Here is a 69542-nt window from a genome sequence, read left to right on the forward strand (position 1 = left end):
TGCTTTCAGCTCTCAGAGACACAACACGGTGCTGGGTTGGAGCAGGGAAGTGAGGAGGGGAGAGCCTTTCTCCCCCTCTGATAATAGTTAGCAGATGTGATACCATTACCAGGTCAAGGATCTGAAATCACCCAGCAGCAGGAAAAACGCTGTGCTTGGCTGGCACTTGAAAGCCGTGCAGGGAAGGATGTGGCAAAGGCTGAATCATCCCGTGCTCAGCAGCACCTCAGAGCCCTGCTCTGCAAGGTCTCACAAGCTGTGGCATATTTAAGCAGCCCTGGATTGGTGGTTTGGCCCCAGGAGCTGTTCTTTACGTTTGGAATACACCATGAGTGCTGTCTTGTTAAAAATCAAGGCTGCCCATGGCTCATTTATTGCTTGGAAGCTGTGAGCAGTCAGTTTGTCAGTGTGTCTTGTTTTTCTGGAGGTGTGATGCCCCATTTTTTCCCCTTTTTAGAGGCTCCTGGGCTACTATAAAGACTTTTCCCCCTGAACTAGGTTTTGCGCAAAGTTGCTGCCCTGCTGTGAGCCATACCATGACGCACACAATATTAAAACCTGGCTTTCTGTGTTATCAGGAGCATTTTCTTTTCCTAAAGCCTAAAGTAGCTTTCCAGGATAGTTCAAAAAATCTGGGACAGGTCAGACAGATGACTGTGCCCTTGTGGCTTTGTCCTTTGATCTAGGGGCTGAAAATCCGAAAGAAGACACACGTTTCAGCTGTGGGTTTGGGGCTGGTTTGGGCTCTGGGAGGAGCCTGACCTCTGCCTGCAGGTGCATCTTTTCTGCAGAGCTTGGCCAGCAGCATCCCTGGCTCTTGCCCTCCTCAGCCCCTTGCCTTGCAATCTCCTCTCCCCAGTGATTGAAATCTTCGTGGCAGAGCCTTGTGGGGTTGCTCTTTAAAAAAAGGCTGTGCTGGTTTGGCTGGTTTCAGTGAGAGCAACATGCTCTAAAAGCCATTCCTGGGCTCCAAACAGCCCTTGGAAAAAGAGCTTCCCAGGCTTCTGGCTCAAGGGGTGCTCATCAGATATAAGTGGTCACTCCTGGCACGAGGGCAGAGAGCTGCAGGAGTTTTAAGGAGACAAGTGGGTGTGCTTACAACATGCCAACAAAGAACAAACTATCTGGGAATACTGGGATGAGGCTTGAGGAGTTGCTTTTGGGTAAAGGTGAGTGATTTACATCTTTAAACATTTCCATGGGGAGGATGTGGCAGCTTCACCTTAACGTGGAGGTGTGTGTTGGGAAGGAAAAGCTCAGCCTGGGCTGTCTTTTCATTGCTGCAGTGGGTGGTGGTTATGCGATCTCATGGCAAAAGTCCTGTCCTTTTCTCTTTCCTCTGCCTTTTTTCCTTTTCCTTGCTCCCCTCACCTCCATCTAGGTGTCCTCTAGGTCAGGTTTAGGGTGAGAGAAGGGAAGTCCATATATTCAACTTAATGAGTGGTTTCAGTGCCTGCAGGACAAATGCAGAGCAGGGGGGAGGGAGGATGGGACGACACAAGTGTGCATAGGTGTGTCTGGAGAGACTAGAAATAAATACCATATATTGCACTCTAGTTTGCTTCTCTCTTATGCTGCTGGCACATTTGCTGTCCCCACAGGTGGCAAACCCTTCCAGGTGATGTTTGCCCATGGTGAGCACCCCTGTGACCTCTCCTGCCACTGCTCTTTGCTGCCCAATGGCCATGGGAAGGAAACTGCAATGCTCGCAGTGCGCCTGCTCTCTCCCACCTCCCCCAGCTGCTGTGACCAGGTCGCTCCCCAGCTTTGATTCCCTCCTCTTGCTGAAAGACCTCCCGTGGCTGCATTGTCTGGAGAGCTCTGGTGGAGGCTTCAGAGCTGTACTTCCACCTCAGCAGAGAACAGGCTCTCATTAGCAGCCCTCGGGGAGGGCGAGCAGCGCCGCTGCCTTCAAAGGCAGCACAGAGGTGCCGAGCCAGCTCCTGGCCCCAGTGGGAAGGAGCTCTGCTGAAGGCACCAGCAGGATCAAAACTTCAGCTGGGGAGAGCAGAAGGGATGCAGGTATTGCTGCACGAGGCTGGAGCGGCCGCGGCTCCTGGGCACACGCAGTGCGAGTGGTGATGGCACTGATAACAGTGCAGCAGGCCCAGCTCTTGGGAGGGTTTCCATGCTGCTGCCAGCACTGACTGCTGGTTATCCTAAAGTTCTCCTAGGGCTGCCCACGCCAGTGGCAGCTGCAGGAGAAATGGACCCTCAGCTGCTGTCCAGAGAAGCCACACAGAGCCAAAGCCTTGTCCCCCTCCTGACCTCCTCCTCTCTGAACACCTCTGCCAGGCTCTGTGTCTCCTCCCCCAGAGCTGCACCTTGGTGGATGAGCTCCAGATGGTTGGGTGGAACCTTGCCAAGCACAGGGGGCTATCAGCACTGCTGGGGATGACTGTAGGCTTCCTGCTGGGAAGTATGTGGAGATCTGTTGGCTTCTTACTTTAGGCCCCTAAAAAAGCGCTCTCCCAACTACTTTTGGCTTTCTCTTTAACCTAATGAGTTCTTCTCCCTTTTCCAAAAAGTCTGAGGCCAGTCAGTCCTAAAGTCTCCACAGCACCTCTTTGTCTGATTCCCCTTGTCTGGAAGCGTATCCGAGGAGTGCGGTGGGGTGGAGGTAGGCTGGAGCTGGGCCATCCTTTGGCTCCTGCCATGAGTGCATAAACTTTTATCTTTTCAATGTTACCATTAAGGGGAGTCGAAAAAAAAAGAAAAGGAAAGGAAGCTAAACCACAAACAACTGCATTAAAATAATAATCAGGGCCTCATGAAAGCGCACAAAACCCCAGCAAACCCTCTGTGCTTTGAAACTTGAATCTTATCTCCCCCTGTCAAGGTTAATTGTTGCAGCGTTCAAACCATGGACAAGCTTTCATTAAGGCTGGAGATGGGAGCCATGGCTGGGCTGGGTGCGTTGGAGCACAGTTGAACTTGGTCCAGTCTGTTAAGGAGGGAGTCACATCTGCAGCTACACAATTTCATTAGAGTCATTGGATTTAAGTCTGATCTTTAATATTTCTGGACTGCCTTCTCCCAGGGTTGTAACCTGTGGAGCTCTTTTGAAGGTGGTCACTTAATTTCTTTCCGTATAACTTTATTTCTTTCCATATCACATTGAAGACTGGAATATTGCAGTGTGATCAGATCTGAAGAGCTCAAGAAGAACTGATAAACATTCCCCTATATAAAGACCTTTTCAGTTTATGTGGTGGGGAGCAAATAGTCTGTCCTGGGAAGCAAATCCTCCTCATTTCTCACTTAATCAACCTACCAAGAGCCAGACACTGCTGGTTTTCCCTTTTTTTTTGCTATTGCAGCTCAACATGAGTGTTCAGAATCCTAGCTCTTCTGGCTGTGGTTGTTGCTCCTGCAGTTCATGTTCTTCTAAAGGGATGCTTGGAGGAAATGGGCTTCTAAGAGCATTATCAATGAGAAAAATACATCACAGCATCAAAAATGCACTCATGAAAAAGGCATAATGTGTGTTGGAAACAGTTTTATACCTCCTTGAACTAGAAAATATAAAGATACATCAATATAATGACAGTCTCCCCCTACCCCCCAGAGAGTCATGGCTAGATTAATTTGGGAGACAGTCTCTCACATGTAAATATGTTGGGATTATGGTTCTGCTTGGGTAAATTAAAGAAACTGTTCAATGCCTCAGTCTGGTCAACCTTGAAAGGGCTATATTCACCTCTGCTCTGTTTCCTGGGATGCTCAAGCGAAAACAAGACTGAGGAGGTATTGGATGAAAAGAAAATTAATTTATTTTCTCACTTTTAGCCATTTTTATGAGGTAGGTTAGAGAGTTGCTTGTGCCAGTGCTGCAATCTTTCCTGGTGTTTGTGTTAGAACCAGCAGTAGGCAAAACAGGCTTGTTTTGCAAATAATGGGTATAGGGTTTTTTATGGTATGTTTTTGTTGTTGGGGTTTTTATTTCAACTTTCATTACTTTTATCAGAACTTTGCAAATTTCTAATACCAAGTAAAATTCATGAATTCCTCTCCAAGCTCCTTTCTCCCAGCTGCACAGTAACTTTGCACAGCATCTCCTAAAGTGGTGGTGATTTTGTAGGGCTGAGCCGTGGGTGCTTTCTGGGCTCTCCTGGTGTAAAGCAGGGGAGCTCTGGGATGTGCAGCCAGTGGGTGCCAATGCCTTGAAGGAGCCTGTGTCCCAAGAAAGAGCCCAAAGTGCTGCAGGATTGGCTGGGCAGGATTCCTCCTGGGCTGTTTTGACACAAGGAGCCCTCAGACACGGCTAACGGGATGTGGCCAGCCGTGACTTGACATGATTGCTTAGCATTCCATCCCCACCTTTCCCCCAGCCCGCTCCTTTCCTGTGGCTTGTTTTCATTTCCTTGCTAATTCAAGCATGTCTGATGTTAGCAGGAGGAATTTTTGTGTGGTGCAGAGGTCAGGGAGAGCTGACTGGGACTGGATTTTACAGGTGACGTTCATGTGTAGAGGTGGGGGAGCAGGACAACAGAAAGGTCATGGAGATGGGAGCTGGGAGAATTGCTGTTGTGCTTGGTGGGGAAGCCTGGGAAGGAGAATGTAGCGGTGGAAATGAGGTTAAAACACTTGTAAATGGGTTCAGTCCATGGGGATTTGTGTTACTTTCTGCTGTTGGAGACATAGGAGCGCCTGCTCCCTCTCCGTGGTCACCAGCCCCTGGCACTGTGTGCCCTCACGTGCCATCCTTGGTCACCACAGAAGTGCTGGTGATAAGCAGGTGTCCCTGCTGGCATGTGGGAAGGACAGTCTGCTTTCCTTGGGAATGCTTTCCCCAAAAACTGCTGCAGCCCTTTTGTGGGGCTCAGCCCGTTCCCTGTTGCTGTGGCTGACAGAAACCAGACCCCTCACTTTGGTGTGGACTCTATCCACTAGCAACCAGCTGGTGCTGGTATTTGATATCAGCTGGGAAAACCATCAGGAAGCCTTGCTTGTTGTTTTTTCCTTTTTTAAAGATTTCTATCACTTTCTCAGCCTTGCTCCCCGCTCTCTGCTTGGTCTGTGTGGTTCCGTGTGCCCCCAGCAGGGACCCACAGAGTGCCAGGCTGTAGGGACATCCCTGATGTGTCTCACTTTGGGCAGTCTGAACTTGGCAGCATTTCTGTCAAACTGGAGAAAAAGCTCTTGGACAGGCATTTTTCCCAGTCAAATGCATTTCCATGCCTGAAAGTGGGTACATGTACAATTTATTAAAAGCAATCCTTAGAAAGCTACAAGCTGTAGCTTTTAAATTTCTTGTGTGTTTATTTTTATAAAAAAAAATCCCATGTTTTCTTCATTAATGGATGGTATTTACTTTAAGTACAGCAGAAATCTGATGTTGAGCTTCAAACTAAGTAAATCTCCATTTATTAAAAGCCTAAGTGCCTCCATTTCCAGATTTTTTCACGGTACATTTAGGCTGCATGTTGGGGACTCAAGGCTGAGCAGCCTGAGCTCTGATCCAGCAGGAAGGGATCTAACAGTGGGTCTGACTTTTGGGCTGCATTAAAGGCTGGTGCCATGCAGGGGTGTGAAAAGCCTTTCATGTGGCCACAGGAGGACCCTTCAGAGGCCAGCCTGTGTGGAGGAAAACCTGGGAGCAAGGCAAAGACAGGGATCCAGCCTGCTAGAGGCACCAGATAAGGTTTCATTTCTGGGGGCTGGTTCCTGTGCTCTAAAGCAAACAAAGCCTCACATTTGACTTTGCTCGTTTGGTTTTGCCTTTTCTGGAAATGTGTTGCTTTATCAAGAAGTGCTGGAAGCCTCCGAAATCTTGGTTTGCAAGAGGATACTTGAGCAGTTTTTGAGAGATTTCTGTGTCAAATCCAGTCAGCTGAGGAAGGGCCCTCTTACCACCAGTGTCTCCAGTTTATTACCAGTCTGAGTGATGCAGTTGGAAGGAGAGGTGGCACTCACACCAGTTGTGCTTCCTAAGCTTTGTATCCAGCTCAGTGTGATCAGGTGCCTTGCAGGCACCATCATTAGTAGACAATTGTCCCCTTCTGGAATCAGGTGAAGCCTTTGGACTTGCCTTTGATTTTGTCCAGTGTCAAATGGGTACTGAAAGGCTTTCCCTCCTCTCCAGAGGTGCTTTAATTCCAAAGGATCTCAAGGTTAGATAGGTTAATAGCAACAGTGAAAATGTGTGCCCCTAGTACCTGGAGCTGGATTAAGGTGGGTGCCCCATTTTTAGAAGAGAGGAAATCAATTTCTCCCTGCTGGCACCGGCTCTGTCAGGCCCTTTTGCAGTATTCTAGTGCTGGTATTATATTAATAAAACTGGAAATAAGGAAGCCAAGATTTAGTCCAGCAAGGGGTGAAACCACCCCAACCAAAAGCTCCAGAAGGTGTTGACATCTCCCTGGCCCTCCCAGTGTTCAAAATGTCCACAAGAATTCTGTGTGCTGGGGGAAAAATATTTTAGGGAATGAGCAGATGCCACAGGTGATGGTCCTGAGGAGCTCTGCCTTTCCTCCCTGCAGCCATCTTCCCCTCTTGGAATCATAAGGCCTGCTCCTAAATAAATCACATTAAATTCCACACCTTCTTCCCAGCCAAAACCACCCTGGAGTGATAGGCATTAGCATAAGCAAAGCTAATTCCCTAACTTATCTCCAGCGTGCCGTATAATTGATTTCATCAAATAAAATCTGCCTAATAAAGCTCTGGAAGAGAAGGGAAAGCTACAACTTAATTGTAGTTCAGCCAAGAGTCAATTCCTCATCTTCTAGCTTGTTTTCTGACAATTCCTGTGTGTTGTTGAAGGCCGGGAAAAAAATGGACATTTTACAAATATTTCTATCCCATGGATCACTGACATTTGATATCCAGACTGAAAATGAAAGGAAATTTTGCAGATTGGATCAGCCACAGTAAGGAAATATCTATGTCAAAATGTTCAGCAATGAAGAGCTTTATCCCTCCATAAAGCTAAATATTAATTTTATCTGTAAATTTGTATTTTAGTTCATCCTGTTGCTTTCCCTGAACACAGAGATAGGGGAAAAAAAAAAGGATCAAGAGTAACTTGTTTTATGATGTCTTCATTTCAGAGACACAATAAAAAGTGAAGCACAATAAGAAGTTACAAGCTCAGTCCTTTTCGCTGAGTGAAGAGGTTTAGGAAATATTTTGGATAAAACATCTGCAGTGAAATCCTGCAGTCATTCACACTGAAAGATATTCAGCTTTTCTTTGTTTTCAGTGTGGAATTAAGTGTCATATCCAGGAGGAAAAAAAAAGGAATGATTGGACCACATTTATTCAATTTATTTTCTGGAATGCCTGGGTAGCTGGAGAGTGATGGATGGTCTGGGTGAGCAGGTGCTGCATAGGCATAAATTGCCTGTGAAAATAAATGTTGTAGGAGTCCAGCCCAGCCAAAATGCAAGAAGTAGTTTTTTTTTTTTCTCAAGATGGAACTGCTTCCCTTTTGGGAATACCGTGAATCTCTCCAGTGGGAATGTCAGCTGCAACTTTCGAAAGCTTTAGTTCTTCACCTTGTCTCAATTTGTTGCTGCTTTTCATGACCAGAGAAAATGCAGGAGACATTTTGGCCATGTAAGAAGCCTTAAGCTCTTCAGAGGACGATGCTAAGGGAAGTGGTGAAGTGATAACTCCTGTCTCCTCTCCTTAATCCTGTCAGCCTTGGGATTTCAACGTGGACTGCTGAGAAGGGAGCATCACCTTGATTTGGAGCTCCAGTCCAGGTGGGTTGAACATGCCAGATGCAGCATGCCAGGCTTCAGCAGGGATTAGTTAAAGCAATCATAACATGGCAGGCTTTTAATTCTGGGGATGCCCCACTCGTGTCTTCAAGCTGAGAGGCTGCAGAGATCAGGGAGGGTGGGGAATGGATGGAGGAGGAAAAAGGAGTGTGCTATCCAGAGTCTTGAATTTCCCTCATCCACCATCCACACAGAGCTGGCCATCACCAAAGATAGCTCTCCTTGCTTTCTGTTTGCACAGCTGGTTTGAAGCACGCTCTTGCAGCACATACATTCAAAACAAATATTATCCCTGTCCATCCTCCCCTGGTATTCCTTGTGTGCAGCACCAGCAGCTTGCAGCCTGTGCCTCGAATCCTGCAAGATGCTGGAGCCACCCTGAGAAGCAGGGCCTTGAAACACACCCTTCCCAGGCCAGGCACCAGGACACTGGGAATGGGGGCTGGAAGGTGCCTTCAGGCAGGCTGAGGATCCTGAGAGAGGTTTCAGTCTGCAGGGAGGAGCGGCGACGTGTGACAGGGCTGCCTTTGTGCAGCTCATTACGCTCCTGTCACCGAATTCTGAGCAGAGTCCTGGCGCTGAGACAGACCAGGTTTGCTTTTACTAAAAACAGAGGGGTGGGTTTTTTATTTTTCTTGTACCAAAGTATGTAACTTTAGACGGCCATCTCTGTGCCTGGTCACCTCTGAGATTTTTAATTTTTTTTTTCCACTGACATTCACCTTGATAAGCTACAAAGAGGTAAAACAGCGGCTTGCTGTGTCTTGACTAGTGTCTCACTTTGATAGAAATCCTCAGGGTAAAAAAAACCACCTTGTGCAGCGAAAGTAAAGGCTGAAGTGGCTTTCATGAAGCAGGCTTAGTTCCCCTGGAGGACTGACATCCCCATTTTTGAGGCCTAATTGCATGAAGTCTCCTGTGATAATTCCTTAGACAGCGATGAAAAGCAGCTGGAGCCAGCCCCTGGCATTGAGGGGTACGAGCCCAGCGGGTCGGAGCCGTGTCTTGATAGGGCAACAAAGAATTCCAAAGCCTTGGACAGCCGTGATCCTGTCGGATGTGCTTAGAGCCTTTCTTCATCCATTGCTGACACAGATCCCCGGCGCTGATCAATATTAAAATGCTTCCCTGGAAGGTGTGTTTCCTGTACAATTTGGGACGATGTTGTGAAGATAAAGGAGTGCTTTTGTAGGAAGTGCTGGTTGGTTTGGAGCGGAGGCAGTGTTTATAAAAGCCCTCAGTCTGACCCGGGGCTGATGACATCAGCCTGGCCACACAGGGTGGTGGCAGGGGCCCATCAGCAGCACCTGCCTTTGTGTGGAGGGACCACAAACCAGGCTCCCTGCAGCAGGAACCTGAAGGTTTTGTGTTCCTGGCTCCCCTTTTTCACTGGATATTTCAGATCAGGCAAGGCTGTGCTTGCTCACTGTGCATTATTCTGATCCCAGCGTTCCCCTTCCTCGCTTTCCTGGTGATCCAATGTCCCAGCCCCGTGCTCAGCTCGTAGCAGTGTGTGGGGTATTGATTTCTGTTCCACAGAACGATAGCCTTCAAAGGATGGCTGGGCATAATGAGCTGGGCAGCTGCCAATAGCTCCGTGTCACCAGCAGCTTGTGACTCTCCGTGTGTCAAAGCTTTGCTGCCCCTCAGTACTTCAGATGGCTTTGTGTCTGTAAGAGCAGGCACAATGTCTCAGCTTCTTGGGGTGCGCCTACATCTTCTGAACCCTTTTTGAAGCTATTTCTGCATTTGATTTGGCAGCCTAAAGCCCACAGAAGGGAAGAACACAGGTTTGGAGGCACGCAACCCCTACGTTTAACTTGGACATCACAGCCCCCTCATAAACCCTAAGGAACAAGCAGTTTTGAAAGCCCTCTGCAGTATTGATTTATCATTTTCTGCAGCATCAGCATCACTTTGAAGAACAAGGGGCTTTGTAATATAGTTGTACATTATTCCTAAAAGTATCTTAAGTGCCTCATAGGAGTGCATGATTGCTCAAGATGCTTCATAATTTATTCCTTCTCACATTTTTCACATTTTATTAATTATTCCTTCTCACATTTTTCAACTGTACAGTAAAACATTTTTGAATATCCAGAAAAGAGGGTCTTTACAGATGGCATTGACATGTACCAGGCTCACATGAAAACCCCCACATCACCTGCAGGAAGGAGAAAAAGAAGGTAGGAATAAGCCTCAGAACTTCCTGAACCGATGTAGCAGGTTTGAAACACCTGAAAAAGTTTAAAACGTGGTAATTTTGCTTCTTGAATCCTGTTCACTCCCAGCAGTGTTGTTTCTGTTTAAGTACTTGATAAGCTAGATGTTAAGCTGGTAGCATCAGGTCCTAAAGGATTCCAAAAGCAGCTGTCCCAAAGTGTGAAGTTCCACTTGCAACTCAGGGAAGACCTCAATGACCAAATGTATGCAAGGAATTACAAGCCCCACTTGCCTCTTGCTGGTGAGAGCAGGCTTATATCACTCCAGATACTTTTTGAGAGTAAATAAATGGCTTTGTTTTACATTATTTGAGAGAAGCCCAACAGGAAATTTGCTCTGTTGACTTCAATGACCTCAAAATCACTCGTAGCCATTTAATCTGGCTCATTCAAGTTTTGTGTGGATTTGTTATGGGGATGTAATTGCTGGTTGGAATCTTACAAAGATAATTTTTCCTTGAGTGGGAAGGCCAAGAGACTGCAATTCAGTGAGTAAACAGAGAAGAATATTTATTTCTGGCTCCATGTTGGGATTTCTAGCTCACTGCTCCTCCAGGCTGAATGCCAGCGAATCCTTGAAGGTAAGGCAGGGTGTGGGGGTCCTTTGACAAAACAAGTCTTGAGGGGTTGAGATACCATCAGCATAGCCCTGTCTGCTTCAATTAGCTGATGCAGAACTAACAGTGGTCGTATGACTCAGGATATGAAGTAAATACCAGTCACTGCTGAATGTTGATCTCTGCAGCACAGGAATTGTTCGTGGCACGTTGACCTGCCCTGAACTCCTGGGCAATCCCAGGAGTTACTGATGGTTACAGCTCAAACACAGACAGCAGCACCTTTTGCTCTGTGCAAACACACTGTGAGACCAATGCTGCATCCCAGGGACTGCCCTAAATCCATCTTTGGTTTGCTCTGACTTCCCAGCATGTCCAAGGCACAAGGAGCTGCTCTGGAGTGACTGGTCATGGGCACCAGATGTTTGCCCTGCCACAGCTGGCCATCCCTGCTACCCAAACACCTGTCTGTGCTAATAAGTACTTCATGCCAAGTCCTGAAGGATGAGCCAAAATGTCTTGATAGCCTGGGAAAGCCCCAGGAGTGTGTGTAATGTCTGTTTTGCAAGACCAATCATCATGTGTGGGCCTCTTGCTCAACAGCGAGCTGCTCCGTGAAGGTCTTGCAGAATGGTTGGAAGAGCCTTTTGCCCTCTCCTTCATCCATCTGGGCATTCATAGCTTGTTGGGGGATTCAGAGGATTTAGAGGGACTGGCAGAAGTGGCAGCTGGCCTGGTGGCAATCCTGCTGTCTCCTGGTTCCCTGCAATAACCCATAAATTACCCTCCCTCACTTCTGGAGCCAGTGGTGGGTGTGTGCTGATTACAGCGCTGTGCTTGACTCATCATTGGAGTGTGGTTCAAAACCAAATGTATCCTTTTCTTTTTCGTGTCAAGAGCATGATTAAGTCCTCCTGTTTCTGTGCAAGAGCCTGGAGCAGCTGCCTCTATTCTCCTCTAGCTGGACTGTGTTTCTCAGGATACAGGAGGGATGCCAAGGAAGCAATGTCTCTCCTGGGAGAGGCTTGGATGAATCATGTTAAGGGAACTCCAGCAGAAAGTTTCACCCACAAAGGGTGGGGAACAGCAGCTGATCTAGACCAAATGATGACTTAACCTTGAAAATTAAGATGTTATTCCTTCAATTTTTATCCTGCTGGAAAACTGAAAATATTTCCATGACGATATTTCCATGAAACTCAACTTTTTTTTCAGCAGAAAACCTTTCTTCTGCCTAAGGTCTGCCTGTTGGAACACTCCCCACCAGCTCTACTGGTGGGCTGGGAGTTTTCCAGGACTAGCCTGAAGTTTCAATCAAGGAGTTGTTTGGGGATTTTTGGTTTGTTTATTTGTTTGCTTTTAAGGCAGCCAAGCAAAACAACTGCTGGCAAAAACTTTAGTACCTGATTCATCCCTATAAAATTCTCTGCAAAGAGAGAAAGCATTTGCTTTTAAAACTGAATTTCCTCTGCTACTCCAAGCAAGAGTTAATAAATGAATTAGAGGTGTTTGTTTCATTTTGGGTGCCTAATCAGTTCTCAATTTGTTTCAGATGAGCCATGTAAAATTTATCCCATGACCCTATAATTACGATCTGTCTTTCCACCCCTTAAATAGCCACTCTGTCTTTTCAAGCATTATTTTGGTTCACCTTCCTGGCATCCAGTTTTCAGTAAATATTTTAAGCTCTGAGGAGTGTGGCTCTCTGCTTTCCTCTCTCCTGGCTTCCTTGAGGACAGCAAGTGCTCCACCAGTTTCCACTGATGGGCTTCAGATCAGCTCCAGATTTCTTTTCTGGTGGAGAACAACTTTTTGGCTGTTTAGAGAGTGGAAAGGAGCCTCGGGGAGCTTCCTTTTTCTCTTTGACAGTGGAAAATGGGCACTTTCTTTATCTTTTGTGCCTTGGTGCAGCTGAAAGGTGCTGGAGCAAGCCCTGGAAAGGGAAGGTCCTGCAGAAAGAGGAGAGGATGGACCCATCCTTCCTGGAAAGGGTGGAGCAGGGTGGCCTCTGGCTCTTCAGGACGTCATGGAACGCCACCCATCACATGCTGGGGATGACTTCAGACTGGCTTGAGGATGGAACACCACCAAGGAATGACATTTCACTTGGATTTTTAAAGTTCTAGACAGAGCTTCTGCTCCAGGTCTGGTTTGCAACTGAGTTCATAACTTTGGCTTTCACAGCTTGGCTACAAGCAGTGTGCTTTGAAATGGGGCTATCCATGAGGCAGTACTGGAGTTTTTCCCACCTCCGCCTCCTTAGTGCTTCCCTTTCTTGCATTTCTTGTGCTCCTTCAGCCTTTATTACACTGGCCAGGAAAGATGGAGTTGAAATAACCACAGCTTTGCTTTGAAGATTGCTACATTGAAAAGAGATGCTTAACTCCCTTTATGTCAAGCGTATGATGTTAAAATCAATAATTCTCTCATTTCCAGCTCATTTTAATGGTGTGAACTTTGCAGAAAGGACTCACATACTGTGGCTGCAATGCACTTGGCACCTGAGCAGAGAAGGGGCAGGTGGTGGATAAAGACTGGGCAGATCTTCACCTTGCTGGGACCTCTCCTGATGGCTGGAAAATCTCCAGGGCTGGCTTTACTCATGTTTTTGCTGTTCCAAGTGGAACTGACTTATAAAAAGGAGTGTTAAGATGGTCCTGCAAGCACAGAGGGGTTGAGAAGTTCAGCTACTGTGATGATGGGTATTTTTTGGGAAGGAAAAATGTGTCCATTAAAAAATACTGGAGTTTCCATGTGCATAATGCCTAGACCTGCATCAGCAGAGCAAATTCTTCTCAGGTGAGATGTGATTTTGCAAGGACATGTAGGACAGGACAAGGGGGAATGGCTTCCCACTGCCAGAGGGCAGGGTTAGATGGGATACTGGGATGGAATTCTGCCCTGTGAGGGTGCTGAGGCCCTGGCACAGGGTGCCCAGAGCAGCTGTGGATGCCCCTGGATCCCTGGAAGTGCCCAAGGCCAGGCTGGACAGGGCTTGGAGCAGCCTGGGACAGTGGAAGGTGTCCCTGCCCATGGCAGGGGGTGGCACTGGATGAGCTTTAAGGTTCCTTCCAACCATTCCATGATTGTCCCAGAGCTCTCCAAGATGAGCAGTAGCAACTACCTGCAGAACCCCTGTGGAGAGACTGATCTGTGCCTTTCCTCTGCTTGTAGGAGAGACAGGTAAAGCCCTTCCCAGCACTGGTTTCTTCGAGATGGCATTGCCTGGCTGTGAATATTCATGTGCAGCTTGTTTCTGCAGCAAAAGTGTGAGCAGGGCTGTGATGCTGCTAATTGCAAGTGAAAGTGTTAATTTTCACACAGTTGTAAAAGAAATCCCAATTTGTGAAGATTTTGCTTGAGTCAGGGGTGAAGTTCCTGTCACTTTTAGAAGGCGCAGATGGGAAATGCTGAGTTGGAATATTCAGCCCCTCTTAAAATACTTTATTCCATCAGAAAGATTCCCAGGCTCTCTCAGCATGTTACTTTGTCAAACTCACCTTTTTTTTTCCCTGAGAGAGGCTGGAGTCTCAACTTATTATTCAACTTTCTATTGCAGCTTTGTATAGTGGAGTTTATACATTCTTAGATCAAACATTATACAATCTGACCGGGAATCGTGCAATCACAGTGGGAGATGCGAGGAAACAGCATAATTTATTTTATAAACAAAGGCATCATCCACATTAAAGTACCAGTTGGTTAATAAAATGGGTTTTAATGCAATAAAAAAAATAAATATGCAGCTTTCTCTGAGCTGTGTTTAGAAATAGTTGCACTCAAATGAGGAATGTGGTGCTCATGTCTTCCCACAGAGGCTGCCTTCATCTCCTGAAAGCAGCTACCCTGGCTGGTTTTGTCTGGGAAGGCTGCAGGGATTTGACCAGCTCCTTATTGTAAAATGGAGTAGATAATGAATGCCAGCAGAAGGACTGAACTCCATTTAATATTTATCCAGAGATGAACCAGCTGCTCTTGGTTGGAAATGTGTAAAGGCTTGGGCTAGGGGAGCTCTGAGGAGGCTTAGCAGGGACAGAAAAAGGTGATGTCCAAGCATCACTAGATGTTGTCATCACCCACAGCTTGTTCTGGAGGATGCATTCATTAGATCCTTGTGGGACAGCTTTGCTGGTAAAGTTGGAACTCTGGGAAAATGGCCAAATTGCTGTGCTTGTGCTGCTGGCCGGGCAGAGGATCCTCCTGAGTGGTTGCTGGACAACCAGCTTCACTGAGGAGCTGGAAAATTTGCAGAGTGGGGTTTGTGCTGTGGGCAAAGAGCTGATGGATCAAGCTGCTGCTTCTGGAGCTGAGCCCTGGGAAGGAGGAGAGCTGGGGGGATGTCCACTTTTCCTGAGGATGTGTTGCTGAGTGGGTAGGGATCTGGGAATTATCAGCTGGATCAAAACTTGTTTTATCCAACAAACATTTTGACAGCTCCTGGAGGAGGAGAGAGGCTAACTTCAGTGAAAGTAGTGGTACAGTGAGCCAGCAGAAGATTTCATCCTGGAGCTGCAGTGAGTACAACCTGGACTGCGAACCAAAAGCTGCAGAGAGTTATTACACACACGTGCACACAATAGAGCTCAGAGCCCGGCCACTGAGACCCTTCCTTGGGGATCCATATAAAATACCTCTCACAAAAGCTGCCCTGTGTGCAAGCAAAGGAACTCCTGCTAGTGACGTTAAAAATGGTAAAAAAAAACCCAACCAAATCCCACAACCTCTTTTTCATACACATCCAAGTGGTGTAACTCTTATCTTGCTGCAGTCTGTTGGAGATGCCAGCACAGCTAAACAGCACACACCAATATGGGACACTAAAAATGCTGCCTGGGAAGCGCTTTTCAGTCACTGCTCTGAGCTGTGCCAATGTAAAAAATGTCCCCTTTGTCATGGTGGTGAATGCATCTTCTTGTTCCCCTTTTTGCCTGGATTTATGTTAAGCCTGGCTTTCAGCCGAGTTTGATCTGCTCACTTTATTGTATTGCAAACAGTAGTCAATGGCTCTTCAGCTCGAGATCGCCTGGATTTATTTTCAGGTCAAGTCAACTCTCCTTGACCCAAGTCTGAACCAAAATACATTCCCAGAAGATTCCCCCACAGGATATGGGATCCAGAGACAGAGTGACATTGTAATGAGTTCAAGGTTTCAGCTCAGTACAACAGAGCCCCTGTTGGTGCAGGGAAGGCACTGAGCAATCCTCATTTCAGCAGATTTTGTCACCCATCAGTCACTGCCCTCCACTGAACAGTGTCACACCACGGAATCCCAGGATGGTTTGCATTGGAAGGGACCTTAAATCTCATCTTGTTCCACCCCCCTGCCATAAGCAGGGACACCTTTGACTAGTCCAGGTCACTCCAAGCCCCAACACACTGCTGGTGTTTGTAGTCTGCAGGGAAGCCAGTCCTTATGGAAGTGTTTGTATGGCTCTGACATGCCTCCGTGGAATTTGCTGTGCAGGCTTTAAACAACTGATGAGATGGTCTGCATTCTTTTATTATTTTTATAAAGAAAAGTGGGATGTCTTTTGGGGACTGCCTGGCACAGAGGCGGAACCAGCTGATACTGTGTCATGAAGTGTAAAACACTGCTTTGAAGATTTGGGACAAAACCAGAATGAACTCATGGATTTAGCCTGGGTGATAAATCTTCCTTCAAAATAAGGCAGCCTTATGTTTGGTACAAAAGACTGTTTATTTCTTCTATGGAAAAAAAAAAGAAAAGAAATGGTGTAATCATCTAGGATTAAGTTTCCAGGGGCCCTGGTCAGACGCTAAAGCCCACATTGCCTCCTTCTCATGCTCACATTGGATAATTTGAGTAGTTTAAAACCTCTCTGGCTTCCTATGGTTTTGGGCTATGAGCTGCTGCCACTGTGCCTTGAACCTAAAGCCATTGCTAAGGACCTCAGCCACAGAAATTAAATGTCCAAGTGTTTGGCTGGTATGAACTGCCTGTTTCAACTAGGAGCCTGGCCCAGGTGTGGAAAAAAATAGAGCCTTATTCCTGTTTTCCATCTCAAGGAGGTATTGAATCCACATGGCAAATACACAACTAAGGTGCAGCTGACTTAATGCTGCATTAAGTCTTTGTGGTTCGGGTGCACTGCCTTTGTTGTTCTGCCTGCTCGTGGTTAATGTTTCATCAGCCCTTTTTTACTTTATCTGCTCGTGTAATTACCTAGGAGCAGCCCCGTGTGCACTTTGGTGATGCTTCAAATTTCACACCTCGTTGGGATGGATGCTGGGGAAGCTGTCAGTGTGAGAGCCAGGCAAAGGGAAGGTGGAGAGCTGGAAGTCCTGCAGGAGCTTGTATGTGTGAGCTCACAGAGTGGTCTGTGCAGTCTGAATGATAAGCAAATCCCATCTTTTCTGATGGCTCAGGCTGGGTTGTCTGTGCCTGAGCTGGCTGGGAGTGTGATGGGGTCAAACAGGCCTCGATTGTTTTATGGCGCAAGAGCCGCTCAGCGGTGCCTGCTCTCTTGTGTGGGGAACTTCAGCTGTGCTCTCCCCTTGTTCCCCTGGAATCAGCTCCTTGGGATGGTGAGGGGAAGGCCATGGGTAGAGCAGTTACTGTGCCCTGAGTTGTGTGTCTGCTGAAAACCTTCCTGTAGCTATTCCCTGAGGTGTTTTTCGACAATCCACGGGTTTCTCCTGAGGAAAGACACGCTCCAGGAGATGGGCAGGGAGGAAAAAAGGGAGCAGGGATGCTCCTCTTTCAAAGGAACACAAAATTTGTGTGGTCAGGAGACAGGTGGGAAGAAAAATGTGGAGTGTGACCATACCTGTGGAAGGGGGCCTGTGGCCAGTCTCACTTGCTGTGTGCAAGGTGTCTGCCAGGAAAGGTCTCTCCAGGGCTTTATTTTGACTCCATGTGATGCAATTTAGGCAGGAGATGGGGCTGGATCTGCAGCAGGAGCATCTGGCACGTGCCACTGGAGCTTCCTGGAGAATGGAGAGCAGGCATGTAGGGAGCCTAGGCTGGGAAGCAGCTGGAGCAGGGCTTTGGAGAGCCCATGTTCTGCACGTGGCTACTGAGTTCTCCTCAAATCCTGAGTGTCTGGCTGGACTGAGAGCCAGGACAGCTTGGCAATTTCCACTGCTGAGCCAGAAGCTGTCCAGAAGAAGACCAGACAGTCCCAATCACCAAACATCAAAGGAAAGCAGCTGTAATGTCTTTGTCTTCTCACCTGCTTGCTGGTGGGCAAACAGTGACTGTTCACAGTAAAAAATTACCCTTTGTGTTCACTTACTTAACATTTTCAAGGAGTTGTGGCTAAATGGAGGTGACCTTCACTCTCAGCTCCCATGCACGGGCTCAGCTCCAAGAACTGCAGTCAAACCATGCTGACTTTCAGCAGCTGGGACTTGGGCCCTGTGTTTAATGTCCCTTCCTCGGTGCTCACACACTTGGTTTTCCTTGCCAAGATTATATTTGCTTTCCTTCCTCAAGGACTGCTCTAAAAATCAGACTTTAAAACAATATGTCTTTTTTTCCCCCTGCAGAGAACAATATGATATGCCACTGTTGAATTAATATGTCCATGAGAAGTGAATATAATCTCTCCAGTAGATCCCCTTTCCAAAAGATTTACGATTTAATGAATTTTTTATTTCTTACCAGCCTGTAACATTTAGTTGTTTTACACCTACAGGGCTCTTTCCCATGGAAGCAAGTGAAGGTGGGGGGGATCCCATCATCCTAATTCCAGCTCCTTGCTTTCTTCTCTCTAACCCCAGCCTGCCACTTGCTGCTGATGCAGATTTCCATAGGATGGCTCCTGTCAAAACCTACCCTTGCCACGTTCACGTCTCACTGCTAATCTGAGACTGCGCTGTGAGGACAGGAGAAGTTTTTGAACAATGTTTATGTAAAAATCAGTGTCTCTGAAAAAATCTTCTCTGCTGCCTGCTTAACTGCTCCAGGCAGGATTTCTGGCTCAGGGTTTGATGTTATCCTCCTCATGGTCACATTCTGGCACGCTCTCAAATAAATGGCAGTAATGCCTCTGACAGCAGATTAAGAAGCAGCAAATAACATCCATCGGTAACACCTTTATTTAGTGGAAAGGGTAAGATGGAAATGAGCTGTGAAGGGGAAACCCATCTTCTGTAATTACTGGCTACACAGGTCAAATTCCTAATTCCACCACCAACTGATTTCTCCTGAAACCTCTCATTACATTGAAAATAGCAAATTGATTGCTCTGCCAGCCCATTCCTCAGCGGATCCTGCTGGAATTGTTGCCATATTATTGCTTGGCTTTGGGAAAGCTCGCTGGGACTGACAGAAAATGCCCTGCCATGCAGGTGGACAAGACCTTAAACCTTTCCCCTGCTCTGTCTCTCTCCTCACCCCTGGGGCTGTCCAAGGAATGCTTGGATGTGGCACTCAGTGCTCTGGGCTGAGTGACAAGGTGGGGATCAGTCACAGGTTGGACTCGATGATCTCGGAAGCATTTTCCAACCTAAACAACTCCATGATTCTGTCGTTGGGTGGACAAAGCCAGAGAATGGTTAAAAGCCTGGGTGGCCCAGCTGAAGAGGGCCATGTGAAGCACTGTGTGCTTTGAGTTGTCTCTCTGAATCAGAGCTGCTCACCATCACTTGTCAGGAGGCGAGAGCTGACGGCAGCGTCCCCGTGCCGGACAGGGCTGGAAAACACAGATCCCTCCCGGCAGCTTTTCACAAAGCTTTCCACGTGTGCTGCCTCAAACCACAGATGCTGCAGGCCTGTGACAGCCCAAAAAGTTCAGCTTTATGCTGGAAAATCTTCCTCTTCAGTTCGGTCCTTACTGTTGTGGTGCTGAAGCTGAAAATGCAGCCTTGGAGCTGCAGCAGAGATGGAAACCAGCCCCCGGGCAGCTTTTTGCAATAAAAATATAATATCTCATGAACTTTTGAACTAACAGGTGGGTGCTGTGAAGGAGGAAGGGAAGTCCTGAGCGGTGATTTCTCTTTTATTGCTTGGTTTAGTGGTTTAGGCTAGGATAGGGGAAGCAGGAGCCTTGCCCTAGGATGGGCTGGGGTTGCCCTGGCAGCCTCTCTGTGCACTTCTCTTCCTTCTTTCTCCACTTTTAAGAGGTCAGCTTCTTTCTGCCACAGTTTCTCTAGTGCTGCCTTTCCCACCCCCTGAGCAGCTTCCTCAGCTTGGGGCACCTCTGGCTCGCTCCATCCTTGTGCAGAGGAGAACTCTGGTTTCCTGGAGCTGCCTGTGAGCACGAGAACTTTTCCTGCCCTGCAGTGAGAGGCTGCTTCTCCCTGCTCTCTTCCCCTTGCCTTCCTCATCGTGCGTCTGTTCCAGACGGGACAGGATGGAGCTGGGCAGGAGAGCAGCCCTGGGGCTTCCCTGAGGCTGCTGACGCTGCTGGAGGCAGGGCTTGGCATGAAATGCCCTGATTGTTCCCTGCTGCTGGGGGAAGTGAAGCCGGGCAGCACCACAGCCACTGCCTGCTGGAAACGTGCTGCTCGTTTCCTTTCTGCTGCCGTTTCAGAGGTGACTCCTGACGCAGTCATCTATTCATTCCTCTTGTTAGCACGGGGGCTCATTCCTCCATCCCTCCATCCATCCCTCCATCCATCCATCCATCCATCCATCCATCCATCCATCCATCCATCCATCCATCCATCCATCCATCCACCCATCATCCCAGCAATGCAGCAAGGAATGTGACACAGGGCTGGCTGTCTTGGCAGAGGAAGGAAGCACAGGATGCTGGGCTTCCCCTTTGGATACTTCATAGATCACTTCTCCAGGGCTGTGCCAGGCTTTGGCGTGCCTGGGTGGGTGCTTGAGCTCCTGGCACCGTTCTCTGTGTGCGTGAGGCTGCTCCCACCTCGCTCCTGCGGCACGCAAACCCTCTCTTGTGCAAGGGGAGAAATGTTTCCCCTTTGTCCCATTCTGATACTTACTGTACAATCAGCATGTTCCTCCACCCAATACAATCTGCACTTTGCCTTCTTGGCCTTCTCTCTCATTCCCAAACCTGTGTCTTCCCAGCACTCGAAGCTGCCAACTGGAGTGGTTTACTTTTTATTTTTAATTTCTCTGTTGATTTGAGTAGGCAGGGCTGGGTGTCAGCTTCCATCTGCCTCCCAGCTGGAAAGGGAAGCCTTAAGAGAAAGGGAGGGTGCTTTCAGCCTGTGTTCCCGAAGTCAATAGGGAAAGGCTGTGAGGACTGGGAGGAATTCAGGATTTTTTCTCTCCTCTACCCCCATTAGTAACAACTTGTGTTTTGGAATAAAAAAGAACATATTGCTGTAGTTCAGACAGTTAAACAAAATATAAATGCAAACCAAAGCAGTTAAATAATGATCTGGCTTTCAGTGCTGCATTTTGCCCAACAATGACATGTTGCCACAGACTCCTCCATAACAGGGTGAAAACTGCAGAGCTTTGCTTTCCTAAATCATAAAATGGTTTGGGTGGGAAGGGACCTTAAAGCTCATCCCATTCCACCCATGCCAAGGGCAGGGACACTTTCCACTATCCCAGGTTGCTCCAAGCCCTGTTCAGCCTGGCCTGGGGCACTTGCAGGGATCCAGGGGCAGCCACTCTGGGCACCCTGTGCCAGGGCCTCACCACCCTCACAAGGAGGGGTTTCTTCCCAATATTCCATCTAACCCTGCCCTGTGGCAGTGGGAAGCTATTTCCCCTTATCCAAAATCCTTCTTCAGCTCTCTTGGAACCCCTTCAGGCACCGAAAGGTGCTTTAAGGTCTCCCCAGAACATTCTGTTTTCCAGGCTGAACAATCCCAGTTCTCCCAGCCTGTCTCATTTCAGTAATTGATGGATCACCTGGACAGCTGCATCTCCAAGGAGTTGCTGGCCATAGCAACTGCAATCTGCAATCACATCTCTTGGATTGGTGGCAGACACCAATTAATCATGGCAAGCAGGCAGCACCTCGACCTTCTGCTGATTTGATCTGAGGTTCCCAGCTCTGCTTGCTCTGTTCTAGGGAGGTGGTTTTGTATCACGCAGATTTTTAACGCCTGAGCACCAAACAAAATCTAGTTTTTGTAGCTAAAAGGGAATTTGCCCTGGCTCTTCTGTGAGGAAAGTGCTCCTATAAAATGACACCTGAAAGGAGGAACCCGGAGAGGGCAGCGAGGGCTCTGCCCTGGGCAAAGTGCAGGACAGGGCAGGTTACCTGTGACTTCTGAACTTCCAGCAGCTTTGTGGTTCCAGGTGCTGGCTGGTATTTCTGGAGAGCTGTGGAAGACTTTGCACTTTTTGATGTTATTTTCTGGCACACCAAATAAAGCAAAACCACTCCACTTGCTTTTTTAGCCAAGCAATCAGAGTGCCGCTAGAGTGCCTTTAGTTTTGTTGGCTTTTTTTTTTTAATTCCTAGGATTTTCAGAGCCTGATTTAGCCAAGTTCTTCAGTCCCTGCTTATTTTTAAACCTAATCCTGCCGCTCTCTGACATCACTGTGTTTCAATCCCACCAACATCCGTGGACTTGGGCAAGCACTCAGAATTCAAGCAGATGCTGAAACACTTTGCTCACCAACAGCTGTGAAGTTGGGAGGACCTCACCCAGGGAGAGCAGGGGTCAGAAGGGAGATGAGACACTTTACATCCCACCCTTTCCATCCATGGGAAGGTGGGAGACTGTTCTTGTTCCCTGGCACCCAAAGCAGAAAGGACCCCAAAGCCCATCCAGTGCCACCCCTGCCATGGGCCAGACACCTTCCAATATCCCACACTGCTCCAAGCTCCATCCAGCCTGGTCTGGAACACTTCCAGGGACGGAGCAGCCACAGCTTTTCTGTGCCAGGGCCTCATCACCCTTCCAGGGAAGATTTTTTCCCCAATATACCATCCAAACCTACTCTCAGTTTGAAAGCATTCCTCCTTGTCCTGTTAATTGCCTGTGGATATAGGATTATGTATTTTTGGGGAAACAAAATACGTGCTTTCTGGGGGCAGGTCCAAGGGCTAAACCTGAGCCCTGTATCTTCCAAAAAGTCGTGGTTCAGAGGTGCCAGCTAAGCTGCATGTCCTGGCTGGGCAGTGGCTCAGCCCTGCTGAGGTGATTTAGGAGCTGCAGGTCGGTGTGGGCTCAGGGGGAGGGTTTGGGGGCCGAGCTCACCTGGTGTTTTGGCTGAGCTCACCTGGTGTTTTGGAGACCCCTGGGAGCTGTCAGTGCCACTGGCAGGGCTGGGCAGGTGGATGGACATCTGATCCCAGCATTTCCCTGGGACAGACAGCCTGACCGACCCGCCTTTCCCTCAGAATTATTGAAATAAAGGGATGGGACTATTTTTGGGCTAGGAACAATTTATTGCTCAGATAAGCATCAGTCTCAGAGGCTGTGAGATTGCAAAGGAGCAGTCAGCCATAGCTCAAGAGCAGTCACAAGTTTCTTATTTACAAGGTAATACATAACTTTCTAAACTAGTAGACAGTTGTCACAGGGTTTATTTTGGTTTTCTAAGCTATCACTTTTACTTATTTCTACTGCACTGTGGATACTTTTATCCAATGGGATATTATCACATGTACACACATATGCTTCTATTGTAACTTCTAAACTCTTACTCTATACAACTACACCTCTCTCTTCTTCTGTATTTTTCTCTCTTTTTTCTCTTTCCTCTTTTTCTCTTTTCCCACATCTTTTCACCTTTTTTTTTTCTTTTTTCACTTTTGCTCTCTCTCTTTTTCTGCTTTTTCCTTCTCTTTTTTCCCATGTTACTTTTTTTTCTCTTTCCTCTCCTTTCCTCTTTCCCTCTTTTTCTCCTTTTTCCTTTCCTTTTTTATTTTTCTTTTTCCTCTTCTGTTTTTCTCTCCTTTTCCCTATTTTTTCCTCTTCTTTTTTCTCCTTTCTTTTTCTCCTTTTTCCTCTTTTCTCCTGCTTTTGCTATCCTTTCCCTCTTTTTTCTCTCCTTTTTCCTCTTTTTTCTCCTTTTTTCCTCCCTCTGATTCTCTTTTTCTCCTTTCTTTTTTCCACTTTTCCTCTGCTTTTGCTCCCGTTTGCGTTCTTTTTTCTCTCCTTTTCCCTCTTTTTCTCTCCTTTTTCTCCTCCCTCTGATTATCTTTTTCTCCTTTATATTTTTCCTCTTTTCTTCCGCTTTTTCTCTCCTTTGTCCCTTTCCCTCTCATCTTTCCTCTTTTTCTCTCATTTTCCTCCCTCTGAATACCTTTTTCTCCTTTATATTCTTCCTCATTTCTTCTGCTTTTGCTCTACTTTGCCCTCTTTTTTCTCTCCTTTTTCCTGGTTTCTTCTGCTTTTGCTCTACTTTGCCCTCTTTTTTCTCTCCTTTTTCCTGGTTTCTTCTGCTTTTGCTCTACTTTGCCCTCTTTTTTCTCTCCTTTTTCCTCTTTTTCCTCTCCTTTTTCCTAATTTATTTTTCTCTCCTTCTCTCATTTTCTCTCCCTTTTCCCTCTATTTCTCTTATTTTTCTCTCTTTTCCCTCTCCTTCTCTATTTCTCTTTTTCTCTCCTTCTCTCCTTTTCCTCTCCCTTTTCCCTCTCCTTCTCTATTTCTCTTTTTCTCTCCTTTCTCTCTCTCTCTTTTCCTTCTCTTTCTCTATTTCTCTCCTTCTCTCCTTTTTTCCTCTCTGTTTCTGTCCTTTTCCTCTCTCTTTCTCTATTTCTTCTCTTTTCCTCTCTCTTTCTCTACTTCTCTTTTCCTCTCTTTCCCTCTCTCTTTCTCTATTTCTCTCTTTTTCTGTCCTTTTCCTCTCTTTTCCCTCTCTCTTTCTCTTTTTCTGTCCTTTTCCTCTCTCTTTCTCTATTTCTCTTCTTCTGTCCTTTTCCTCTCTCTTTCTCTATTTCTCTTTTTCTGTCCTTTTCCTCTCTCTTTCTCTATTTCTTCTCTTTTTCTCTCTTTCCCTCGCTTTTCCCTCTCTCTTTCTCTATTTCTCTCTTTTCCTCTCTTTCCCTCTCTCTTTCTCTATTTCTCTCTTTTTCTCTCCTTTTCCTCTCTCTCCATTTCTCTCTTTTTCTCTGTTTCTTCTCTTTTTCTCTCTTTCCCTCGCTTTTCCCTCTCTCTTTCTCTATTTCTCTCTTTCCTCTCTCTTTTCCCTCTCTCTTTCTCTATTTCTCTTTTTTTTGTCCTTTTCCTCTCGCTTTCCTCTCTCTCTTTCTCTATTTCTCTCTATTTCTCTCTTTCCCTCGCTTTCCTCTCTCTTTCTCCTCCCTTTCCCCGTCCTTATCTCTCCCCCCGTGCCGGTATCTCCCTCTCCCACCCCGGCTGCCCGCACCCCTCGCTGCCGTTCCCGCAGCCCCGGGCGGGGCCGGGGCTGGGCCGGGCCGATCTGGGGCCGAGCCGGCGCTGCGCTGGGCCGATCTCCGGCCGAGCCGGGGCCGGGCCGATGGGAGCCGGGCCGCCGGAGCCGCCCCCGGGAGGCGGGCTCCCCTCACGGCCGATATAAGGCGGCGGCGGCGCCGGGGCCGCGCTCACTGGCTCGGGCAGCGCTGCCGCCAGGCCCCGAGGTAAGGGCGGCACCGGGGGAGCCCCGCCGGGCTGCGGGACCCGTGAGGGCTCGCAGCCTCCCCGCAGAGTCCCCGTGGGCCCGCACGGGGTGGGGGAGCCTCTGCGGCTTGTCCCCGCCTGGGTTTGCCGTGGCGGGAGGGTCTGGGGGGGCTCGGAGCGGCCGCACTCCCCTGTGGGTGCCCCTGCGTGCCCAGGTGCGATCCTGGGCCCCGCTCCGTTCCTCGGCCCCGCTCCGTTCCTTCCCCTGCGGTTGTTGTTTGTCTCTTCAGCCCGGAGCTGCCGCAGAGTTTGAATGTGCCGGGCTGGGTCTCGCACACCCTCGCGGGCATGGGTGTCCTCTTGCGGCGGCCGCCTCCTCACGCTGGAGAGCCGGCGCTCGGGAAGGGTGAGGCTGTGCGGCTGACAGCCCGCCCGGCCGTCCCAACTTTTCCTGGCATGGCTCTTTCCTTCTTCTCCTGGGAAGGGCAGAGCGCGGCTTGCCCACGCCCCTGAGCGGCCGGGAGGCAGGTCCGAGTGCGGGCAGTGGGATGCTCTGGGAAGCTCCCCAAATTGCTTGAGGGCTTGGGCACTGCCCTGCCGTGCCGGGCTGCCCTCCTAGGCAGGGATGCCTGTGCCTGTTTGCTTTGTCACAGCCTGCAGCGGGTCCTGGGCAGGGGGTGGGATGGGAATGGTGCACTCCTGCAGGCTGCATCAGCTCCCGGGACAGCTCTGGGGGTCTGGAGCAGGATTTGGGGTGCGTCTCCTTTCCTTCTTGTCCTATAAACTAGCAGCGACTGGACTCGGCACGTGTGCCTGCCAGGTGGAAGGGGTGATGGCCTGCAGGAGTTTTGCAGTGTCGCGGACACAAATTACGGTCCCAGCTTCCTTCACGAGTTTTTTGGGTGCTGTGCTGTCTGCAGAGAGCGCTGAAGGGGTTTTTCTAGGAGCACGGAGTGGCTTTATTGAGTTTGTCTGGTGGGTTCCCCCCCCGTACCTCCCAGCTAATCTGGGTGGGAGTCGGAGCTCGGGTTGCAGCAGCTAATCCCAGACTACAGCCCGGTTTGTGGGGCTGTAATCTGTGAGCACAGCCCTCCTCCCCGGCGGGACCTAGAGCCTGGGAGGCCGGCTCGGTGTCGGGTTTTTATTGCCGCGCTGGGGATGCGAAAGGCGCAGGCAGATGGATGCACGTGTGTGCAGCAGCCGTGCTCTCGGAGTGCAGGCGGGCTGGGAGCGGGCTGAGCATCCCTCGTGCTCCCTAACACCCCCAGGGTGCCCCTGAGCCGGCAGCTGCGATTGTGGTGTCCCCAGCACTGGTGTGAGCCCCAGCCTCAAGGGCTCTCTGCTGCCCCGTTGCTGCCTCTCTGTCGGAATCTGACACCTCTGAGCCAGGTTTGAGTTTCTTCTCTGTGAGGTATGTGCTGGAGGCTTGCTGGTGCTGGGTGGTCACAGTCCTGTCCTGAATTGGGGTTTGGGATGTGGGGTGAGCCCGTTCCCCTTATTTTAGACCATGTGCCTTTCCTGAGAAGCCCAGGCCCACCCATGCTACTTCTGTAGGGTGTCAGGGGGTAGCGGGGTGTTCCTCTTGTGCTCCTGTGCTCCCCTTGCTGCCCCCAAATACCAGCAGGAGCTGGTGGCCTTTGCCATGGGGCTGGAAGTTTTGTGGCTTTTAGGGAGTTTGCTTTAATTGCTGCAGAGTTTTGAGGCAGAGGGACTTGGGGATGGTGCTGCTTCTCCTGTGTGTAGGAGGCTTGGAAGGTGTTTGTGCTGGGGATGCAGTGGGACCCTGGATGAGGTGTGGCAGGAGCCCCATCCCTGTGTCCCACTCACAGCCCTGGGATGAAGTGAACACCCAAGGGATGCATCCACCACTGCTGCCTGAAGCACCAGGGTGGAACTGGCAGCTCTGGGGGTGGATCAGCCCCTCTGCCCTGCATAGTGTGGGTTAAATCACTCTCTGCTGTCCTGAGATGAGCACAGCTTCGGCTGTCCCAGGATGGAGAGCTGCCCCTGGCTCAGCTCCCTCTTTAGGCAGTGTTTTAGCAAAATCCGTGCTTAATTTGGTTTGAATCTCGGCTCCGTCTTTCATCAGGCCAGCAGGATGAAAGCCACAGGCCAGATCTCCTCACAGGGCCAATTTGGGCCTGTTTGTGGAGAGATTTGATCTCCCCTGAATGTGTGCAGGGCCCCCCTCATTGTTAGTGCCACCAGCTTCCCCTCTGCTGGGACAATGGTGCCTTGAGTCCTCTCGGGTAATCTCCCCCCTTATCTCCCTTCTCTTCCGTAGCCTCTGTCCCTGACAGGCAGGAGGGTGGGAGCTTTGGGAAGAGCTCATTATGCAGATGGAGAGGTGCTGTGTCAGCCAAGGTCCCTTTTTGGGGAGAGGGGCACATCTGAGCTCTTCCCTGCTTAACCCCACTCTGTGCTCCTGGAAACCCTACCAAGAGATCCTGTGGTGGGGTCAGGGATATTTGGAGGTCCCTGTTGCTCTCTGGTCACTTGGCCACACTGGTTTTCTCCAGGCTGGTCCCTCTCTTTCTGGGCTGTGGTCATGGGGAAGAGCAAGGTGACCACTGGTGGGGTGCTGGATGTGTCCATGGGCGGGCTGGCTGACCTGATGGTCCAGCTCAGGGGAAGCCATGAGGGAACAAGGATTCATCCCTTGGGAACCCACATTTGCAGCTTTATTTTGGCACATCCCAGGCTGGATCCTGCGCTCCAAAACTGACCTGGCTGAAGCGTGGTGGGTGGTACTGAGGGTCCTGTGAGGGTCCCAGGGAGGGGGAACAGCATTTTTATGCCTCCCCAAAAGGACAGGAGCAGTTAGCAGCCCCACTTGGGGTTTTGTGTGAGCCATTAAGGGCCTTTTCTTTCTGCTGGTGAGGAAGTTAACAAGTTGCTTTGTCCACTGCCTGAAGGTAGAAGAAAGCACTGAAGAGGCAGCAAAAGTAGATATAGAAAAGCAAAAGGGTGGAAAGGAGGCAGTTGTGGAGCCAACCATGATGGGGGAGTGTTTTGAAATCAAAGCACTCTTCTAAAAAGAAAACTTAAGACCAGCAGATCTATTCAGCAGTCAGACTCTGAGTTTTTCTTTCTTTTCTCAACGCTGTGTAATGGTAGTTAAATGCAGGGGATACTTTGTAAAATTCGAGGGAATTCTTTGTAGAATTCGAGGGAAGGGAGGGAGGGAGGGAGGACAGAGCAGAATTTAAATTTAAGTTTGGATAGGAGTACAAAGCCCCTTAGTTCCCCACTTCTACTTTTTGCATCTGTATGACTTGACAAGATGCTGACCAGAGCCTGTGGTAAATGTTTTACGGTGCCGTGTATCAGCCAGATCAATTCTACTGTGCTTGAGGGAGCGCAGATAAAATGGCCTAAAGATTCCCCTGCTGAAAGCGATAGGAGCATCATTTATGCTGGAGGAGACAGATTTAGTCGCCTGACATTTATTTGGCCACGGTGTACTTTGCAGATTTCACACCCGGGGACGATAGCCAACCTGATGATGTCAGATGTGAGCTGGAGGAGAAGGAAAAATCACGTTAGATCTGGTGCTGCTCCTCTTTTGTCAAGCAGATGAGTTTTGCTAAGTGTCTTGGCTGTTTTACTCCACGGAGTGCTTTGATGGAAGGTGCCTGGCAAGAGCAGGATGTCACTAAAGCGGCGCGTCCCCGTATGACACGGCAGCAGAAATAGCTCCGTAATTTACGTCATTTCTTTCAATCCTGTTTTGCCTTTAGGTCGTTTGAGTTCCAGTCCGAGCGACCATGAGCGCGCTTGACTTGACTTCCATCCTGGATTTCCTGGAGACGGCCAACTTGACGGAGATCAACTGGACGTGCAGCAACGGCGAGTGCATCACGGTGGATGCGACAACATGCCCTGGCACGCTCAACAAGAGCGCCCTGCTCTACACCCTGTCCTTCTTCTACATCTTCATCTTCGTCATAGGCCTGGTGGCCAACTCGGTGGTGGTGTGGGTCAACCTGCAGGCCAAAATGACCGGCTATGAAACCCACCTGTACATCTTCAACCTGGCCATCGCTGACCTGTGCGTCGTGATCACCCTGCCTGTGTGGGTCGTCTCGCTCGTCCAGCACAACCAGTGGCACATGGGGGAAATCACCTGCAAGATAACTCACCTGATATTTTCCATCAACTTGTACAGCAGCATCTTCTTCCTGGCGTGCATGAGTGTGGACCGCTACCTCTCGGTCGCCTATTTCACCAACTCCAGCAGCCGCAAGAAGAAGATCATCCGCCGCTGCATCTGCATCCTGGTGTGGCTCCTGGCCTTCTCCGCCTCCCTCCCGGACACCTATTACCTCAAGACGGTCTCTTCCAACAACGAGACCTACTGCAGGCCCGTTTACCCCGAAGAGAGCTTCAAGGAGTGGTTGATTGGCATGGAGCTCATCTCCGTGGTGCTGGGCTTCCTCATCCCCTTTCCCATCATCGCCGTGTTTTATTTCCTCCTGGCCAAGAGCATCTCCACCTCCAGCGACCAGGAGCGGAAGAGCAACGGGAAGATCATCTTCTCCTACGTCGTGGTGTTCCTGGTGTGCTGGCTGCCCTACCACGTGGCCGTCCTGCTGGACATCTTCTACAGCCTTCATTTCATCCCCTTCAGCTGCCAGATGGAGAACTTCCTCTACGCCACCCTCCACATCACTCAGTGTTTCTCCCTGGTCCACTGCTGTGTCAACCCCATCCTGTACAGCTTCATCAACCGCAACTACAGATACGAGCTCATGAAAGCCTTTATTTTCAAGTACTCTGCCAAAACTGGCCTCACTAAACTCATCGACGCCTCCAGAGTGTCAGAAGCAGAATACTCAGCTCTGGAGCAAAATGCCAAATGACTGCAACCCCAGAAAGAAACTTCCTTGACTCTCTGACCTGATGTGGGTTTTTTTTTTGTGTGTTACGGTTTGTTTGTTTTGTTTTTTTGGTTTTTTTTACCCCTTTCCTTTCAATGTGCTTGTTACGAACGCGGCGTGAATTCCAGCCTACAAAAAAGAGAGGACAAAGTGTAATTTAAGAGTAGGATCAGTTGGAAAGTGGAAGTGGTACCAAAATGAAAACCTTTTCTCCTCCTAGCCCAGTGTGGACTCCTCAACAACGCTATGCAAATGGAAATTGCTTCCTAGCAGACAAAGCCATTGTGTACCATAGATAACATGGATAAGCTTGTCCTTCCACGTCTTGATTCCCTCTTGTCTCCTTGTGTACGTTTATATATATAGTGTGTTGTATTTAAAAGCTCGAGACTTTATTTTCTGCCTCTTGGTGTACCTTATACAAGTGTATTTGAAAGTGAAATATATTTTTATCATGTATTTGAAGTATATTGCTGATGAGTGTATCCAGAGTGCTGTAGTCTGAGTGTTAGGTGGCCGTTTGGCTCCAAGAGGATGCTGATAAATAGGATGGAAATGATCTCTTGGGAGCATCCTCCCTGGCTGGCACACTTTATGGACCATGGCTTTATGTGGTGTCACACCCACATGCTGGAGCATGAAATATATGTAGTGTAATATAGCTGCCATCATGTTAAAATTAACAGTATTGTCAGAGTCCTTAACTCCTACACCCCTGCTTCACCAGGCTGTATCCTCCTGCACAGAGTGAGTGATCTTACTGCTGAGAGTTGTCTCTATTTGTAAGTTATTTTTGTAAAATAAAGATCTGAGAAAAAGAAAACAAGACCTGTGCCTACCAGTGGTTTGACTTGCTAGCCTTCTCCTCAGGTAAAAAAAAAAAGCCAAAAAAAGGAGGAATCTCAAGGCCACCCTCTGTCCTTTGGTGCAGGAGCACACAGGTCAGTCAGAGTTTTCCTGGTGTTTGGCTCAGAAAGAGCTGATGGAGGATGGGAGATGGCACTGGAGCATGGTGAGCAGGGGAGGGGTGGGAGGAGTGGGTCTGTGCTGGTGGGGGAGGTAAAAGTGATGGATTTATGAGGTAAAAGCTGCTAGGACTGATGAAAAGCTGTGTTTGTAGCTTAGGAATAAACATGGAGAAGGAAAATACAGAAGTGTGCAGATGGAGCGGATATTTGGACTAATCCAGGTTCAGCCCTCTGTGGTTTTTGCTGGCTGTGGAATTGGGGGTTAGCAGTCCTGACAGCACTAAATCCCTTTTTATCTCTTCTTCCTTTTGTTGTGGATTTGCAGTGCCATAGTGTCCAAGTGGGGCAGGATCCAGGTGCTGTGGGATGCCTCAAGTGGAGCTCTAAGCCAGCAAAGGACTTGAATCATGGTGGTGTTCACCTCAGGACAAGGTATTTAATGTCAAATCAGTGATGTCTCCCAGCCGTGTTTGCTGCTCCACTTAAATTCCTGTTCAATCCAAGCATGCCCTCATCCCTCTGCCATCCCAGCAGCCAAACAGTCTGGGATTGACTCCATTTCATTTCTCTGCACATTCCATTACTGCCTCCTCAAAGGTCATCCTGTAAAAACATGTTAAGTCTGCCATCCTCTCCTCATACTGGTGTTTCTTAAAAAACACCAGCCCATTCCCAAATGGGGAGAAATCCCAAAAGAAAAAGGATTTCTGGTTGCAGGGAAGCTGTCAGGATGGAGTGCAGGCGTAGCTTTTTGTGCTGATGCTTCTTGTACACTGTGGGTATTTTGAGCTTCCTGTTAACCTTAAGCTGCTGCCGAGCTGCAAGGAAAGTTCTCCCTTGTGCTGACACTTGAAATGGGTTAATGCTGAGAAATTAATCCTCTGCTTTAGCTGGGCATTGCTTCCCTTCCCTCAGCATCCCTGTGTGTCCTCCCCAAAAGTGCTGGATACAGCCCTGGCATCCTGCTCCTGTCTCCCTGCAGGGTGTTTTTCATTTTAGAGCAGCAGAACTGTTTCAGTTCAGGTTCCCTCTCAGGCAGTGGGTTGTTCTCACGTGGTGCTGTAGCTTTACACCGGCAGAAACTCACAGAATTTTTTTTTCTTTCCCTCTGCAGTTTGGTATTCACAGAGCGGCGTCAGCCCTGCGCAGAGCCCGGGTGGTGCTGAGTGTTGGGGAGATCCTGCAGACCTGCTGCTTAAACCACACTGATAAAGTCTCCAGGCCTCTTCCTCGGGGAGGTGAATCGTGGTGTGATGGTGCCTTTTCCAAAAGCAGGGTCAGACAGGGAGCAGGGAAAGGTCAGGACCACGACCCTTGCTGTCAATATTGTGCACACATGGATCCTTTCCAGCTCCTTGATGGGAAAACCTGGAGCTGAGGATTCACCTTGTCTCTTGAAAGGACAAGTGGAGCTGGGAGGCAGCAGTTTGGGAAGTGGGAACCTTCCAATCCTCTCTCCACATCCTCTCCAGGGATTGGCACTGCTGAGGTGGCCATGACTCTGTGGGAAGGGGGGTAGTGGGCAGAGGATGGGAAATGGGTGGAGGGCAGAACAGTGCAGAGGGGCAGAAGGGATGGAATTTGTAATTCTGTATTTCTCATTAGGACTTTGGTTTCATGTTAAAAATTCTCAAAAATCAAATTGGCAGGAGTGTAATAGCTAAAAACTTGTCTGTGTTCTAGGAAGCTTTTCTCCTGTATGACACAATACCTCAGCTGGTGTTTGCACTGAGACCAAAGTGTGGGTCTGGACCCCTTGGAGACTGAAATGAGGGAATTTATCAGCAGATAGCAGGTGAGTGAAAACAGGTGTCTTCTGTGATGTGACTGAGACTTAGAGTGGTTGATGTGACAGCTGCTGTCACTTTGTTTGGCCAAACATCCCAAGCCTGGAACTTGGGGTGTTCAGGAAGAATTTCTTCATGGAAAGGTTGTTGAGCATTGGAAGGGGCTGCCCAGGGGAGTGATGGAGTCCCCATCCCTGGAGGTGTTCAAGGAAAGACTGGACTGGGCTGGGTGACAAGGTGGGGATTAATCACAGGTTGGTCTTGGTTTGAAAAGACCTCCCAGACCATCAACATGACTCTGTGATTCTGTTTTATGAAGGGCCCCTGCTGTGGCTTGCTGTGCCTGGGGATCTCCCTTGCTCCTCTGACAGCTACAGGTGTCCATGGGGATTCAAATGTTACCTTTTGCAGGAGGTCAAATTTGCTGTGTTAAGGCTTGGCTGGAAAAATGAGCACAAATCAAACATAATCCATAACCTGGAGCGAGTCCTCCTGCTCAACTCTTGGGCTTTCTGGTAAAGCATCTCCACGTGCCTTGGAGGCAGGCACTGAGCAAATAAAAATGCATCTGCTCCATGAGAAAGGCTTTATTTCTCTTCTTCCACAGAAAGTGCAGTGCTGCTTTATTGTTCCTTAAACACAGCTTTCCTTTTATGAGCCATAAATGACGTTCAGGTGTAGCACAGTGACTTTAAATCAGCTCCTCTGGCATTATGTAGATAATGTACTGCAAGAAACACCCAACTGGCCCCTTTCTCCTTGTGCTAATTCATGGTTTCAGTGCTGCTGACTTTAGGTACTCTCCTTTCATGAGTTCACTGAGCATAAAAGCCAGTTAAAATTCCTAAGAAGCAAGAAATAACTCAGCTGTGAGCAATATTGAAGCACGTGGGGGCGGGGGCACCGCTGCCAAAGCCCAGCTCTTAATTCTCTTTCTGAGAGTTTCTCCATGACAAGAGTGGAGCTGGTACTTTAAGAAGTGAAGGGGTGTGGAGCTGGGGATGTGTTTTTGTGGGGAATTGGTGTATGAGGAGCCCAGGGTTTGTTTTTAGGCTCCCAGCTCCATTAGGATGTGTGGCTGAAGAGCATCTGAGCCAGAGTCTGCTCCGACTTACACCCCGGATTTACAGTAAGATAATGCTGCCGATTTAAAAGGAGCTCTCTGGGATTTATAGGGCTTTTTATAAGCAGGATCAGGAATTTCAGCCATAATCCTGTGCAAATGTATGGGTGTGAGTGGCGACATGTGCATCTGCATGGCTAATGCAGAGTAATACCCACATCAGCCAGAAGTCAGAGATGAAATCACAGCAGAGGATAACCATGGCAGTTTGCTCCCACAAAAGTACTTGCATTGCAGGGTTATAATGGGATTCAAACCAGGCTCCCAGAGATCCTGACATGGATAAGCCAGCTGTAAGTCTAAAACCTGTGTCTGACTCCTCAACATCCACTGTCACGAGAAAAATCAGCCTCCTTCCACTTTGGTAGTTGCTGTTTGAAAGCAATTATTTTCTTTTTTTTTCATAGAAGTCTTGATCTCTTTGTTTTTATTACGTGAAATAATGCAAGGCCTTAGCTGAAGGAAATGCTGTAACTTCATAGTGCCAAGGAGACACCAACACCCCAGTGATGTGAATCCAGGGTGATCCCTCAGTCCTAAAATACTGAGCAGGATGGCATTGGAATGAGCATCAGAGTAAGGCTTTTGGGGGTTTTTAACTTGCTAAAAAGATACAAGAAAGCACTGGGAAACCAACCAGACCCTCTGCAGATGATGCTTCTTGTCATCCTCTGGTTTGAAGCCAACTCTGATGATGGATGGTGCCTCTTGCCTTTAGGTTAAGGGGGGAAAAAAAACCCCAAGCCCCTTTCGTGTTTGCTGTCTGTACAGTGCTATTTCCAGACTAAAGAAAAAAAGTTAAATTACATTTTAGCAGAACAATACTGACAACAGCAAAGGTCAGGAAACTCTTACATAAGGTCACCCTATCGATTGCAGCAGTGAAAGGAGAGACATCAAATACTTGGCCGTGAAAGGCTGAAAAGCAGTAAATTCAGCATGAGATATTGAAACCCAAGCCTCTTTCATATGTGGCAGAGCCTCTGACATAGCAGGTTTACTGTTCAAGCTGAGATATGTTGCCTTGCCAACATATATTCTGAGTTACCCAAGCAGATTTAATGTTTTTGCAGTGGTGACTTTTCCCCTTTTTTTTTGGGAGGGGGGGGACGCTTTTCTTTTTCCTTTCAAAAAAGCAAAAAATTGTTGCAGAAGATTTCAAACCTACCTAGGAAATGACCTTAATCAATTTAGTTCCACCGATGAGTATGAAAACTCAGATCTTTCTTTTTGCTTTCTCTGAACATTGTCTTGCCCGCATTGAGCGGGGTGACCGAGTCACAGCTTGAGAGAAAAGTGTGTTTTGTTTGTTGTTTTGTTGTGGGCTTTTTTTTATCCATCCAAGTGGCAGCTCTGTTTTGTCCAAAAGGATTGACGTGACTGACAAGTATTTTGAATTTCTAAGCTCTGAGGTCTCCAAATGCATGAAAAGCGAATGACACACACATAAAAATGTAAATCTTTGGAAAACAAGCACCAACTACACACAAAAAACATGACAATTCTGCAAAAGGGTGACAGACGCTGCATTCATTCTGGGTTTTTTTTTTCCCCCTCCCTTTTTTCTTTTTTATAAGCCAGTGTTTCTGGGCCACCTACAGGCACATTTGTGTCTCCTGCAGTGGGGAGTTGGGATGCACAAAAAGGCAAAGTCATGGCTGTGCCTCAGGGTGGGTCTTGCTGCAGCTCCCATCATTACCAGCTGCCAGGATCTGTTCCCATCAGCTCCATGTCCATAGGGGTCACTCCCTGGATCTTCATCCAGCAGGCACACCACGTGCAATGTCCTCATTATCTGGGGCCTGGGCTGTGGGAGTCCCAGGGGAGTGAAGCCACTGGGCAGGGCAGTGCCTCCCACCCTGGGCATCCCTGGGAGCATTGTCCAAATCCTTCTGGAGCTCTGGCAGCCTGGGGCTGTGCCCATTCCCTGGGGAGCCTGGGCAGTGCCCAACACCCTCTGGGGGCAGAACCTTTCCCTGATCCTGCCCTGACACAGCTCCATGGCATTCCCTCCTGTCACTGGTCACCACAGAGTGCCCACAAGGTGTGAGAGGGAAGGAAAGGCACATTTCTGGTCTCCAAAGCAGCAAGCTGGCTTTTTCCATCTTCCAGGCATCCCAGCCCAACCAGGCTGGCCTGGGCAAAGACTGTTCAGCTCAGGGTTATACATGACAACCACATGGAGTTACTCCAGAGAGTATTTTAATCAATTTTGCCTCCTGGGAACATATCTGAGACCAGACCACCTGAATGCAGGATGGAGCAGCCCAGGAGCCCTCTGTGGCATGGTCCTGCTCCCTCCTGGCTCTCTTCCCTTGTGGCAGGATCAAAGGTGTGGGAATGCTGCACTGCCTGGAGGAGGCTGGGCCCTTGGTGACACAATGTGGAGCTCTTGTCCCCAACTCAGCCACCCTGTTCCTGGGCTGGCTGGAATCTCAAGGTCGTGCCTTTGGTGGGTGGTACTTTTATAAAGAGGGGTGGTGGTGGGGAGAGAGGTTTTCTTCCCATTTCCCTTCCTGTCTGGCCTGGTGAATGCCACGTCTTGGTTGAGGGGTTTGAGAGAGCAAGGGAAGCAGTCAGTTGGAAAGGCCAATCCCACAGCTTCCCCTCAGTTCAGCTCCAGTGCTTCCTCATGGCTGCTTTATGGGAAGTTGGCTGGCACAGAAGAATCCATACCTTGCCTTTGCACTCCGTCCATAAAACACCAGAGTGTTTTGGATTCCTGCTTCCAGGAGAGAATAGCCCTCATTGTACTGCTGGAGGCTAAAATAGGAGAGGGAGAAGGACACACTTCCCCACTCAGGCTTCGGCTCTCTTGGCCGAGAGGCAGCTTTGCTCATCCACGTTTGATTTTTGGCATTATTCAAGGCTTTCTAAACCTTGCCTGAGCTGTGGAGCAAATGCCAGGCATTCATTGCTCGATCAAATTATGGGATGAGGGTGATGGAGCCTAGGAGATCCCTGGGGAAGGATGGAAAGTGGATTTTTCCATCAGCAGCCCTGGTAGTTTGCTGTCTTTTCTGGGCACCATCTCAGCTCCTTAGCACCTGGTGATCTCTTGGCCGTGCTTCTGCCAAAGATACTTCAGGATAAAAGCCTGGATTTCAGGATGGAAACTGCCAGACAGGTGAACACCCTGTGTGTCTGAGAGGGGTGATTGCTTGGCTCAGCCCCTGGAAGTCTGGATGCAAACCTGAAGTGCATTAAACCTTCTCCAAGAGTGGAGAGTGGGGGGTGTTCACACTTTGGAAAGCTTTCTGAGCTTTCCAGTGCTGCTGCTTCCAGTCAGGCTGGAATCCAGAAGTGCAAAGGCTCGTGAAAGTGATTAATAATGAACAAAACCCAGACCCTGAGACAGGTTCAGCTCCATGACAGCTCTGAAATCGTGGGCTTGCAGCAGTCTTGTGCTTTCCTCAGGTAGGTTTGCTCTTGGAGAGATGGAAATCCATTTTTCACTCTGCATTCACTTCCAGGTGCTGTTTGTATTAGAACTAGGAATGTCTCCAGGTGTAAAATTTCCAGAGTGTGCTGGCATCTGTGTCTTCCACTTCTTTATGTGGCTGGAAAGTCTGGTCCAGGCAGTCTGGGGAAGTGAAAGGGATTTACTTACAGGGTGGGTAGGTGCCCCTGTACACGTGGCCTTCTCCCTGAGCTTCTCATAGACCTGGTGACAACCTCTTTTCCCTGAAGTCACTGAGACATTCCCAGACACCTCTCAGCCTGGATTTCTTCCTAGGAAGTTTCTTGATTCCCCTCTGCTCTGTGAGACCACAGCTTGTTGCCTGTTGGGGAGGAGAGGCTGTTTCCCATTTGTGCCAAGGAATGTCCAGGCAGGAAAAGATGCCTTTGGGGGTGGTACAACCCCAAAGATGAACTGCTGTCACACGGACTGAAAGGAAGCAATGTACCGCACCAGAAATATTGCTTGGGATCTCACAAATCCCATCTCCTTTCCTTTGGGGAGTGACCAACCCTTTCCACTTTCCAAGCAGTTGGAATAGGTCCATGTTGCTGCAGAGCTAAAGCTGTGTCAGCTTGCAGGGTGATGGAAAAGGGAACTTTAAATGAACTGCAGGTTTGTGTTACACATGTTGCACACGCTGTACCTTCCTGCAGGGAGTCCTCACGAGCTGATTTAATCACCTTTCCCCTTCCACTGACAGCTGGAGTTGTGCATTAGAGGAAGATTACAAAGGAGAACAGTTCAAAACAAGACTCTGAGGTAACCCATCAACCCATTCCTCGTCGGGGAGGGATGGAGACAACTTCTGGGGGAAGAGCAAAGCTGTTGACTGTTTCCAGGACCTGTGCTTCACAGCTAAAGAAGGGTTTTTTTCCCCCCTTTGCTGCTCTAAGATATAAATTAAGCTGCCCTCTTAACCAGAAACACATTCAGTTCTGATTTTGAGTCAGCTGAGGTGTTGTTTGAGCTTTATCATAGTGTGCAACCTCTCTGGGTGCTCCTGTTGTTCATTTGCAAGGAATGAAGGTGAGAGCTTCAAGAAGCCCACACTGAAATGGAAGTCTGTTTTTAGCAGCAGCATCGGCTTGATAGCCAGCACTGCATCCATCAGGATGGATAAAACGGATTTTTCTGGATTGATTTCACTGTTCTCTGCCTCCTGTGCTCTTCTTTCCCTCCTCCTGCCAACCTGAGGCTGGGAAAACTCTTTTCCCTGCAATTCCAGGAGCCTTATCTCTGGCTTACAGCCAGGAGCAGGGCCCTGTGTCTGGTGCTGCAGGCTCCTGAAATCCAGCAGGGCTGGAAGGAGCACCAAGCTCTCTGCTCATCATTCCCTGAGGAACATTTCTCTGGGCCCCCTGATGCAGGTGGCAAGGGGTGATGCTTTGTGAAAGTCATTTTGTAGCTGAGAAGTGCCTCAGGCCTCCCTGGTGCACTGGTGGTCCTGCTGCCAGCAGCATGGTTTGTAGGGAGCAGTATCTCCTGTTAGATTATCCAGTAGATTTGGGGAAAAGCAGACAAGGCACTCCTGAGGCTAAAAGCAGGTCTGGTCTGTTTTTCCCCAGCTGTGTCCATGCTGGTTTTTCCAGTGGTCCAGATAAAAGCCATGTGCTCCCCAGTGTTCCCAGAGGGATGTGCCTGCTTTGGCAGCCAGCCTGGAGCTGCTGGGGTCCAATTCCTGCTCCCTCTGCCTGGACACCCCTTGAGGGGTGATCCCAGCCCAGGTGGAGGTTCCCATCCACACCCAGCTGTTCACAAAGGTGTGGAGGTCTCTCCTCCTGGCTGGAAGTGCCTTTTCCTTGTGGCTCCTGAGGAAGAGGTTGCCCACAGCCCCATTCCAATCCATGTTTGACAGACTGAAGCAGCTTCTTGTGAAACCCCTCCAAGACAATTGAAGTCTCTTCTGGTTTTCAGTGCAATCCACTTACTTTTTATTCCTCCACCACCAGCAGCCAGTTGTTTCCGTGCAAGTCTAATACAGGTTAGTCATACATCATGGAATAAAGTTATGGGTTTTTCTCCAGTGCCAGACACTTGGAAGCATCTGCTGAGATAGAGGAGTACCCAGCATGGATAAATCATGTTTCAAAAGCTTGCAAATTTTAACTGCTTGTTAAACTGCTTTGTTTTTTCTCATGTGTACGCATCCACCTTGGGGGCATCTCCCCAGCTGGCTGGCAGTGAAAGCCCAGCCCAGAGGATGCTCTGCTAGAAAGGCAAGGAAGTAGTGGGAATGTTCTGAATTCAGTTTTATACCTCATTTACTAGGGATTGCCTTTAAAAGCTGATTATTCAGCTAAAAATATAGGTTTCCTTTGCTCACTTGGCAAAGGAAATATTTTGTGCAGGGTTCTTGTCAGAGCATCTGTTCCCTTTGTTTAAAACCCAGCTTTCTGAGCTGTGCTTTGTAAATGTTTAGTACAGCATATTACTGATCTAGTAATTCCCTGCTCCTCCTAAAAATAGGATAGGATGTCCTCTCAGCTCCAAACACTTCGCTTCTTGGGATGGGGGATTTCCAGCTGAGGTGTCTGCCTTGGACCAAGTTCTTCTGGAGAAACACCAGCTCAGAGTGGAACAGCCCCTCCTGAGAATAAAATTGTGAAAAACCAAATAATTTTCCATGCTGAAGCAAGCCTGGTTCTTGTGGAAAGGCAAAGGGGAAAGAAGAGAGGCTGTATTAGAGCTTTCCAGTCAATTCCCTGAATATGCCTCTACCTGGGTCATGTTTGATCTTTCCTCTGAGCTTTGATCTTTCCTCTGAGCTGTCCTTAGTTCGTGCAAGCCTGAGGGCTTTGGCCACAAGGAGATGGGTAGCCTGTCCTTGGGGGAACTTTATCTCCATTTGGTGGCTTCCAGTGAGATGAAAAGGGGCACTGAACTGGCTGGAAACATGAAGAGTTTGTAGTTCATGCTTTTATCAAATTTAAGACCAACTTTAATATATTTTTTTTTACTTTTTAAAGACAGGCCATTTCCCAAAATGAAATAAGTTATATGGTTTCCAGAACATGTTAAAATCTGGGTGAATTAATCACACTGGAGTGCCACCTAAAACCATCATTGAGTTTTGTCTCCAGTTCTGGGCCCCTCATCAGAAGGACCTTGAGGGGCTGGAGCATGTCCAGGGAATGGAGCTGGGAAGGGAATGGAGCCCCAGGAGAGGCTGAGGGAGCTGGGAAGGGGCTCAGCCTGGAGCAAAGGAGGCTCAGGGGTGTCCTTGTGGCTCTGCACAGCTCCTGACAGGAGGGGACAGCCGGGGGGTCGGGCTGTGCTCCAGGAACAGGGACAGGAGCAGAGGGAACAGCCTCAGGATGGGCCAGGGCAGGCTCAGGGTGGACAGCAGCAGGAATTTCTCCATGGAAAGGGTGCTCAGGGATTGAAGGGGCTGCTCAGGAAGGTTTGGAGTCTCCACCCTTGGAGGTGTCCAGGGAACAGCTGGAGGTGGCACTTAGGGCTCTGGGCTGGGTGACAGCCAAAGGTTGGACTCGATGACCTTGGAGATCTTTTCCAACCTAATCCTGTGATCATAAAACCACCAGGACGTGGAGTTTCCCACTAGAAGGACAGAGCTGGCTTCCTTCAGGACCCCCAGTGGTGGCACCTGGCAAGGTGTGGCTGCTGGGAAAGCAGCATCCCAGGTTGGTAGGTGATGGGCAGCTTGGATTTCGGGCCACCTCCAGCCCGGGGCCTGCAGAATGTGCCAAAGGGGCAGTGGCTGTGGGAATGTTCTGCTGAGGAGCCTGTCACCCTGCCACCTTGCAAATGGGGAATTGTGTGCTGCTCCCCAGCCTCTCATAGCAGTGACACGGGGCACAAACAGCCTGGGGTTCAGGGAGCTGCTGGCTGCTCTCCCAGAAAGGAATCCGTGGTGTTTTTCTCTTCAGGGGAGCTCTGAAAGTGAAGATATTCAAAGCTAAACAAAAAAAAAAAAAAAAATCAAAATCATGTTTACATGAGCTCAAGCCCCAGCCTGTTGTTTTGCAGCTGAAATCTCCCACCAGGTTTTCCTGATCAGACAGGAGGGTGTGAGTGGGGTATTATGGATAATTTCTGGATGCATCACATCCCAGGGATTTACCCTGGGGACTGATGCAAGGGGACATCTCCCCTGGAAGAGCTTTATGTTCCGTTCACGGGCGATTTGCTGCGAACAAACGAGGACGGGTGTGATCTGCATGAGAAAAGCTCCCAGATCCAGCTGCAGGCTCCCACTCCATCCCTGCCTGCTGCAGGGTGCCTGGGTGGCCAAGGAAAGGCCACCTTGGTGGCAGCCCAGCTTCCAGGGAGAGCAGCAGGGGCAGCTGGGTGCCTCTGTGGTAGATGAGCAATGTGATGGTGGACTCTCACAATTAAAAGGTAAATATCATGGATATATGTTAGGAGAGGTTTTATAGTTTTATCATTTATCACCCTCCTTGTGTTGTTATCAGGGTGTGGCCTGTGTTTGGGACATTTGGGAGGGTCAGATTGTCACTGTGACAGCACCTGACCTCCAATCAAGGCTTAAAGAAGTGATCTCCACTACAGCACAGCAAAGATGGGGTTGATGGACAGAACTTTGAGGAGCTAAAGGGTTAAAAGGTGAAACCTCCATTGTGTGGATGTGCACAAGGTGGGAAAAATCCTCTGCTCCTGGTGCTGGAATATTTTCTCTGTTCAGTCTTCTATTGTATTTTTGATAAGGTTTTAATAAACCTTTTAAATTTTTGCAAGTGAGGTAGCATTTCTCACAGCTTCCAGAGCAGCTCTGGGAGCTGAGGGTGGAAAAGTCCCTGGATTAACTGGTCCAGCAAGCCCTGCTCAGCAAATCCTGAGCTGGTTCTGCAGGGCTTTGCCCTCTTTGGGGTAAAGAAGGCATTGTTATCCCTCCTTGTGCACAGCAAAATTGAGTTTCTGCAGTGCTGCCCTTCCAGGGACACAGGCAGGGCTGGTGGCTGGGCAGTGCAGGGAGTAACAGCAGCAGGACAGACTTCCTGAGGATTTGGGCTAAGGTGTAAAAAGGAAAAGAGTGAGAGGTGCTTTTGACCGCTGCCTTTCTGAGGAGATGGCCAGAGGCTGCGGGGTCTGGCCACTCTTCCCAGTTCTGCTGTTTTATCCCTTCCCATCCCAGCACTGACCAGGAGAGTTTGGTACCCCAGCTGCTGTTGCCTCTGGCAACCTGTTGCCCTTGGCAACTCTCCTGCCCCGATGCTTGTGCCTTTTTAACCAGTGGGAAAGGAAGGGCTTCTGCTGGGGTTGCTTCTCTTGGAGCTGACATTTCCCTCCTCTCTCAATGACTCCATCCCCTGCTTCTTTTCAATCCTGCTGGAAATCTTTAGGTGCAAGGGCATTGCTCAGCAGAGTGTTTAGCCCAAGCAGATTAGGGAAAGGCAGGAAGGGCTTCTGATTGTGCTCTATCTGTAGCATAGGTGTTAAAGATGTATTTGTGAGCCAGTCAGAGAAGAATGCTGAGGAAATCCTGTTTGGGTTAATCTTGTTTAATTTCATAATAAAAACCAGATGGCTGGCCATCTGGTGCTTCTTGCAATCAAATATCTCACAATTAACAGTAATTTACTTGCCCTGAGACTTCCATGATCTTCATGTGCTTTTTTTCCCCTCCAACCTGAGCCTGTGTGGTCTCTTCCCAGAGGAAGGCTGAGCGTGAGCCTGCTTGTGGAAAGCTGTGATGGAGGGGCTCCCGGGAGGCATCTCCTTTCCTCCTGGATTTTCCCCCCAAACCAGAGGTTATGCAGCACATCTTGTGCTTTTCTCACCCTCTAGAACCTGTGTTCAGGATAAGCAAAGTGAAGGACTGTGTAAAGCTGTGGAAGGGTCATTGCAAGGTGTGTTAAGTCAGCACTTAAAGGGAATATATTTAATATACAAATTAAATCTACATTTCTCACCAGGCTGTGGGATTTCTTCAGAGCTCAAAATGGTTATACCTAAAGTGGCTTTGCTCCAGCAGTTGGACTTGCTGGATGTAATTAAATGAGATGCAGGCCATCATCAGCACTAGGAGAGCTTTCTGAGGGAATTGGCAGCAAAATGGGATGCAGAATAAAATCCATGGAGCAAATATAGAATCACAGAATGGTTTGAGTTGGAAGGGACCTTAGAGCTCATCTTGTTCCACCCCTGCCATGGCAGGAACACCTTCCACTGTCCCAGGCTGCTCTAAGCCCTGTCCAGCCTGGCCTTGGACACTTCCAGGGATGCAGGGGCAGCCACAGCTGCTCTGGGCACCCTGTGCCAGGGCCTGCCCACCCTCACAGGGAAGAATTTTTTCCTAATATATGCTGCTTTTCTGTGCAGTTTTTCCTCCAGGAGTTTGAGAGATCCCCAGGATTTGTTATTCCCAGAGCTGGCACTGGCCTCTTCAGGATCTGCAGGTCTCTTGACTGTGCCCTTCCCCAAGCACCTCTGCAGCTGAGCAGCATCAGTAGTGAACAGGAATCAATGAATTCCAGATGAGAGCTCTGCATGCCCAAAGGTAGGAGCTCTCCAGGCATCCCTGGGTGATTGCTGCCTGTTTACTACCCCAATATTTTTTTTTGCTAGCAGATTAAGAAAAAAAAACTAGCTTTTCCCTTTCTTCTCCTCCACAAAACCAGTTTGGTGTGCATTCAGGGAATCAGGCCCTGGTGCTAAAGGATATATTCAGATCCTGGGGTACCTTAGTGCTGCTCTGCTCCATCCCCAAGCTGTTTATTTAAATATACAGGAGCCTTCTGAAAGGCAAGAGCTCATTTCACCAGGGCTCCCAAAGGGGCTGTCAGGGCAGCAGTGGGGTTGATGGAGCCAGCAGGGATAGGGTTTCACACTGCCCCAGCTGCCAAATGATCCCATCTCAGCCTGGGAGTGGATCCAGCACCTCACCTTCCAGCCCAGATAGGGGCAGCTGGGAACACAGTGGAATGGCACGAGCACACAGCTCACTTAAATGGGTATTGTTATTGTTATTATTGTTATTTTATTGTTATTATTATTATATTTTTGTTTATTTTTGTTATTATATCACAATCATCGTCATTATTATATTTTATTACTATTTTATTGTTATTAATTATCAATGGTTATTATTAGAGCAGTGGTAAGATGCTGCATATGATGACCCAGGAACTGTGTATATAGAATCATGCTTGAGCATTTCTAGGCAAGTGCTGCTCAGCTCACAGTGTATTTTGGACCTGTTTTACTCTTTTCTTTCTGCCTTTTTCCAGGTGGGACCAGGGCAGACTCTTTGGCCCTTTGATGCTGCTTTCCCCTCACTGAATGCAGTTGTTGCTTTTTTTTTTACAGTGTTTTTTTTCTGAAGAAGAATAAGAATGGATGGGGCTTGGAACAACCTGGTGTAGTGGAAGCTGTCCAGGTGATTGGAATGAGGTTTTTCATGCCCCTTCCAACCCTAATAATTCTGTGATTCTATGATCCAGTGATGGCAGGTAACTCCACAGGGTTTTCCTGAGGGATGTGCTGCTTGGGACGTCGCTAAGGATGTGATTGCAAGCTTTGCTCCAAATGCAGTTTTCCCACTCACCCAGCCAGTGATTTATGTAGAGCAGAGGGAGGCTGTGGGGCTCTCCAGGTGGGAATTCTGCCCCTTGAACACCCCCCACCCCCGTTCTGCACCTGGCATGGCACAAGCGCCCACCACGGTGATGTCTGCTGTTCCTGTGTGGAACACGAGGCTTGCCCAGTCCTGCTCTTCTCCCCAGCACTTGGGCACGTGAAATGATTGACCCTGCAGGTTCCTCCACCCCATCCCTGCCTCTCCCCAGGCTGCAGAAAGCCTGGGTGCCCAGCACACCTCTGGCAGGGGAAAGCCAAGAGGAACTGGGGACAAATAAATGCTGCTGAATCAGCCATGCCAGGAAGCGAACCTTGCTCTTGAGGAGAGCTGGATCTTGCCAGCACAATAGCTGGATTACAAAGCCATTTCCTCCAATTACCTTTCCTGTCAAACCTCTGTGTCATCTGGCACTGGGAGAGCTCGGATTCAAATTCGCCGTGAATCGGGGCGACGACACCAGAGATTTCTAAATTAATATCCTGCCAAGAGGAATTGAGCTTGTTTTTTCCAGCCACGTCACTTCTCATTCCTTTGCTTGTCAGGGAAAACTTGGGGCCTGCCATCTGTTTTCAAGGGCACGGGGTAGGGGAGCTGTGGCTTGCTCAGCTCAATGCACTGAGCTGCAGGGAGCTTTGGGGGGAAAAAAGGGGAAAAATCAAGCAAAAGGCCTTAATGGGCCATTCCCAGCGCCTGGCAAAGAGCAGAGAGGGAGACCAGAGGCACAGGGTGCTGCTGAGAAGGAAAAAGAGGGCATGACCTCTTCCTTGGAGCAGTGGGAATGTGCACAGCAGAGTGGACTGGGATGAATTACTGCCCTCTTCACGTCTGCCCAGTAGAGAGCCGTCAGCCATTCTGGATGCATTAACCATGGTCTGTTTGCTCCACAGGCTGCATTAAACATACCCAACTGAATGCCAAAGGGCTCCTTTGCACTGCAAAACCCACGGACCTTAACATTTCCAGGAAAGGAGCAGCTCCTATGGCACTGAGCTGGGCTCTGTCTCACCCTAAATGTATGGGTTTGTAAGCTGGGATGGCCTTGGGAAGGAGATCTCCACAGCTGATGATGGGAATGCTGTGGGAAGGGAGGGTGTGGAGCAGCTGGGGAAATTGCGATGGCCTGCACATCCTGGTCCTGTTGCAGACAGACTGGGACAGTCCTCAGGAAGGGGAGGGTGAGGGTGCCGGACAGGGCTGTGCAGCAGAAGGGAGCAGCTCGGTGCCTGGCATGCCTCCTTCTGCAGGAGCAGATCTGGGGTCATGCTTTGTGTCCCTCCTTTTGGCTCCCACCGGGTGCAGGAGTCTGCTGGGGTGGCCCAGAGCTGAGCCCTCCCAGCTGGTGCCACTGGGGCTGCACAGCTCCTTTGTCACATCAAACACAGTCCCCGGGCACCCAGCCAGGGGTCACCCCTCTGCACAGGCCCTGGGTGCCAGCATTCCCACCCAGCCCTTGGGAAGGGACACCTGCTTCCCCTGGGCATCCCTGCCATGGTGCAGCTGCCAGCCTGGGGACTGTCCCCACGCCTGGGGCCGTGTCCCTTCCCTCTGAGCCCCCTCCAGCTGTGGGCAAAGGGGCTGGGCACTGCTGTCGGTGCCAGCTGGGAAGGAAGGGGGAGGCTGCTGTGTGCTCGTGGGAATTTGGAGAGCTTTAGAGCCCTCTCCCCCTGAGCTGTTTGTGCAAAGCATCTGCCTGGCCCAGGCACCGGGCTGGGATCTGGGGGAGCTGCAAAGACACAGCCATGGGTGATGGCAGGTAACTCCACAGGCTTTTCCTGAGGGATGCGCTGCTTGGGATGTCACCAAGGATGTGATTGCAAGCTTTGCTCCAAACTCTGCTCCAAATGCAGTTTTCCCACCACCCAGTGGATGTGGAGCAGAGGGAGGCTGTGGGGCTCTCCAGGTGGGATTGCTGCCACATGAACACCCCCATCCTTGTTCTCAGCCTTCTCCCTCAGTGTTATCCCCACGTCCTGCCTGTGCTGGCTGCACTGCTCAGCTCCTGACAGAAGGCTGGGAAGATGGGCAGCTCTCCCCCAGCAGATGGGGAGGTGTTGGTTGTCACCCCATTTTTATCACCCTCTACACAGCCAGCAGCCACTCCCTATCTCTGTTCCCAGCTCTGGGGCTGGAGAAACCTGTCTGTGCCACCCTTGGCAGCTCTGTGACCCCGCTGTGCCCGCCTGGGTGCTGGGACATTCCGGGTGCTGCTCTGGGAAATGCTGCTCACGCTGCCGGCGGCTCCCTCAGGCAGGGCTTTGTAAAGCCCAGCAGATGTGGTTTAGAAAAGTTCAGCTTTGAGGCACGCTCGCTCTTCAGACGGCTTCCGAGGAAATTTGCACTTCAGTGGATGTGCGGAAAAATGGCGTTTTCAAAGTGAAAATGAAATGGAAACCGGCCTTCCCCCTCCCTCCCTTCCTCCCCCAGAGAAGCGGCGTTTGCAAAGTGGGGCCTCTGTTTTGAGAGATTTGCAGCACACAGACGTCCTTCTTTCTGCTTCTTCCGCTTTGCTGTTCTTTTCTTTGCTTCCATTTCCCCTATTTTCTTTATGTCTCGAGCCCATTCCCAGGCAGCTCTCAGCTCCCCCTCCCTCAGCTCCTCAGTCCATCCTACTCTTGTAGGGCGTAGGGTGTCAGGAGAGGGCTGCTGAAGGGTTGCCCAGTGTGTTAAATCCTGTTATTTTCCATTTTCTTGGGGGTAAAATGTGCTCAGAACTGAAACTCTCTTTAGAAACTTTCTGCTTTTTCCATAATTCAGGCCTTATAAATTATTCCTGCTTCCCCAAGGCTGTGCCTGTGAGCCTTGTGTCCTGCCTTGCATGGGAAGGAAAGGGAATGGCTCCCCAGGAGCTGCTGGCTTACCTGGGAAAGGGGAGCCTGCTTGCACTGGCAGCTCCATAAAATCCTCCAAATCCTCACATCCTGCAGCAAATCCTTCCTCTCTGGCTGAGGAGATGATGGGGGGGTCCTTTTGGGAAGTGGATGTTCAGGACAAGGGGCAGTGGATTCAAATTCACAGAGGGCAGGGTAAGACGGGGTATTGGGAAAAATGAGGGAAAATTTGGGAAAAACGAGGCACCGGTTACCAGAGAAACTGTGGAAGAGTCCAAGCCAGCCTGGACAGAGAGAGCTTGGAGCACCCTAGGCTAGTGAAAGCTGTCCCTGCCATGGCAGGGGTGGCACTGGATGGTCTTCAAGGTCCCTTCCAACCCAAACCATTCCATGATGCTGCCTGCAGCATTCCCGTGCCCACACAGCAGATTTAGGGAAAAGAGCTTGTGCTGTGTGAACCTGTGTGTGTGTGAGAGCTCAGGCACGGTGTCCTGAGCAGGGACACCTCGGAGGGGGATGCAGAGGGAGCACTGGAACACACAGAGAGGAGCAGAGGCCGTGGAGGATGCTGGCAGCACATCCCAGATCCCGAATCCCGGGCTGAGCCCTCAGGGATGGTGTGAGGGAGGCCAGACCCACTCTGTGGGTCGGTGGCCACAAAACCCCCACATCCACGCTGTGTGCGAGGGGCTGCTCGTTTGGGCTCGGCCGAGGCAGGATCTCCTTTCAGGAGAGGAGAAGGGAGCAGATGTCTCATTCCCGGGCTCACAATGCGGCCCTCCCGGCACGGCGATCCATCAGGGGCTCGGCACGGCCCCACAGCAAAGTGCCTGACACGCTTTTGCAGCGGGGCCAGGTTCTCACCACTTGTGAGCCTTGGTGCCCCTTGACAAATAGCTCTTGGCTCTGGTTTTGTTCAGAGTCACGCTGGTGTCAAGCACGGGGCTCCCATTCAAGTGCCCACCAACAGCGGCCCACAAATCGCCATTTTCTCCCCTTTTCTTGCTTTGTTTCCCCGTGACAGTCACTCAGGAATTTATTTTTTTTATCTCATTGGGTATTTTTAAAGACAATTTTCAAGGAACAGAGCAGCACCTCTTTAATACAGGGTATAAAATGCCCTGGGAGTACATGAGGTGAGGGATTCCAGTTTGCATGGTTGTGTTGCTGACACGACATTTAATTGCTTTTTTTTATTTTTCCCTTTTTAAAGGCAATTTTTCCAGCAAGTTGATTTATGGAGCTGACTGGCAAAGCCTTGAATGCATTGAGAAATACTCAGACTCCTACAATGGGCCAGTGCATCATTAATGAATGGTTCCTCTTTAAACTGGGAGCTGTGCTGGTAAAACCCACGGAATTCAGTCGTGCTGCACAGTGCCACTGGGATGTTCTGTGGAGAGCTTCTGGTCAGAAAACCTTGGGTTTATAGCTGAGGAGTCCTTTGTATCCCCTAGGCTGCAGCTTCGTGCTGTACCTCTCCATCTGCAGTCCCCCTCTGACCTCAGCCAGTTCACTGTCTGCTCAGAGAGCATTTTCCATCACTTGAGCCTGGAAGGGGAGAGGATTTATGGAATGGGGAGCACGAGGCACCAGCTCAGCACATACCAGAGTGAGTATGTAAGTGCTCACAGGTCGGGGATGGAGCTACACAAGTGGTCTTGATCATCCTCAGGTCCAAGGGCCGAGCTGAGAACGTGCAGCACGGGTTGCACAAGAACATTTCCAGCCTCTCTAAGGACAGTTCTCCTTCTGCTCTGGTCTTGCATCACTTTCTAATTAGTCTCAGCCTGTTAATGGACTTAGAGCTGCCCAGCTGAACTCGTGTTGACAATGCTGCAGGTTTGTTATCTCCTTATGGTCTTAGCCTCCATTCCCTTCAATCCTGCAAGTCCATTATGATGTCTGTGACCTATCAGGGCTTCTCTCTCCTTCTGACCTGCTGATGTCCCCCCTGCTGCCATCATTATGGAGGTTTTGGTGGCCCTTCCTGTGTTTTAAACTTTGTCTAGAGATCAGCTTCCACCCCGGCCTTTAAAGTCATGTCCTGCTTCTTTCCAGCCAGGTAAAGCCTGCAGGGATCCTGTGGCACATAATGGGAGAGTCTCGCCTGGTAATTACAAAGTCAGGATCTGTAATTAAATTTTCTATAAAGCTCCCAACCCCAAGGTGTGCCTTTATCCCCTCTATTAATTAGCACAGGGAAGGGACGCTCCTGTCTAGAGGCACAGGACGAAAATAGGAGCAGAGAGAAAGAGAACTGGCTCCTTTGAATGATAAATATTGTTCCCTTCATGCCTTAAATAAAATGAGAGCTTGGCTAAAACCAGTGGGGTTTTAACTCTTGGAAGCACTGACTTAAAAAAGAATTGGAGGAAATAGTCCTGGATAGGCAGCAGAGACCTCTTCCAGCAGATTCCTGTCATTCCAAGGCAAGCTCAGCAATCACCTGTGTGATTCTTGGGAAATGTTTGTTTGACCTGTTTCTGGGACTGCTGAAATGTTCTTTTTTTTTTTTTTTTTGCAAACAGGAGGCCCAGGAGCTCCCACAGTTCCTTGGGTTTGCGTGTTAACCCTCGTGAGCTGTGGCTTTGGGAAGACACCAAGAATTGGAAGCGCTGTTAGCACATCATTATTTGCTTTTAAAAAAAATTTTTTTTGATTAGCAACTTGGAAGCGGTTTAAAAACTCTTCCCTGAGAGGGACTGTCTGAGAAGGGTTTTTTCCCAAACCTTCATTCGGAATTGATTATCCAGTCCTATTTACTGGAAGGAGAACTTGATGTACCTCCATATAAATCTACAGGCAGCAGGACTTGTGCTGCCAGATTCAAAGGGAAGAGTCCCTTTGGGCTGAGGGCAATATCCAGCAAAAGCAGATAGTGCCTGACAAATCTTTTTAACATTGAGCATTCAAAGGTGGCTGGGCTGCAGAGCACAGCAACTGGATATCTGTAGGATGCCTGCTTGAGGACCATGCAGCTGTGCCAAAAAAATGGGGATTCAAAAAGGCAAAGTAGACAGCTGAAGTGTTTGTTGGTCGGCTGGAATGAAATAAAAATGAAAAAAAAACAACCTAAAAAGCTATTTCAGTTCATCTTTTTGAAGGATTTGGGGGGAGAATTGGGAGAAACACTGTCCAAGTGATGGCAGCTGGACTTTTTCCCCTGGATGGGGGCTGATGGCCACCTTTGGAAGGGCTGCACTATCCCGGTGGGAAGCCAGCAGGAGAGCACTGTGAGCTGCTTTGGAGGCGTGCAGGTGAAAGTGTGTTCAGACATGACTTTAACTCACCACCGAGCCTTGGAGTTCCTTCCAGGAGGTCCAAGCGTACTCGGATGTCTTGGCTCTGCAGTTGCAGGGATGCTGAGAGGCAGCTGAGCTGCTGTGGGCAGTTCTGACTCGTGGGGTTCCTCGAGGCAGGCAGCTTCCCTGGTGGGTGTGATTTTTTTGGTTTTGGTTTGGGTTTGTTTTCCTCATTGCAAAATTCCTTGGAATAACGCCCTTCGCCTTTCCTCTCGGTGACTCAGGTCGAAGGCATCTGACTCCAGGGCAGTTGTTTCATGGGGTGTTTTGTGCTTTTCCAGATGTGCAGGAGCTCTGGGACCATAACTGGGATGGGGACGAGTGTTGTGAGTGCTGCTGGTGCTCAGCTCTGGTTCTGCCAGAAAGGGAAAGGGGACGAGGCTTTGATGGAGCACAGGGACCCCTCAAACTCCATCCAGGCACAGCTGACGACACCCCTTTGGAGCTGGAACAGCTGACAAGTAGCCAGTGAGCTGTGCTTCAGGTGAAACCACCTCCAAAGAGATGTTCCCAGGTGGCCAAGAAGGCAAATAGCCTCGAGGCTGGCCCAGTGTCCAGCCCTGGGCCCTCCGGCCAGAGGGACACTGAGGGGCTGGGGAATGTCCAGGGAAGGGTCTGGAGCTCTAGGAGGGGCTGAGGGAGCTGGGAAGGGGCTCAGCCTGGAGCAAAGGAGGCTCAGGGGGGCTCTTGTGGCTCTGCACAGCTCCTGACAGGAGGGGACAGCCGGGGGGTCGGGCTGTGCTCCAGGGACAGGGACAGGAGCAGAGGGAACGGCCTCAGGCTGGGCCAGGGGAGGTTTAGGTTGGAAAATTTCCTCACTGAAAGGGTTAACCAGCCCTGGGACAGGCTGCTGAGAAAAGCTGGGGTGTCCCCATGCCTGGAGGGATTGAAAAGCTGTGAGGATGTGGCACTTGGGACATGGGTTGGTGGCGGCCTTGGCAGTGCTGGGGTAAGGGCTGGGCTCCCTGATCTCAGAGGGCTTTTCCAACCTTAACACTTCTATGATCCCATGAAAACAGAGGCTCCAGTGAGCTCCCTGCAAGATGCAGTGGGTTCAGCACAGATCCTCCCTGGAGACACATCACAAAATGAGGATCCAAGGTCCAAAACTGGAGACTGTCCAGGCCTCCCTGCTTACCTCCCACGTCTACTCAACCTTCTTGATCTTGGAGCCATTAAAGTTGCCTCAGGTTCTGCCTCCCCATCACCCAGCACCATCCCTCTCTCCCTACAAGGAGTGTTCAGGATCAAGCCACACAGGTTTCCAGCTTGGACTCTCCAGAGCCAAAGCAAACCAAGCTCTAAATACTCCTGAACTCTTGAAAAGCCCTCAGACACTGTGACACTGAGCCCAGAAATGCTGGGGTTATTAACTGCTAATGACCCTGGAGGGCTGCCAGTGCTGTCATCACCGTGTGGGGAAAGCTGAAGGCCTTCAGGTAGGTGTTTCTGAGCAGCCTGGGCTCAAACTGGGGGGTTTAGCATCAGGAGGGACCTTAAACCCCATCCAGTGCCACCCCTGACATGGGCAGGAACACCTCCCACTATCCCAGGGTGCTCCAAGCCCTGTCCAACCTGGCCTTGGACACTTCCAAGGATCCAGGGGCAGCCACAGCTTCTCTGGGCACCCTGTGCCAGAGCCTGCCCACCCTCACAGGAAGGAATTTCTTGCTTCCTGGGATATGTGTTTCACTTTGCAGTGAAAAATACCCAATGCCAGCTCGAACATTTGAGTTTTCCACCCTGCAGCAAGCCACTTTTCCCTTTTTCCAATTTTTCTCCTCAAGCAAAAAATTTTTCGCTGAATTCCTACTGGTAGAGCTTCCTCCCTTTTATGCTGTGCAAAGACCTGGCAGTGGGGTCAGGACTTGTAATCCACAGCTGGCCTCAAGTCTCATGAGCCAAAGTATCATGGAAGATGCTGGAAAAGGGCAGAGGGAATTTCTGAGTGTTTCAGAGGGAGCAGTGTCCGATGTGAAAACACATGTGCTGAGGCCCCAAGCTCCCTTTGTCTTGGAATTATAATGTTAATTAGACCTGACCAGGCATTTCTCAATGTTGATATGCAATGATTTTTTTGCAGGTTGAATTTTCCAGAGGAAAGTGTGTTGAAAGAAAGTTAATTTTTGCCAAAAAAAAAAAAAGTCTTTAAAAGAAACAAAACACCACAACAAAAAAAAGCCCAAACAACCTTTTCAAACCCCTTTTAGCACACAGCCAACCTGTCTTTGCCAAATTCCCCCTAAGTGACATTCCCAAGGTCCCACCAGGTTTTTTTGGAAGGGTGAGGAGCAGAAGTGCTGCTTTTCTTTTCCTTGGACACACATCTGGTGTTGTGGGATTGCTTGTTCCAGCTGGGATTGACCTCAGCCAGAGCTTGGCTTCATGGAAGCAGGGCCAGTGTTTTTTGTGCCTCACCAGCACAAAAATTAAGGTTGGAAAAGCCCTCTGAGATCATGGAGTCCAACCATTCCCCAGCACTGCCGAGGCCACCACCAACTCATGTCCCCAGGTGCCACATCCATGTGAATTTTAAATCCCTCCAGGGACTGCAGCTCCACCACTGCCCTGGGCAGCTGTGCCAGGGCTGGACAGCCCTTTCAAGATATTTTTCCTCATCTCCAGTCTAAACTGCCCAGTGATGCTCTTGTGGCAGGATCTTGCTTTTCTTAGCACTTTGGATCCATCAAGTTACAGGGCATCCCAGGAAAATGTGTGTCTTCATGAACCCTCATCCCCTGCTCCCACTGCCTCTAAACCTTGGCTTGGTGAAGGATGCTTGTCCAATTCCCCTGTTCCCTGAGCCTTGAGCTGAATCAATGTTCCTTATCTTCCTGTGGATGATGATAATGGCTTTGCAGCCCATGTATTCCTAATGTTCCTCACACGGAAAAAAAAATAAGTCACTGGAGTCTTGAGAGAGTCTCCTTAGTGTTCCTGTGCATAGGCCCTGGGGAGACCATTGCTTCCTGAAATGATCCCAGCTCCAGCCTCTGTGTTCCTTGTCAGTTGTGGGTTGGAAGGGACCTCAAAGCTCACCCAGTGCCACCCCTGCCATGGCAGGGACACCTTCCACTGTCCCAGGCTGTCCCAATGTCCAACCTGGCCTTGGACACTCACAGGAATCCAGGAGCAACCACAGCTTCTCTGGGAAACCTGCTCCACCTTGAATTAGGACAGGATCTTAGGTTTAAAGGAAGCTTAAATTTGAACCTGTCCCCAGTCCAGGTTAGAGGGTTTCCTGTGTAGCAGAGAATCTGGGGGAACTAAAGGCAAGATCCTGATTGTTTCATGAAAAAACCTATAAATTTATTCTGGATAAAAGTAGTGCTTGCAATAGACTGACAAGGTTATCAGGACAGGTCACCAAGCAAAGGGTGATTCAGACTCTCTTTTGTCTCAGCCCACAGCCTCCAAGGCTTAAGCAAAGCCTTTCAGACAAGGCCAAGGACAAAGATGTGAGGACTTTCCTGTGGAGGGTCAGACTTTGGTTGCTCTCTTGATTAAATTAAGCCTTGTACACGATGAACTCACATAAAATTCCTGCTCTCCACTTCCCTCCATGCTTTATTAGGTGCTTTAATTGTTTTACACCCTTTTCCACACTTTGCCTTAGATGTGCTGAGCTTTGTTTTCCTTTCCACAATAGCTGGTGATGGATTTTGACTGGAGTAATCTTGGCACCAGTCTTCTCCTTTGGGAAATGCCCCTGTGAATGGGCCAGAAGGAGTTGATGACATTGCTCTGCCCAGAGGCTGCTGCAGCAGGGGAAGTCTGTGATTAGACTTCAACAGGCTTTGGATGGAGTCTGTCCTAAGGAGACGGTGTCAACGTGCTGCTATTTCCTGAAAATCAGCCTGGCCTGGAGCAGGGAACACATCCAGAGGGCTCTAATCAGTCCTCCTCACCCAGCCCCCGAGCTCTGTGATTGCAGGGGATACCAAACAATTCCTTTTATTTATTTTAAGCATTGCTTTGAGTATGAGCCTGGTCAAAGTAGCGCCAGTGGTGGAAGAGAGAAGAACCTGAGCCTCTCCACATGGAATGTTACTTCATTTTCCAGCTACTTCCTACTCAGGGAAATATTGTTTGCAGATGGTGCAGTCACAAAACCATCATGTACCACTCTGTTATTATCCAGATGGATTTATTGCTGCCGGGAAACCTCTCTGCTGTCTCGTTTTGGGAACAGGCTCACACATGGAATGGTTCTGCTCAAGATCCATCCAGTGCCAAGACGTAAAAACTCCACATCCATAACCCTGACAGACTGGTTTGCTGTTGCTTCCTTTAAATCCCAGCCTGGGCTTGGCAGGATGGACAGAAAGGCCTGGAGATCTTGAGTCCTTTTGGGGGCAGACAGGGAGAGACTCCGTTCCTTACAGGAAAAGCAGATGCCATGGAGGAGGTGGTATCCTCTGTCCCATCTCACCTCTCAGAGGAGATGGAGAAATGGTCAGCATTCCAGCAAGAAGGTCACTTGCTGCAGGTGCCTCTGACTCCTTTGCTCACCCACTGGCATGAGCCGTTTCATCCACTTGCCAAAAAAACCTGGAAGAAGTAATAAAGGATGTAATGCCCCCAGGCAGACCAGAGCCACCTGCAAATCCTGGAAAATGGCCTCTCCAACCCGTAGTGTGAATGATGCCCACATCTGGCTGACTTCCCTTGAAGACACCCATTTTCAGGCTCCCATCAGCCTGCCCTGGAAGCTGGGCAGGTCCAAAACACCACTCCACACTGAAACCAGCTGGGAAAAGTCTCACAGGTGAGGGGAATTTCTTCCTGGCTACCATAGAGGAGACCCCCAAATTATCCTAGAGAACCCTGACTGCAAACGAGCAATCCTCTCATTTCCCACTCAAATCAGAGATGTGGAAGCATCAGGATTGGAGCTCCAGGCTGGGTCCTGGATCTCCAGCAGGTTATTCTCCCTGCCCTGGTCACAGTCTCTTAAATTTCCCAACTTTTTTTTTTGGCTGGCAGCAGTGTTTTTGAAACAGCATCCACGGAAATTATGGTCTTGCTTCACTGCCCACACTTGGATGACAGCTGGCTCTGGCTGGAGCTCTTTAAATCTAGTGGTCTGCATTTAAATATGTTTCATTTATTAAAATTAGGTGAAACATAGCTCTTGCCATAAACAATATTTGTTTTTTTCAAGACCTGCTCAGCAATTTCATCTTTTCCTTTAATTGACCCTTTTGATTAATTTTGTATTTCTTTTCTTGCTGGTTATTTATGTGTGTACAGCCCATATTTGTGTGGGTTTGGTGCTGATCAGCTGCGTGTGCGTTTACAATAGCCCTTGTGTTATCCCAGCCGGCAGCCTAAAAACACTTCCAAATTATTCCACATCAGAAGCAATGAGGGTTTGGATAGGCTCCTAGGGGAAAGTCTTGAAATGGTGCCCAAACCTCAGTCCCAGTGCTGTAAGTCAGGCACGTGGCTGATATTTTATCCACCCCAGCCTGGACTTTCACAGGCTGTTTTGTTTGTGGAGGAAACGGGAACTTGGGAGCAATTTTAATCAGCGATTTCTTGGAGATGGGCTTCCTCCATTCCTTCATCCTGTTCTCCTCTCCTGACACACATGCCTGCTCTCTGCCCGTGTTTTCTAAGGAAAAATTATGGAAAATAAGTGCACAGAAGCACAGTGGGCAGGTTGGACTGGAACAAATCCCTCGGTGGAAAGGGGCTGACCTGGCTCGTGCCTTTAGAGCCATGCTGGTTTTATGTATAAATATTTTTTTTAAAAATTATGTATAAAACTTGGATGGCTGTAGGTGGGTGAGCACCAGGGATTTGAAGTCCAGCTCTGTTTGGTGTTCAGATCTAAATAGTGCTGTAAAAAATAATGGAAATGCTCCAGTAAATCCCAGAGTGGTTTGGGTTGGAAGGCACCACAAAAACCATCTAATTCCACTTCGTGCCAAGGGCAGGGACACCTTCCACTACACCAGGTTGCTCAATGTGGAAAAAATCAGTATTATCTCAAAACCAAATTCCTACATGTGAGTTCATTACTGGAATTCTTTGCTTTTTAGCTGGACTAAATATGACAATGTTTTCCAAAAATATTGCCATTACTGTGGCTTGAAGACTCAACACCTGAGCCAGCTCTGGTCTTGGACCCTCAGTTACTCATAAATAATCCACTGTACTATTGGAGTAAAGATCACTTGAAAAAATGTAATTTAAAACCTGCACACGCATTGATTTAGGAATGCAAAATGATTTTGTTACTATCTCATCTCAAAACCTTTTCCTTGGCCGTCTGCAATTCCGAATCACAAAATGTGTTCCAGAAACGCCCTTGTCATGTCCTATAATGTGAGGGAAGACATTCCATGGGGGTTGCTTTTCTCAAAAACATTCAAACATCACAAGCAGTGTGGATTCCCCATCCCTGGCAGTGTCCAAGTCCAGGCTGGACAGAGTTTGGAGAAGCTGGGATAGGGGAAGGTGTCCCTGCCATGGAAGGAGTGGAATAAGATGGACTTTAAGGTCCCACTCAACCCAAACCAAGCTGGAATCCTCTGATCAAGACCTCTCTCTCTTTCTGTCTCTCAGAGTTTGGTGGCTCCTTTAGATGAACACTTCACAGAGGTTGTGGGAGAAAGACATAAATTTGTTCTCCTTAAGGCGGTGCAGAAGTTCAGAAAACAGATCCAGATCCTCTTGGATCAACTTGTCATTTCCTCAACTTACTTTCTAAAGGAAATTCAGGGATCTGGTGACTCTGAGTGACCTTTCAGAGAAAGGCAAGAATCCCATTGGAACCCTGGGCCAGTCCATTCCCTCATTAGGGCAATGAAGCTTTCACCTCTCCTGAAGCAGTGACCCATTTTTAAAGCGTTTCACACCTACTTTAAATCTCGGTGAAGGCCATGAAACTCCTTTGGCCGTGGCCACATGGTGTCTATTGTTAAGCAGACTGTTAAAATTAATCAACCCAGATTAAACAGCAAAAATTATCACTCTGCTGAATCTGCTCCCTCGGAGACAGCCCCTTAAAGAGGAGCTGATTAAACCTCTGAAAAATCCTGGCAGGAATGGCCTGTAGAAAGCATGGGGGAAAAAAAATCTATGGGATGAGAAAGGCTCTGTGTGTTGGTCTGCTGGAATCCAAACTGTCCCTCACTACAAACCCCTTCATCAGCAAACCTCCCCTCTGCCTGAGGAGAGCTTCTGTATCCCAAATTCCTGGGGGGTGTGATCCTGCGAGCTCATGATTGCTGCTGGCTCTAAGTCACACCCCAATACACAGAGCTATCAGCAAAAGAGATTAAAAAACAAAACAAATTGGTAAATAGCCATGATTTGCCTCAGAGCTTAGGCTGGAGGCTTAAACTCATCCTTGGAGGAAGTCCTGCAGCATCCAGGGTGGGAGAAATGGAAGGAAACTCAAGGCCATGTGCCTTCATGTGCACTTGTGGGAAGTGGAGGGCAGGAGGATGGGGAACAATTCCCTTGTGGATTTTCCCACTGGGCTGCTGAAACAGAAGCATCTGGACCACTTCTGAAGGTCTGTTGGACCCCTGGACAGGCTGGATCCCTGAGGGAATGTGCTTAGATAAAAGGTAGGAGAATAGAGACAGTGGTGAAGGTAATCTGGCCCCTAAGGAGTTACAGCTGTGCTAATTATCAAGTATTAAGAACAAGCCTGCCCTTAATAGGCCACAGCTGGATCCAATTAAGAGGGGTATTATAAAAGAGCAGGTTGGCTGGTTGAGAGGTGTGATGGAGTTTGTTGGCTGTGCTGAGAAGAAGGAGTTAGTGCTGTGAGGAGCTGCCCCTGAGAAACCACTGAGAAGGTATGAAACCTTTTTCAATAAGATAGCAACAAGGGAAGGGGATGCCTGAGCACTGGGAAGGGGGATTTTAGGGAAAATTCCCCATGGAAAGGGTGGCCAGGCATTGAAACAGGCTGTCCAGGGAAATGGTGGAGTCACCATCCCTGAAAGTGTTCAAAAAACATGAGGATGTGGCACTTTAGAACACAGTGGCGGTGCTGGGTTGATGGCTGGACCTGGTGATCTTAAAGGTCTTTCCCAGCCTGAATAATTCCATGATTCTGTGTCTGCAGAACCCACTTCCTCCTCTCCTTTCCCTGGCCTTCGCTCTCCCCCTTTCTGAAAGCACCTCAGCAAGTCTGGAGGCAGCAATCACCCTCATCCCCGGCAGAATTTAATCTCCCGGTAATTAGAGATGGAAAATCACAACATTGGGAATGTTTGTGCTTAAACAGAGTCCTGCCAAGACTTGGATTGCCTTGGAGCAAGCAGAGTGCTGTCAGGACCACAGGATGCCGAGCTGGAAATCTGGGAGGGAGGCAGATCCTGTGGTTGAAGAGGGTGGTTGCAATGCCACTGACTTGAGCAGAGCTCTGGTTTGTGTCAGCTGGGGATGCAGCGCCTCTGGAATTGTGCTGGGATCCTGCTGGGTGGAGACTTGACTCTCAAAAGCCAGCAGATGATACCTGAAACCTGGGAATGTGTTTAATATCATGTGCAGCTCCCCCTCCTACCCCAGCTCTGGGTAGTCTGGCCCCCCAGCCCAAATGCCATCTGGTGCCAATAGCTGCTTTGGATTATTTTGTGGTTTCCTGAAAGGCAAACAACTTCCATGCAGGGCTAATGGAGGAGCTCCCATCTCTGCTGCTGGATGTGTCACACAGCCCAGAGCTGGAGAAATGGAGTGAAACACAAAAGTGGTCACAGATCTGTACTTCTTACAAGACCTGGAATGTTCCACCTGCAGTAATTTTTTTTTCCTTCCCTGTCCTGGATGCAGGACATGTTTTATGATGCAAAAAGAACTGATCCTGGTTTATTTTGCATATCCCTTTTTATAGGGTTTTTGAAGAACATCCCCTGTCTATCCCCAACTGGTCAGTAGCAAGTTGTCACTCTATTGATTGGTCACTCAAACCTGCAGTATTTTGTGAAAGATAGTTTTCATTTTTCTATCTAACGGCGCAAAAACAGTTTATGCAGGTGGCTAGTATTTATCATAGCCCTGGAGTTCTTTCTCAAGGAAAGCAAGTTGTTTTCCACAGCTGCAGGACTGTGTTCTCACAGAGCTGTCAGCTTTCTCTTAGCTTCTGTCAGCTCGAGTCAGGATTCTGCCTGTAGGCCTTTGGCTGCTGTTTCACCAGCACACTTCCCCACAGTCAAAACTTGTCCAGAAGCTGCTCGGCAAATTTTGACAAAATCCCAGAGTGCCAGGAAAAGGGGGAATGGCTTCAAACTGCAAGAGGGCAGGGATAGATGGGATATTGGGAAGAAATTGTTCCCTGTGAGGGTGGGCAGGCCCTGGCACAGGGTGCCCTGAGAAGCTGTGGCTGCCCCTGGATCCCTGGCAGTGCCCAAGGCCAGGTTGGACACTGGAGTTTGGAGCAGCCTGGGACAGTGGAAGGTGTCCCTGCCATGGCAGGGTGACACTGGATGGGCTTTGAGGTCCCTTCAAACCACTGAGTGATTCTGTATTCCCTGAGAGCCTGTTGGATCTTTTGGTCTGATCTGTTGGATGTGAGGACATCTGAAGGCTCCCTTCCTCCCTGCCACCATCTTTTGGCAGGAACAAGCCACCGTGGAGCCGCAGGGAATCAGCTCCTCACTGGGGCCAGCAGCAGCTCCTGCAGCTGGAAGCCAGGACAGCCCTTGGGCCTCTGCCCACTTGGCAACCCCCTCCCTGAACCCAGGGCTCATTGTTGGCTGGGGGCTCCCAGAGCCAGCCCCGAGGGCCTGGCCAGCAATTCCTGGCACTCCCCAGGGCTGATTTGCATCTCCTTTGGTCCCACCAGCCCACCTTAATGAACAGCTCTGCCTCGCCTTTGACTCCTGTCCAGGATGCCAGATTCTGGAGGCTGCAGAGAGACAGAAAGTCTGCACAGTTTGCTGAGGACGAAAACCTTGAATAAAGCCCTGAACCAGAGCATTTTACAGCAGTGGTGCTCTGGGAATGCTCCTGGCATTCCCTGGTGTGAGCAAGCGAGGATGGGATGGCAAACCTCACGCACCTGCCAGGTGCTGGATTCCCTTCCCACTGCTGATCCTCCTCACACAGCTCCACTCCAGGCTGAATATCCCAGCAGAGCTTGTCAAGAGAGAAGGAATTCATATGTTCCTGCTCCCTGCAGCTGGGCTGAGGGAATTGTTCCGTGGTGACTGCTCTGCACAGCAGCGACCTGAACTTGGGTCACTCCAGAGTTACAGAGACAAAACAGGTGCTTGGTAACAGATTTTATCCTGATTGTCCAGATAAATGCTCTGTCTCACTATTTTATATCCTTCAGAACTCACTTTGCTGGTTGCATGTCATGGTACCTATTTTATGGTGTTGCTTCTATCTGTTAAAAATAGTACTTTCTAAAAGTCAATTTTTCTTTGTCTGCACTTCACCTTATGAAAGACTCATTTGAAACTCTGGTTTCAATCACTCTGGTGTCAGTCACCAGTATTTTCTGCATATGGAAAGGATAATAATTTTAATTCAAATGTGGCTTCAAAACGTAGAGTTTGGGGTTTTTCCCCAAGGTAAAATAGGTGTAATTTGAAAAGTGGTTTTTGTCTGTATTAATGTCAAAGTAAATTTTAATTGCCTTTTTTTCTTTTTTCTTTTCTTTTTTTTTTTTTAAGCAGAACTTGAAGTCACTGATAATGAGACTTTTGGACAACTTGAGTTGAAAAATTGATGCTTTGAAAGCTGTGAAATGTCTGAGAAAGGCTGTCAACTTTTTTTTTTTTTTAATGCTTAATTAAAAACAATCATGCTTCTGGGAAGGGGCTCATTTACCCTGGCTTCTTGTTGGTTCTCTCCAACCTGTCTTGCCTCTGGTGATGGAAACTTGTCTCTGGTGGTGGAAACTCATCCCAGAGCTGTTTTCCTGGACCTGGCTCAGCACAGCACTTACTCCTGGAAGTGCTGCCACACATAACCAAAGCCTGTGGCTCCTGTAACTCACTTGGCACAAGCCAGCCTGGCATTTTCCTCAGCAGGGCTTATCCCAGACTGTTTTAAAAGCTGAAAGGTGAACAAAAAGGAGGATTAGACCAAAGCAGTTGCAGAGCACACGTTGTACATACTGATGTCTTGTTGGATCAGGAGCAGGCTGGAAGAAGCACTGCCCGTGTTTAATGAGGGTGCAGTCTCGCTTCCTGAATCCCTGCCTCCTTTGCCAATCAGATATTCTGCATCACTGAAGGAGCCAGGCTAATGAGATTATGGGTTATCACCTCCAGAAATAAAACCCAACCATTGGAAGAACAAGATTTCTGTGGGAATTGTGCTGAAGCCTGGGTTGGATGGCTGGGCTCTCCTCCTGGGGCTGTTCAGGGGGAAGCTCTGAGCCCTGCAAGTGTTTCCACATAGGTGACTCTGCATCTCCAGGCTAAAAAAAACAAACTGGAGTCACTTTATATCCTGGGTTTTACCAAGGCTGAGCAAAGTCAGGCCAGTTTTACGTGTGGCACATCACAGATTTGTTCTGCTCCAGCTGCTTACGCTGTGCCTGCTGCACCACGGAATATCCTTGGGATTTTCCACAGATGCTGCTCCCTGAGTGCACAGCCAGATGTGGGGCAGCAGGGACAGACTGCAGGCAGAGGAGGAAAACCTCCACAGCGGTGATCTTCAGGAAGGAAACCTGTCCAGGTTCTTCATCCTGGCTGAGGCCGTGCACATCTGTAGGAACAGCTGCAGCATCCACTCCTGTTTGCCCAGCTCTGCACCTCTGGCATCTCCCACTCTCCAGGCACTGGAATCCCAAGGAGGGTTAAGGGATGGAAAGTGCTTTTCCAGCTCTGTGCCTGTTCCTGGTGGGTTTCAAAAGTAGTTTTGCAGTTGGATTTCTTTACCTTTGTTCCGTATAAAATCCCCTGCTGGCAGAGCAGGAAGATTATGGAATATCCTGAGCTGGAAGGGACCCACAAGGATGATGGAGTCCAATCCCTGGCCCTGCACAGACACCCCAACAATCCCACCCTGTGCATCCCTGAGAGCATTGTTCAAATGTTCCTTCGGCTCTGGCAGCCTGGGGCTGTGCCCTTTCCCTGGGGGAGCCTGGGCAGTGCCCAGCACCCTCTGGGGGAAAAACCTTTTCCTGGTATCCCACCTGACCCTCCCCTGACACAGCTCCAGCCACTCCCTGGCTCCTGTCCTTGTCACAGGGAGCAGAGACTGGAGCTGCTCCTCCTTGTGAGGTAGCACAACAACTTAAAACCACTCTCAGTGTGGGACAGCATTTGTGGGACAGCACAAGGAGCCTGCATGGGGAATTTGATGGATGAGGATTTATCCCTCTCCACCTGTTTTCCCTGTTGGCATGCTCAAGGCCTGGTTTATGGGGTCAGGGTTTTACCAGCTGAACTTAACCTCTAGTGCCTTTCAAACCTTCTCTCTCCCTTGGTTTGCTCTTCACCAGCAGGAAAAATATTTGCAGAAGGGCAATGTGTAAAGGATGGATTGCTTGGGCTGTGACACAGGCCATGCTCCCTGGGGATGGTTCCCAGGGCCACCAGAGCCAGGGACACGAGTCCCACCATCATTCCAGGCTCCTCGCTGGGTGTTGGAGGACGTGGACTGAAATTCCTGATATTTAGGGGCTTTTGACTCAGCTATTTTTGGAAACGTAGCTATGGATTGGCACCCTGCCCAATCACCGCTCCTGGAGCATCAGCACTTTGATTTGTTTGGAGAATTTGAGTTTTCCCCGCTCCTGTGCCCAGTTTTTCCTTGCAGAGCCCCGTGCCACTCTCGGAGCTGGCGGCGGTGCCGGTTTTCCAGCAGGAAGCTCAGGGTAATCCTCCCCTCCTTGCTTTATCCAAACAAACCTGGCGTGCCACATTCCTCCTGTCTGCTGCTCCAGGGGAGAGGCAGTCCCAGGAAAGCCAGAGTGTGAGGTGAAGAGAAGCAGAATAGGAGAGAGGGGGAAAGCTGGAGGATCTTCTGTTTGGGAAAGAGCTGGTGTTTGGGGCAGATCCTGGGATATCAGCCCTGCTGCTCCCTTGGGTGACACTTGGAGGGCAAATGCTCCAGTGAAGCTGTTGGGAATTCCCTTTGGGATTCAGCATTATTTCACATTATTCTCTTTAATTTATTTTAATTTGCAGAATGCTCTAGCTGAGCCATGAAGGCCCAGGAATCAGCTTCCCCTTTGGGGCACTATCCTGGTCTCCCTTAGGGCAGGAGCAGTGTTTAAAATCCCAAGATGTTCAATATAAATGTGTCTGGGTTCTTCCTCTTCAGTTCCCAGCTTTTAAAGAGGCAGTTTAGAAAGTTTATTTCCCATCACCTTTAACAGAGCTTGTCACCCACAACACAAGAACAGAATATTTTAAGACACAGGTAGCAAAGCAGAGTTTTGAATTAAAGGCCTTGATGCTCTGCTCCCCCTCTCCCTCATCCCATAGGATGCTCTGATGTGGCATTTGGGATTTCTCAGCTCTCCATGGTTTATCCTCACCATCCTTACCTTCAGTGCCACCATCCTGCTGCCTTTGAAATCCCTGGGATTCGGGGGAAGGGATGGGATTTGAGGTGATTAAATAGCAGGGAGCTGCTGAGCCCAGATGCCATCCAGTGGGAAGACGATCAGGCTGGGCCATCTCCTGTCATTGGATCCTCCCTGGATCCCACATCCTGGGGCTGATATCCCACACCTCTTCCATCCCTCCCTGGGGAGGAAGGGGAGGTGTCAGGGTGCTGTCAGGGCAGGGTTTGCCCCTCAGCCTCAGTGAACCCTCCGATGCCTGTTTACGCTTCCCTCTCCCGGCCCTCCTGCTGATTTATGGGATGTGCAGCACCACAGCTGTGGGGAGGAGGAGATGACAGCCAGGAACCCCGCCAGCTTCCTCAGAGAACTCCTCTCCAGTCACAAACCCGGGATGGAGGAAAACCTGCCCTGATCCCTGCAAACACCCCGGTGATGCTCTCCGAAAGGACGTGCTGCCTCTTCATTGCTTTTCTCCTTGGTTTTGGGGGTTTTTTTTGGATGCTGTTGGATTATACCATTTCCTGACCCAGAGATGGAGCAACTGAGAGGTGTTTTAGAAACTTTCATTCCATTTTCAGTCTCATGAGACAATACAGATGTTATAATTCACGCCATCACAATCAGAAGCCAACTATTTCATAATTGCAATACATTATAAGCGTTTCTTGGCCCGTCAGCTTTAGCCACACCATGCTGTAAATGTCTTAAACCCAATAATCTAAAATTACCCTTCGTGGGTCCCACTACAATGCATCTTTCATAGTCCTATTTCTCCGAAGTATCTAGCCTTATTTGCAAGGCCACTTTTTGAAACTTGTTTTTAGTCCCATTTCTCTCTCAACAATGCCTGTCCATTCCGTGGCATTTCTAAGTCTGCATTTCTTATCTCAAAGTTTGTACTCACCAGAGTCCAATTAAGAAATGCCTTCTTCAGCAAACAATCTCCATAACACATTCCACATGTGCCAAGCAACAGGAGCAGCAAGTGGAGACAAGAACTGCTGTCTCTTCTTTCTCTGAGCTTTCTCCCTGCCTTCCCCAGGAGAAATCCTGGGGAGGTTGTGCCTGCTGCTCTCTGTGAAGAGAGCTGTGGCCACAGGGTGTCCCTCACAGGGCCCTGAACTCATCTGTTTTCATTATGCAGATGAGGCAGGAGGATGGCAATAATGGCTTTTAGTGGAGACCCACAAATGGTGCTTTAAATTTTAGCTTTTGTATTTTCCAGGTTCTCTACTGCATTGGTACAGAACTCTGAGCTTCATATAAAGTGTCAGCAAGTTCTCCTCACAGTCCAGTCACACAAAACAATCCCTTTCCAGCCCCAGAACCAAGGACAAAACATTCCTTTTCCAGAAATGCTGCAAAACCGCTGCAGCTTCGGGCCCAAAAAGTGTAAAAACAGTGAATTGAGGAGAGCAATCTGGGAGGATGGGACTGCAGAACCTGCAGCTGTAATTGGACAATTAACCCCAGCATGGAAATGGGCCAAAATTTATAAAAGTGAAAACTCATGATTTGGGGTCCATCTTGGGTGTAACCTTGGCCAGGCTCTTGTACAGCCCAAGGTGTATCTGTTTAATAAATCCCTGATTTATTCCTTAACTCTGCCTTGTCTCTGTTCCAGAGAGCCTCTTAAGTATCACACAGAATTAATCCCAAAAAATCCAACTGTCCCTGGGATTCTCCCCATTCCATTTTATCAGAAATACCCATCAAGCACCCCGTAAATGTTCCTGCATGCTGAAACAGCCAAGTAAGGAAGCTTGTTTTGAAGGAAATCCTTTTGGTTTTCTTCTAATTTGGGAAGCCTTCTCCTGTTTGTGGCCTTCTCCATCAGATTAATGATTTGCTTTCCCATAGGAATTGCAAACTGTGTAACAAAATCTCTACTTAGGGCAGTGGATAAATTAAATATATATCTTATTTGAATGTGCAATGGATTATACTAAAGTAAAAAATTATAAAAAGAAATTTTTAAGGGTTTATTTGGTTTTGGGTTTTTTTGTTCGTTTGGTGGCATGGGGTCTTTTTTCGGGGGGAGATTTAAACTTTTACTGAGGGTGCAATCTATTTTCTGGCATCGAAACTGTAATGTAAAAGACTCATTTTCCCTCCTTTCCAGTGCTGAAGGTCTTTATTCAGCCAGGGTGAGAGACTCAGCTCCTCACCCTATGTCCTGACACTTCCTCATGCTCTTCTCCAGTTCTTTTGTAGAAGAATTGAGATTAGGTTTTGTGGTTTTGGGGTGGGTTTTTTGTTTGGTTTTTTTTCTTTTTTTTTGTTTGTTTGGGTTTTTTGTTTTGTTTGTTTTTTGGTTTTTGGTAGTTTTTTTGGTTTTTTTTGTTTGGTTTGGGGTTTTTTTGTTGTTTTTTTTCGTTTTGTTTTGTTTTGGTTTTGTTTTTTGGGGGTTTTTTGGTCTTTTTTTGTTTGGATTTTCTGGTTTTTATTTTTTTTTTTGTGGTTGGTTTTCTGGTTTTATTTGGTCTGGGTTTTTTTTCATTTTGGGGGGTGGGTCTTTTTTGGGTTTTTTTTTTGGTTGTTGTTGTTGTTTTTTGGGCTTATTTTTGGTTTGTGGTTTTTGGGGTTTTTTTTGGGTTTTTTTTTTGTTTGGTTGTTTTTTTTTCTTGTTGTTGTTGTGAGTGTAAAAGCACTTTTACCCAAGGATCAGGATGTTTCAAGCAGGACCACTCTGCTGATGTCCATGGGGCTGGTTCATCTCCTCCAGCAGGGAATTGTGATGGTGTTGGTGAGAAGGGGCTTGGTTTCACCTGAAACCACCCCGTGAAATGTGCTGGAATTGGGGTGTGGGGTTTATAGGGCAGTTTTGTGTGCTTGGCAGTCTTGGTGAGGGGCTTGATGCAGGCAGGGCAGCAGTGTATGGATGATTTCTCATCCCTGAATGCCTGCAGCCTGTTAATTTTTGGGGAAGAAGAAAAGAGAGGAGAATTGGAATAAGGCAAACTGCTGCAACCCTGAGCCTGGGGAGCCGTGTCCTGTCTCTCCCTGTGGTGCCACGAGGGAGCCACAGCTCATCCATCACTCTGAGGGATGTGTCCAAACCTTCTAATTAAGGAATATAACCTGGGGTAGGGAGCTTAAACTGCTTCTGATCTGTATTTTTTAATTAAGGCATTTTTTAATACAAGCCTTGCTCCAGGTCATCTGATAATACTCATCTGGACATAATGCAGCCTAACCTTGTTAACCCTCGATTGTTCCTGCTGCACTTTAAAGCCAGTCCTAAGGAAAACCATCCCAAAAATTCAACACCAGGCAGCCACAGAACCCCAGAGTGGTTTGGGATAGAAGGGACCTAAAGACTGTCTCATTCCACCCCTGCCATGGACAGGGACACCTTCCCCTAGACCAGGTTGTTGCAAGCCCTGTGCAAGCTGGCCTTGAAGCATCTCCAGACTCTCCTTGGGATCACTGTTTCCATTGTTCTGGGACCATTGATTCCCCCTGGATCTTGCAGAGCAGAGGATTGTGACAAAGGGTTCTGTGGAGGAGATCCTTGTTCCCCTCAGCAGATGGAACAACTGCTGAACTCAGGGGATTGAGGGGTGAAAACCAAGCCCCGTGCAGCTTGACAGGAACATTTTGTGCAGGTTTTTGCTTAGCCTGTAGTGTCCTGCAGGCAGCAATGCTGCACAGGGAGAACTGCTAATTCAGTGTTTTCACACAGGGGAAACAGCATTCTAAGTGCATTCCTTCACTCAGCCCAGAAGCCAGATCCATGAAAAGCACATGCAATGTGCCCTGTCAGCCTTGGCTCTTTCATCTGCCATCGTTAAAATATTTTCACTGAGGGGAAGAAAAATGGCTGGGTGCTTTTGTTTGTGTCCTTGTTTCTGGGTACAGATCTTCCCAAGGTGGGAAAGGTGCTCTGCAGAGGGGCCCTTGGGAATGGTTTGGGCTGGGATTCCTTGGGGTGGAGCCATCCTGGAGCCAGTGACAATAAACACACAGACAGAGGTTTTTCCCTTCTTACCCATTCTTCTTACCCATTCTGGGGTACAGCAGGAGAGTCAGGCAGAGGAAAAACTCCCTGCTCAAATACAATGAAAAGAAACTGAGGAATGGGAAGAACAAAAATTTGAGAAACAGGCTCCACCAATCTCCCCCCCCCCCCCAATAATTCCCACCAGTTCTCCCAAGCCCGGTGTTTCAAACACCCAGGGCTCAATTTACCACCTCCTTAGTGGGGGGAGTGTTTATGACACATTCCCTGCATTCCTTTTCCAGAAATGCTGTAAAATTGGGCTGGGTTTTTTTTTTTTCTTTTCCTTGTATGTGATGCAGAGAGTGACTCACATCTGGAAAATTCACCTTGCACTGAGCAACTTCCCAGAGGAACTTACCTAAAGGGGACATCAAAGGTGACCCTGAGAGTGCTGCCCCACAAGAGGGGTGTGTGCAAATGTACTTTTGTGTATTTGGGGTTAGTTTGAGTCATGATAAGAACAGAAATGGGGAGGGATGGGCTGAGATGGAGGATTTACATGTTCTAGAGGAGGAGAACTGAGGAAATCCACACCAGGTTGTGCCCAGGGGTTTCTTTTCCATGACCATAGTGGCCTGTGCTCAGCGTGGCAGGAGTGGGAAGGAAAAATTCCATGCTGCGGTGTCCTCAACCCATCCCTGGAAGTGTTCCAGGCCAGGCTGGAGGGGGCTTGGAGCCACCTGGTGTGGTGGAATTGTCCCTGCCCATGGCAGGGAGTGGAATGAGCTTCAAGGGTTCCCCCAACCCAAACCTTTCTGGGATTCTGGGATTGTGTGACCCTAGGAGAAGGCCCAGCCAGGCACTAAGGTCAGGAAAAGGACATCAAACTCCTGCTCTCCAAAGACAAGAAGGGTTTAACCATTGGCAGAGGTGTCTCCAAAGCACCCTGTGCCTTTTTCTCAGCTCTGCCCTGAGTTTATGTCCATCCTTCAGTGGCAGATTCCTCCTCAGCCCTGGCTTGTTGGGCTTGGTGGAGGAATTTCCACCACGACCCAGGAGGCCTGGTGCTTGTGAGGATTCCTTCCTGCTTGCAAAGCTTCTGCTTCAATCTGTGTCTCTTGCCACAAGCTGGGAGCCGAGCCCAGAGGGTGAAATTCCATCTGATTCACCCATGAATTCCACCTTCATTCCTGTAATCTGCCTGATTGCAGAATCTTAATTGGCTCAGGGAGGGGAATCTCTCCTTTTCCAAA

At 48.9% G+C, this 69542-nt stretch overlaps 1 protein-coding gene and 3 long non-coding RNA genes across 5 annotated transcripts; all 4 read left to right on the plus strand.

Annotated features, from left to right (window-relative positions):
* Window positions 1-766: 766 nt before the first annotated feature.
* On the plus strand, window positions 767-9124 carry LOC135308504 (uncharacterized). The gene is made up of 3 exons (XR_010368919.1): window positions 767-1169; window positions 7646-7709; window positions 8516-9124. It is a non-coding gene; the product is annotated as an uncharacterized LOC135308504 (long non-coding RNA).
* Window positions 9125-9801: 677 nt separating this feature from the next.
* Window positions 9802-30644, plus strand: ACKR3 (atypical chemokine receptor 3). 2 transcript variants are annotated; one of them, XM_064433510.1, is made up of 2 exons: window positions 9802-9913; window positions 28677-30644. In XM_064433510.1, the coding sequence occupies exon 2, from the start codon at window positions 28704-28706 to the stop codon at window positions 29796-29798; it is 1095 nt and encodes a 364-aa protein (XP_064289580.1). In that variant the 5' UTR covers window positions 9802-9913; window positions 28677-28703; the 3' UTR covers window positions 29799-30644. The 2 variants fall into 2 exon arrangements, with proteins under 2 accessions (XP_064289580.1, XP_064289579.1); XM_064433509.1 differs by lacking the exon at window positions 9802-9913 and adding an exon at window positions 24825-24956.
* Window positions 30645-30903: 259 nt separating this feature from the next.
* LOC135308503 (uncharacterized) lies at window positions 30904-50547 on the plus strand. The gene is made up of 6 exons (XR_010368918.1): window positions 30904-31216; window positions 31899-32022; window positions 32468-32579; window positions 43458-43635; window positions 44445-44514; window positions 45603-50547. It is a non-coding gene; the product is annotated as an uncharacterized LOC135308503 (long non-coding RNA).
* An 8047-nt stretch (window positions 50548-58594) lies between these two features.
* On the plus strand, window positions 58595-62565 carry LOC135309387 (uncharacterized). Its single transcript, XR_010369658.1, has 3 exons — window positions 58595-58665; window positions 60657-61079; window positions 61495-62565. It is a non-coding gene; the product is annotated as an uncharacterized LOC135309387 (long non-coding RNA).
* The last annotated feature ends 6977 nt before the right edge of the window (window positions 62566-69542 follow it).

This window comes from Passer domesticus, chromosome 10, assembly GCF_036417665.1.
Source record: "Passer domesticus isolate bPasDom1 chromosome 10, bPasDom1.hap1, whole genome shotgun sequence".
Classification (NCBI taxonomy): Eukaryota; Metazoa; Chordata; class Aves; order Passeriformes; family Passeridae; genus Passer; species Passer domesticus.

What these genes read in the sequence shown, in the direction of transcription:
- ACKR3 (XM_064433510.1), top strand. Translation starts at nt 28,704, where the DNA reads ATGAGCGCGCTTGACTTGACTTCCATCCTGGATTTCCTGGAGACGGCC.